This window comes from Podarcis muralis, chromosome 16 (assembly GCF_964188315.1).
Source record: "Podarcis muralis chromosome 16, rPodMur119.hap1.1, whole genome shotgun sequence".
Classification (NCBI taxonomy): domain Eukaryota; kingdom Metazoa; phylum Chordata; class Lepidosauria; order Squamata; family Lacertidae; genus Podarcis; species Podarcis muralis.
Genome location: NC_135670.1, coordinates 23848741 through 23918779, shown reverse-complemented (window position 1 = coordinate 23918779; position 70039 = coordinate 23848741). Strand labels below are relative to the sequence as shown.

Sequence of the window (70039 nt, the reverse complement as noted above, 5' to 3'; positions counted from 1 at the left end):
CAGTGGTCAGGGATGATGGGAATTGTAGTCCCAAACATCTGGAGGGCCGGAGTTTGCCTATGCCTGGGCTAGGCTGAGAGGCAGCGACTGGAGCTAGGCCACTCAGGGAGCCTCATAGCTGAGTGGGGATTTGAACCCTGGTCTCCCAGGTCCTAGTCTGACACTTTAACCACTACACTAGCGCAGGCTGTAGGTATTGTATTGGATATACACCACCCATGCTTTGGAATCAGGAACCCTCTGAAAATTTAGGCATGTTATGTGATACCCAAACCAGTTTACTCAGAAGTAAATCCCTCTCAGGTCTGCAGCTCCACAGGGCACCTGTTATGGATTGTAGCTCATGACTTCAGGTACCAAATTAGGGTTCCTGGCCAACAGGAGACTTGGAACAATTAAGGAAGGCCCAGGTGTGTTAAATTTTCTCTCTCAGCTATTTAAGAAAGAATTTGTGTATCCCCCCCCTTTCTTTCCTTCTTTGTCTTTCTTCAGGACAATGATGACTGGCTTCTGGTGGGTGGCTGTGTTTATTGAAGTGTTGGGTAAGTTTTTGGCAGACCCTCCAAATGTCTCTGTTTTCCAGGGATCTCCCTGATTTAGAGTACCCATCCTGGTTTCTGATTTGATCCTGGAATGTCCCACTTTTTTAATGTTTTCTGTTTTATGGTGTTTTTATATATGTTGGAAGCTGCCCAGAATGGCTGGGGCAATCCAGTCAGATGTGTGGGGTTTAAATAGTAAAATTATCATTATGGAATGGGATGACCCTATTTTCATCAGAGAAAGTTGGAGGGTATGTTCCAGAGGGCGTGCTGGGGATCTTCCTTATGCTCAGTAATGCTTCTGAACATCAGCTGCCAGAAGCCACAGGTAGGGAGAGTGCTCTTGCGCTTGGATCCTGCTGTTGGGGGCTTCCCTTTGTGTCTCTGGTTTGACCACTGTGAGAGCAGGATGCTGTGCTTTAATGGGCCATTGGCCTCATCCAGCAGGTAGACTCTCTTTATGTTCTCAGCTGTGAATGAAAGTAAGGCTTCGTTACTGCCCAAATACCTTCTGAGCAAGGTTAGATTAATAGAGATGGCATTAAGCTGTTTGGTGCACACAGCCTGCTACAGTCCAGTTCTTTGGCTATGCATTTCCAGATCAAGTTATCCTGTACCAATCCTGAGGTTCTCATCCTGCCGTTTCTTATGAAATACAGTGGTACTTTGGGTTACATACATTTCAGGTTACATACGCTTCAGGTTACAGACTCCGCTAACCCAGAAATATTACCTCGGGTTAAGAACTTTGCTTCAGGATGAGAACAGAAATTGTGCTTCGGTGGCAGCAGGAGGCCCCATTAGCTAAAGTGATGCTTCAGGTTAAGAACAGTTTCAGGTTAAGAACAGACCTCTAGAACGAATTAAGTTCTTAACCCGAGGTACCACTGTACTGTATTTTGACAAACTTCTCTGCAAAATAGATTTGACCCGAATGTGTTTGCAGTCCAAGAGTGTGCAGTGGGTTGAGGGTCAAGTTCTTAAAAATCCTGATCGGGTATTCTGTTCCTTTATTCCCCAGCCATCCCAGTTTTGGCCCAAGGAGAAGGCTTGACTTCTCCAGCCACAGTGGGTTCTAACACTCCTCAAGTGACAACTGCAGAGCTGGGATTCTTCAATAGGGTATTTCATGGTGAGGTGACTTGTTTAATGTACAGAAAGGGGATGTTGGGCAGACCCACTGAAATTAAGGGACCAAACATAGGCTCCAACATTTGCACGATCCTGCCACTTTAAACAGTCCTCGCTTCCCCCAGAGAATCGTGGGAACTGTAGTTTAAGCATGCTGGAAATTATTAGAAGAGACCCCTATTCCCTTACCAGAACTACAATTCCCAGAGTTCCCCGTGAAGAGGGATTGCTTGCCAAACCACTCTGGGAAGAAGAGGGTTTTCTGAATATGGAAACTGGATATCTCTACTAGAGATGGAAAAGAAATTAAATTCAGCTCACATTTAAAGGCCATTTTATCTGATTTGAACTGTCCAAAGCACAGCCATCTTTTGAAATTCAGACTTTAGTGAATTTTTCGATGCAGTTTGCTAGCCAAGTAACGTGAGTAAAACTGCATAGGCTAGGGTAAAGGAAGCATGGAAATGTGCATATATTAGTGAGACTAATGTTTTTAAAATGCATCGCATTAGGGGACCTTGCTTAAAATTATTAAACAAAATTGCATATAAAAATGGGCATGTTAGGAGAAACTCTCACTAAAATGCTGGTAGATTCTTGTGATAACCCTTTGGGTTTTTTAATGTAAACTGTAGAAATGTGGAAAATGGAACTTTCAATTGGAAAAACTAAGAGCTTGAGAGAAACCTAAATGGACAGTTCCATCCACTCCTAGTCACAAATATTTGAGGGAGCATCAGGATCAGTGCAGGAATCCTGGCAACAAAGGCATATTGGCTTTAGTTTCAGGCTAAAATTTGTGATGGGAGATGCCCATGGGGAGTTAGCCCAGCTAATGTCTCTTTCTCTCCCTCTCTATCTCCAGCTGCAAAGGGTCTAGTGTGGAGCAGCAATGCTGAAACCACAGAGCCCACGGCAACCACTTTGCCAGCGCTTCCTCACTCCACGGCATCCAGCGCAGAGCCTCACGTCCAGCTTCTGCAAGCTGCTCAGGCCAGTGATGCAAAGATTAATATCTCTCTGAGAGTGTTGAATGGTAAGATCATAGCTGTCAACCTTCCCTTTTTTTGTGGGAAATTCCCTTATTCCATCACTGTTTCCCACTGCTTCCCGCTGCTATCCCGGATTGTTAGATATCCCGTAGACTGTCCCTGGGACAGGTGAGGCTGCTGATCCCTTATTTTCAAATCTGAAAGTTGACAGATATGGGTAAGATGACTCTCCCACCCACAAGAGTCAATGGTTGCTTCCCTTAGTACCTTGATTTTAGGATTCAGTTGTGCCATAGTAAAAGATTATTCTTCTTGGTAAAAGGTAAAGGGACCCCTGACCATTAGGTCCAGTCGTGACCGACTCTGGGGTTGTGGCGCTCATCTCGCTTTATTGGCTGAGGGAGCTAGCGTACAGCTTCCGGGTCATGTGGCCAGCATGACTAAGCCGCTTCTGGCGAACCACAGCAGCGCACTGAAACACTGTTTACCTTCCCGCCAGAGCGGTCCCTATTTATCTACTTGTACTTTGACGTGCTTTTGAACTGCTAGGTTGGCAGGAGCTGGGATTGAGCAACGGGAACTCACCCTGTCACCCTGGGGATTCGAACATCCTTCTTGGTACCAGAAGCTTAATGCTCAACTGCAAGCAGGGCACTTGGAAGGCGGGAAACATTGGTCTAAGCCAGTCTGGTGCCTTCCAGAGGTTACTGGACTACAGTTCCCATCAGTCTCGGCTGGAATGCCTAGCGATCAGGACTAGTGCCAGCCTCTGGAGGGCTTCTTCTTCTTCTCTTTGGCAATCACTCGTAGCCGAGTAAGATTGTCTTCCATAAACACGGTTTTAACAATGAGCCCATAAGTAACTGTGAAGGCCAATTCTGGATCCACACGTGGCTGATACCATTGTGGCTAGTAGCCATTGATAGGCTATGCCAGTGGCATAGCGTTGGTTGCTGGTGCCCGGGGGTTGCGTGCACATGTATGCCAGGAGGAGGATGCACATGTGCCGGGTAGGGGAGCGCCAGCCCACCCTCGCCACTGACATTGCTGGAGCGACCTTATCTCCACCAGAGTAAAGTGGGGATGGGCTCAGCCGCCTGCCCACCTGTGCAAAGTTGGGTTTCCAGACTACAATCCCCATAATCCCTGACCACTGGTCTTGCTAGCTAGGGATAATGGGAGTTGTAGTCCAAAAACAGCTAGAGACCAAAGTTTGGGAAACACTGGTCTAGAGAGCAGCAGGTTGAGGAAGGCAGGTGTAAGATGCTATCTGTGTGGCAGGATGTAACATAGGCTAGTCCGCACCACACACAATTTCCAACTTCTCTCCCAGAAGACCACAGTGTTGCGGCTGAACCTGGGGAGTACGTCGAAGGTGCTTTGATCCACTTTGAGGCCAGAGTCCAGGCAAGTCCAGGCCTGTCCCCCAAGCTCTACGTCGATGAGTGCTACGGCACAGATGCCCGACACCACGGCCATTTCAGGAGGGTCTACATATTTGCAGATAAACATGGGTGAGTGGTGTGCCGTTCTGTTAAAAGATGGAGAGGGCCTTCTTGGTAGTGGCACCCACCCTGTGGAACGCCTTCCCGTCAGATGTCAAGGAGATCAGTGGCTATACAACCTTTAGAAGACATCTGAAGGCAGCCCTGTATAGGAAAGTCTTTTAATGTTTTATTATGGTTTTATATATGTCAGAAGCTGCCCAGAGTGGCTGGAGCAACCCAGTCAGATGGACAGGGAACAACAACAACAACAACAACAACAACTCCGGGTGGCTTCCAACAAAATATTAAAATACAGTAATAATAATAATAATACCAACACCAACAACAAAGGTGTTTCAATGTGGTTGCCCTTCCACCCACCCCCACTAAAGCAGAAATGGGGCAGTGTGTTAAAATGAGTTCATCATTAAACAAAAAAACAATATTTTGACAGCACATTTCACAGATATCTGATCCAGCAACATCAAAACTGGATTGTGCTCAGTGTGGAAAATTGGGTCAAAACTGAAAAAAGATGCCCCCCGACCCGCAATATCTAAAAAATGATTCGGGCACTCAAAATCACACTCTTCCCACTTTCACGGTTAACTTGCCAGGTGCCTGTACGGCGACGGCCCCAAGGTCAGGTGGCTCCGTAGAGAAGACTCTGCGATGCTGTTCACAATACCTGCCTTCTTGCTAACCGGCGACTCGGAGGAGGTAGGAATCTCTCTGGAGTAAGTGTCTGTATTCTGGGATGCCGCTGACGTTCTGTTAAGAGAATTCCTGGTTTTCTCGCCTAATCTTCCTCCGACTGCCATCTCCAGGATTCTTTGGGGAAGCCCTTAATTCTTAAAAATTGTTCATAGAGCCAGTGTGAGTCGGTGCCTCTGCAGGGAAGCCCCAATGCAAGCTGAATAAAACACCCAAACACTTTCATTGGCCACTGTGGTTGTAGTGGTTCGTGTCAGACTAGGACCCACTGGGTGACCTTGGGCCATTTGCTAAATCTCAGCCTAACCTACCTCATAGGGTTGTTGTGAACACAACATGGGAAGAACCACAAATACCACCAAGAGCTCCTGGGATGTAGATGTAATTAGCAAATAAATATTTGTGACAGTTTTGAATCTGCTGCAAAAAAAATAACTTCCCTCCTTTTCTAGATCTATATTCATTGCCTCCTGTCAGCATGGAGCAAAGAGACCTCCTCAAGCTTTGGCAAGAAAGCTTGTTACTTTGACAACATCTCCTCCAGGTCAGCCCTAAGCCCCTTTTATTGCAAATCCTTGCTTGACCTCCCCCACCCCCAGACAAAATTTATTTAAATACCTTGCAAACAAAAGCAAGAATACATTCAATATTAGTTAAAATCTGTTGATCGCATCCTTAAGCACTTATTTTGTCTGGCCAGATGTTTTGAAGACACGCTGTTTCTTTGCCGTGGTGAATTTGACACAAGAGACAATCGGTTGCAAATCCAATTAGGTTTTTAAGTCCCACTGAAATTAATGGACCTAAATTAGTCATGGCCATTAATTTCAATGTGTTTACTCTGAGTAGGACTAACAACTGGATACAAAGGTGAACTTCTTATATCTTCTTAACTTACTGCATGATGCACAATTCCTATGGAGTTGCATTGTTTTAAACGGCTGTACAGTGGTACGTTGGGTTACATACGCTCCAGGTTACAGACTCTGCTAACCCAGAAATAGTACCTCGGGTTAAGAACTTTGCTTCAGGATGAGAACAGAAATAGTGCAGCAGCAGCAGGAGGCCCCCTTAGCTAAAGTGGTGCTTCAGGTTAAGAACAGTTTCAGGTTAAGAACGGACCTCCGGAACGAATTAAGTTCTTAACCCGAGGTACCACTGTACACTGCCTTGGTAAGTTTTGTGCAACGTTACAGCTTCCCTTAACAGTTGCTGCCTATTACTTGTAGTGATTTTGTTCCCTTCTAGCTGGAAGAACATAGACGAACCATCCAAGAATTATGTCTGCAAGTGCTGCAACAGCTACTGCCCTTTGGAGCCCCCCACTCCTGGAAGCGAGAAAGGTACCTGTAAGCTAGCCTTTGTGTCTAGTAACCCAAAACAATAACTGAAATGCAAGTAGCCAGCTAAGAGGTGGGTGGTGAATTTTTACCATTCACACTGATCTGTGGCAACTAGGAATCTAGTTCAAATCTCATTTTAATGTGAGCACCTTCCAGAAAAAAATTCTTGAACTGAAACGCAGCTGCCCTTTGAAACTTGCCCTTCTCTTAATTTGGCAGTGAAGTTCTTCAACCAATAATAAAACATGATAATAATTGCATATATTAAGGGAAGCCTTAATTCTGCCTTGTGTTTCCCAAAGGTATATATGGTTGGCTGCTGTGAGAGCAGGATGCTGGACTGGGTTAGACCATTGGCCTAATCCAGCAGGCTCTTATGGGGTTCTCATTTCCACTACTGCCATTTCCCACTTTTTGGATAGATCATATAGAGCAGAGAATTGTAGAGTTGGGACCCCAAGGAACATCTAGTCCAAACCCCTGCAATGCAGGAATATGCAGCTGTCTCATACAGGGATAGAACCTGCAACCTTGGCATTATCAGCACCACACGCTAACCAGCTGAGCTATCTAGGATAAGGTAGCAATATAGAATTTAATCCTGTGCTACATTGCTGTAGCACCATTGCTGTGCACATGAGCCATCCACAACTGCATGCCATCCTGATGTGTTAGGACTGACCATTGGTAATGCTGGCTGCTGGAACTGGGAGGGGAGTCCCAACATTTGAAGGACACTGGAGGCTGGTATATAAGCAATTGTTGGGTTCCTGCGGGAATCGTAACTTCCCTACTTCTAAAACTATTTATCCCGTCTTCCAAACAGCATTTTGGGGTGAAGGAAAGCTCCACAGGAAAGTGGTTGGCCCTCTGAAAGTGCACAAGGAAGATGTACCTTGGTTTGAAGGTTGGTTTTTGTGTTTCTCGTTTCTGAATACCTTAGTCTCTTCGGGGGCAGGAGCTTCCAGGAGAGTCACTCAAAATAGGCAGCCCCAGAAGCACTGGTTTAGCTGTTTAAAGGGCAAAAATCTGCATATGCTAAGGTGCTGCTTAAGTTTCAGAGGGTGAGTTACTGGGTTTTTCTTTATTGCACTGCATTTTTATTAAATTTGTATACCACCGTATACCTGTAGATCTCAAGGTGGATCACAACATAAAATCACAATATTAAAAAACAAAACCAATAATCCCCCCTTCCAGCACATTTAAAAGGGCATCAGATGTCAGTTGGCCAAAGGGCTGGTTGAAGAGGAATGTTTTTGCCTGGCGCCTAAAGATGTATAATGAAGGTGCCAGCAGAACTTCCTGGGGGGAGGGGAGAGCATTCCACAATCTGGGTTTTCACTGGCAATCTGATCTGGGGCCCTGAAATTGGCGTGGGCAAAATCTGCAGGGAAGATAGCTGCTAGCCACAATAGCTGTGCTCTGCCTTCAAACTTTGGAGGCAGCAATGCTTCTGAATACCAATTGCTGGAAGCCAGAGCAGAGAGGACTTTTGTGCTCAAATCCCACTTGCAGGTTTCCTGCAGGCATCTGGTTGGCCACTGTGAGAACAGGCTGCTGGACTAGATGGGTCAGTGGCCTGATCCAACAGGTGGTTATTATTATTAGGAGTTGTAGCCTACAACATCCGAGGCCCATCAGAGCCAGTGTGGTGTAGTGAATGTGGGTGGCGCTGTGGTTTAACCACTGAGCCTCTTGGGCTTGCCATTCAGAAGGTTGGTGGTTCAAATCCCCGCATCGGGGTGAGCTCCCGTTGTTCTCTCCCAGCTTCTGCCAACCTAGCAGTGCAAGTAAATAAATAGGGAAGGTAAACGGCGTTTCCGTTGGGCCAGAAGCGGTTTAGTCCTGCTGGCCGCATGACCCAGAAAGCTGTCTGTGGACAAACGCCAGCTCCCTCAGCCTGAAGCAAGATGAGTGCCACAACCCCATAGTAACCTTTGACTGGACTTAACCATCCAGGGGTGCTATACTTTTACCTTAGTGGAGCAGATTTAGGATCTGGGGGACTGGAGTTCAAATCCTGTCTTGGACAGGAAAACTCACTGGGTGATTGTTGGCCCAAATATCGAGTCTTGGCCTAATCTATCTCTCAGGATTTGGGGAGGGGTGTGTGGAAATGAGGAGAAGGGAGGGCCATGTATGCCGGTTGGAGGTCTCTGCAGGGAAGGTGGGATATAAACGTAATGAGAGGCTACTCTATCTATGGCAGGTGTGAGGAACCTGTGGTCCTCCAGATGTTTGCTGATCTACAACTCCCATCACCCCATTGGCCACACTTGCTAGGGCTGATGGGAGTTGTAGTTCAACAACGGCCAGAGGGCCTGAAGGTTCCCCTACACCTGAATAAGGGCATCTTGCTTAGGCAAAATGGCTCCCTAAATGTCTCTTCCCTTCCAGGACGATGCCACACCATGAAGACGTTCCTCTTGGTGAGCATCTCCTTTGGGGGCAGCTGTGTGCTGGCAGCCCTCTTCAGCGGGGCTACGATAGCACTAGGCCTAGCCGTCCTCCGCTACTCCCGCACCAGCAAAGGCCGCAAACCCCTGAAGAACCGCAAGGAGCAGCAATTCCAGACGGAGCTCCAGCTGGTCCTTGGGGACCTGACCGTCGACGAAGAGGTGGAGAAGGAATCCAACATTGACTACTGCAAGATCAAGAGCGACACGCCAGAGAAGGCCTAACTCTCTAATCCTAAAAGCAAAAATAAAATGTGTGTTGAAAGCTTTCCGTTTATCGCTGTGTAGCTTTACTGCCATAGTCAAACTTTCTCCCCTTGGTTGAAGGAACTTTTCCACCCCACCCCAGCCGGAGGGCCACATTTGCTTCTTGGCAACATTGCAGGGGCCACATGCTAGTGGCGATGGGGGCCAGAAGCAAAAGTGGGTAGAGGAATCAGTCCAAACTTTAATTTTTGTGTAAGGCAGGTTAATGGAGTACAGCTGAGTTCTCTCTTATGCAACTAGTAAGGACCACCCTGCTGTACAGGGCATCTGATAGTCTGAAGTGCATTGGAGCTCTAGCACTGCCATGTAAACGCCGAAGGGGCTCATAAATGGTGCAACTGCGTGAGCCACCCAGAAAGGAAATCAGATACGGAAAGTTGTTTCGTTTATTTATATGCTAAAATTCTCACTGGCTTGGGTACACACCATGCAGGTGGCTGGACTAGGATGAACCTTGGAATCCATTCCATCTCTTGAAGTTTACCCCAGAACTATAAACCCAGAAATTTTTGAGGGGTGTCATTCTTTAAACGCATAGTGTGTACAGTGTCACTATCATTAAGCCAGATTGAAGGAACTACAAATAACCTTTTTCAGCTGAGCAGCAGTAACGGGAGCCATTTAGAACTGGCTCTACTTAAGTTGTTAACGGTTAGTGCAATTAACCACTCCCATAGCTGGGAGTGCAAAATAAACTGTCAGCAGGCTAGTCCACATTGCTACTGGGAAACAGCTGCCAGGAACCCTAAAAAAAATAACAGGTTGTGCTTTAAGTACATCCCAGCGCCCCCCCCCCCCTTATCTGGGGTGGCATTGACCTGAACAAGGATGTGAAAGGATTTCTAGAAGGCCACATGCAAGTTCTGTTGGCATGGGAAATGGACCAGTCTCTACGTAGGCTTTTAGGACACATCCTGAGCTGTCCAGAAGATCCATCCTCGTTGGATCCAGAGTACCAAGCTGCACTGGTTCAGCACAGGTCCCACTAAGCTGGATTTCAATATTTTAGAAGTCTAGATAACATGGAGACCAGAGAGAAAGAGGTAGTGGCTTTGAGGGTGGATGACAGCCCGGTTTTGCTATCGGAGGCTCTGGTAGGCCAGGGGAAGGAGGACTTCCTCTTACTCTTCTGTCTTGTAGAGTTTGCGGAGACTGGAGTCCATCAAGAAATCCACTGACCTGCACCAGAGGAATCGAGAGAGAGACAGGTAAAGCAATAGTGCGATCCACAAAAAACCTACAGCGGTACCTCGGTTTTCTAACATCTCCTTTGTCGAGCGTTTCGGTTTTTGAACGCCGTAAACCAGGAAGTAAGTGCCTTGGTTTTCAAACGTGCCTCAGAAGTCAAACATGAAACACAGCTTCCGTATTGAGTTTTCTGTTTTAAGTTTTCCGTACTGAGGCTTCCGTTTTGAGTTTTCAGTTTTCGAATGTTTCGTCTTCCGGAACGGATTACCATATTTTTCAGTCTATGAGATGACCCCTATTTTGGGGGACTCAGAATTAAGAAAATGGGGGGGGGGGAGATGGCCCAGAGTATAAGACGCCCCCTAATTTTTGACATTATTTTTTAAGGGGAAAAAACCTAGTCTTATACACGGAAAAATATGGGTACATTAGAAAACCAAGGTACCACTGTATTTGTATTTGCCTGGCATTTACATGGAGGCAAGAAATTCCTCCAGGGGTTTTGGGGCACATGTGTTGTTTTTTGATGCTCTCGTAGAAAATCTGGACCAAACCCCAAATTGAGAGCACCCTTCCTGCCTCTCCCAATGTGACTTATCATGTGACGAGAATGCATGTCTGAATAAGGATTAGAAGCTGAGCAGGAATGAAACGGAAATCTAAGGTAGGCAAACAGAGTCTGCAAAGAAGCGATGGGTGGCTACTTTGGGAAGTAACAGCAGAATCAGTCTCTTAGTGAAGATGTGCTTCCTTGGGTCTGGCAGTAGGGGGTGCCACTTACTTTAAAAAACCAGTGAGAATAGGACCTTAGGGCATGACATTCTGCATCGATCAATCAAAGAGAACACAATGTCGCTGACTCTCTCTGGGCATAATGTTTATTTATAGACAGACTGAATTCTTGCCCAGGGATTGAATTTATTCACATCGTTTTACACAAGAGAACGCCAAGACACAATTTAAAGGAGAAAAGTGAGGTCAGGGGTGAGATACCCTATTTTGAAAATCAGTATCCCAGTGTGAGATTAAATAAAGACCCATTTCTGACATAATTGCTCTGTTCCCCTAAGGGATCTTAGTTTGAAAAGGCAGCTGTTCAGCCATGCTTATGTCAGAGTACTTTGGTCATGTTCACACAACACATTTATGGCACTAGGAAGCCACTTTAAACAGTCACGGCTTCCTCAAAAAATTTCTGGGACCTGTAGTATGTTAGGGGTGCCAAGAGTTGTCAGGAGACCCCTATATTCCCCCCACAGAGCTACAGTTCCCAGAGAGGTTCAACAGGCAATCCATCTTCTCAGGAAACACTGGGAACTGTAGCTCTGTGAGTCTTTTTTTATATTACGGACCTGTGTTCTGTATTATTTTGTTAATACTATTGCTTAATACAAGTTTGTCATGGCCTTTGGGTAGAACAGTAAACTTACGAATTGAACGTAAGGGGAACAGGGGCCTCCTCACCACTCTCAGCACAAACTACATTTCCCAGGATTCTATGGGGGAAACTGACTGTTTAACGAGGCATCATAGTGCTTTAGATATATGGCATGGATGTGAGGTTTAAAATGTGAGGCCGTCTTAATCACTACTGTTAGAAGGCAAGTTGCCCTTTCAAGGTCACCACCTCAAATAATAACCTTTCCCAATCAGGTGTTTAGGGCTACAACTCCATTCAACCCCAGCTGGCAGGCCTGTACTCCCAACCTAGCATCTGCTGGTTGGGGCTGATGGGATTTGTAGTCCATAATGGCTCCCAGTGGCTGGGGCTGATGGGATTTGTAGACCAAAATGGCCCCCAGTGGCTGGGGCTGATGGGATTTGTAGTCCAAAATGGCCTCAGTGGCTCCGGCTGATGGGATTTGTAGTCCAAAATGGCTCCCAGTGGCTGGGACTGATGGGATTTGTAGACCAAAATGGCCCCCAGTGGCTCCGGCTGATGGGATTTGTAGTCCAAAATGGCCCCCAGTGGCTGGGACTGATGGGATTTGTAGACCAAAATGGCCTTGGTGGCTGGGGCTGATGAGGGTTAAAGTACACAGCACCTAGCAGGGCTTCTTCAAGGTTGATACAGCTCATCTTTGGCTGTGCTCAAGAGGTGGAAGTTGCCCATACCTGTCGATGGGTTTGATGATGAAAGGAATGGCCGAGAGTCCCACGGCGGTGGTGGCCCACTTCCTGACCGAGAGAGGCCAGTGCGTCATGCTGGCCATGAGGTAGAGTGACCCTGCGCAGATGCGGTTAATGGTGAAGCCAGGAATGGCCACGGAAGCCAGAGCCTGCCATATGAATGTGTCCACGACCGCCACTGCGGCATGCTTGCTCCTCCCTTCGTCCACAGCCTTCGCCTGTCAATCGGAGGAAGGATGAAAGGGGTGCGGACTTAAAACGTTTAAAACCGAAAAAGAAACTGACCTTCATCCCTTTCAGGTTTCCCATCCTACCCTTTTTCCAAACAAGTCATTTAAAAACAAAACAAAACACCTAAAACCTAATTTATCCATGTGCTTGTTAACTGCTTCTTCTTGAAACGAAAGGAGGTATACAAATTATATGAATCATTGTTTTTGTTTATTTATTGTTTCATAAAATCCATACACCTCTCGACTGTTTAAAAAGAAAACCTCAAAGCAGTTTGCAAAAAGAGTAAAAGAACTAAATTATCAGCGAAACATTTGAAACATTAAAAGCATAACTGTGTTTACCTCAGGCCCGGGGGCAACATTCAACCCTATCTGAAATCTGTAACTTTAATTACATTTTCTGTTTTACATTTTGGAATATTCATTTAAACAACCATAAAATATCAATGACTTCCCTTCTTCCATGGTTCATTTTGCTTAACATAAATCCCAGCATATTTTATATAAACTAAACCATTCAGTATTCCAATATTAATAATAATTTAATGATAATAATTTATTATTTATACACCGCCCATCTGGCTGAGTTTCCCCAGCCATCAAAACTTATTTACGCTGCTGAATTTATCTTAATGCTGCCCACGGTTTCAAATAAACACAATTTCCCTCCATATATTCAATTAACACTTTGCAATCTGCTTCAAACATATGATGTTCTTGTTCTCTTATTCTATATGTCAGATCTGCAAGCTGTGCATATAAAATCTTTGCTCCACTACCAGCATGCGGCCCCCAGAAGGGAACGTGGCCCTTGACTTGAGAAATGGTTTCGTCGCCTACTCTGTACTCACAGCAGCCGCCTTCTTGCCCTTGTCGATTGCGTCAGCCGCCACGTAGGCAGTTGCTACTCCATAGCTGGCCCAAACCAACGAGACGGGCACGATGGCGCGGAAAGACTCCCCGACCTCGTTGGCGTAACCTGTAACGAAGGTCAAAGGTCAGCAGGGGTGCCAAAGCCCCTCCCACAGCTTCAAGCTCTGCCCAACAGGCAGGAAGAGTCCAACAGCTGTCATTACTTTCAAAAATTAATGTGTCCGCAGCCACGGGGAGGTGGGGAGAAACTCCCTGCTTCTCTCGCTTTGTCTCTGCTTTTTCATTTTAATTAGGGATTTCCTGGATATAGCCGGGATTCAACTGCTGAAAATTGCCTCCGGGCAGAATTTTGGAAAAGCAGCTAAAATGTCTGGGAAAACCCAGATGGATGGCAGCCCCCAAAAACCTATTTTTTGTTGTTGAATAATTTTTATTAATTTTCAGTTACAAAAGTCCAATATACACCATATTATATCGATACCAATATTGGACAAAAGTCCAATACAGTGGTACCTCGGGTTACATATGCTTCAGGTTACAGACGCTTCAGGTTACAGACTCCGCTAACCCAGAAATAGTACCTCGGGTTAAGAACTTTGCTTCAGGATGAGAACAGAAATCGTGCTCCGGCGGCGCAGCAGCAGCAGGAAGCCCCATTAGCTAAAGTGGTGCTTCAGGTTAAGAACAGTTTCAGGTTAAGAATGGATCTCCGGAATGAATTAAGTACTTAACCCGAGGTACCACTGTATAATTATTATGACACATTTAGTAATTTGTAAATTCGCAAGTGGAGTTCTTCTTTCTCCTTCCTGTGTGAGGTTTTAATATCCATCAATTGTTCCTTTACAGTGGTACCTCTGGTTACGTACTTAATTCGCTCCGGAGGTCCGTTCTTAACCTGAAACTGTTCTTAACCTGAATCACCACTTTAGCTAATGGGGCCTCCTGCTGCTGCCACACCACCGGAGCGCGATTTCTGTTCTCATCCTGAAGCAAAGTTCTTAACCCGAGGTGTTATTTCTGGGTTAGTGGAGTCTGTAATCTGAAGCGTATGTAACCTGAGGTAACACTGTATTTCTTTATCGAATTTTATGTCCATATTGAATCTTCCTAATCTCCTTTGTGTCTTATGGCTCTGTTGACTCGGTGTTACTCTGGAGAGCTCTTTCTCTTTTGTTCTCAATTCATCTGATTGCAGCTGTAAAAGTCCATACTTTCAATTTCAAGCAGGGAGTCGCCTAACATCCTGCCAAAGCCCTATTTTTAATTCACCTGTCAATAAAACTGAAATCTGAAGAATGAGATCCATTTAGCGCCACTAAGTCTAAGCCACAGCATCTTTTATTAATATGGAAAGGGAGGGGAGTGGCTTGTGCCTCAATGTGGAAAACATCCCCATCATTGCCTGAGGTATGTGAGGTTACAGAATGCGCACAAACATCTTAACTGCGTACTGTTTACGGAAAGTGTATAGGAGCAGAATTTAAGCACTTCTTTTTAGTTTAAGCTTCAGTGGATTGCAGTGAACTGGGTTACGGTTTGGGGGACCAACCAACACCAAGACTGGTATATGATGAACGTATCCTAAAAACAGTTGGATGGGATGAACCCAACCCACCCAGTTCATATATTACATTAACTATTGATTTATATCCCATCTTTTCTCCAAAGGAACTCAACACACTTCTCCTTCTCCCTATTTTACCCACAGAACACCCCTGTGAGGTAGGCTTGGCTGAGAGTTGGTGACTGAGCCAAGGTCACCCATGAGGCCTCATGGTGGGGATTTGAACCCTTGTTTTTCAAGTGCTAGTCCAGCACTCTAACCACTACACCACACTTCTTCCTTCCAAGGAACTCAACAAGGTCACGCCAAAATTTTATCCTCCAAATTTTATCCAGGCAGAGGGCCTTCTTGGTAGGGGCGCCCAACCTGTGGAACGCCCTCCCTGCAGAAGTGAAGGAAATAAGCAGCTATCTTATCTTTAAAAGACATCTGAAGACAGCCCTGTTTAGGGAAGTTTTTAATATTTAATGCTGTATTGTTTTTAACACTCGATTGGGAGACGCCCAGAGTGGCTGGGGAAACTTAGCCGGATGGGCGGGGTATAAATAATAAATTATTATTATATTATTATTATTTAACTGCAAGAAGATCAAACCTATCCATTCTGAAGGAAATCAGCCCTGAGTGCTCACTGGAAGGACAGATCCTGAAGCTGAGGCTCCAATACTTTGGCCACCTCATGAGAAGAGAAGACTCCCTGGAAAAGGCCCTGATGTTGGGAAAGATGGAGGGCACAAGGAGAAGGGGACGACAGAGGACAAGATGGTTGGACAGTGTTCTCGAAGCTACCAGCTTGAGTTTGACCAAACTGCGGGAGGCTGTGGAATATAGGAGTGCCTGGCGTGCTCTGGTCCAGGGGGTCACGAAGAGTCGGACACAACTAAACGACAACAACATTATTATTTATCCAATATTTCCTTCAGTCTAACCCGCCATGCACGGTTGTTGTGAAAGCAAGATAAAGGGGGTGTTTGACCTTGCAAGCACCACCAGAAAGACAACAGCATAACAACTGCATTAACTTTCTTTGCTGGCAATAACCTCCACCGTCCGTTTCGCTCCCGCGTGCCTGACTGCCGCAGCTGTTCCTACGGGATTAAATTTCGCTGCGCTGCAAAGAGGGGCAGCGATGCGGCCATTTTGTGCTGTTTGACACTCTTCAGAGGATACAGTCCCCACAGTCTCCTCTTCCTGATGCCCTAGCAAAGTCCTTTTCCAAGGTCCAGAGAAAGTTACCTTAGGAGCTGCCTGCCACCCAACACGGCAGAAACGTCCCGGCAAACGACACTTTGCACGAGGGATCCTGCTTCTCAAATATCACTGAATGGAAGCTGACATTTCATCCTTGAAGCTGCCACACCACCATCACCCTGCCCAGCCCCCCCCCCCCCGGTCCTGACATTTTTGAGCTGTGTCTTCAATAGCTGTCCAAGACTGTCAACACAGGAAACTGCCTTGTATAAAGTCAGAACACATCGAGCTCAGTACAGTGGTAACTTGCTTCTCAAACACCTTGCTACTCAAACAACTTGGAACCCAAACACTGCAAACCCGGAAGTAAGTGTTATGGTTTGCGAACTTTTTTTGGAAGCCGAACGTGCTCCGTTTTGAGTGTTGCGCTTCCAATTTGAGTGCCACACTTCCGTTTTGAGCGTTACGCTGAGGTCTGTCTGTTTTTGCTATATAGCGTTTTTGCTTTTGCGGCTCTTTTTTGTTTTGTTTTTGTGGCTCTGTGGAACCCAGTTCAGCTACTGATTGATTGGTTGTATGACTGCAGTACAGTACATCGTTTATTGCTTTCATTTTGTGGATCAATGGTCTCGTTAGATAGTAAAATTCATGTTAAATTGCTGTTTTAGGGGTTGTTTTTAAAAAAGGCTGGAACGGATTAATCCATTTTGCATTACTTTCTATTGATTTTGAAACGCTTTGGTTTTGGAACAGACTTCCGGAACGGATTAAGTTTGAGAGTCAAGGTACCACTGTACTGTCTACACTGACTGGCAGCAGTTTTCCCAGCCGGATTTGGGGAGATTTAAGCAAGGGCTTTTGGCATGCAAACTAGTTGCTCTGGCCACAAAGTCAAGAGTTACACACATGACATTTGGTTGTGCAAAGTTTTGTCGCGCAGTCATCTTTAAAGACAAGGACACCAAAATATAGTCACAGAAGCCATGGTCCCCCAGCAGCAAACCAGTAGGAGCTGCTGCAAATCATCTTCTTTCTTTTTTTAAAAAAAGAGTCAGTATGTGTAGTGGTTAGAGTGCCAGACCAGGGTTCAAATCTCCACTTGGCCTTGAAGGTTGATTTTGGACCAGTCATAATCTCTCAAGGTAACCTACCTCGCAAGACTGTTGTGAGGATGAAAATGGGAAGAGAGTGAACCATATATCTCACCTTGAGCTCCTTGGAGGGGGAAAAAGGGGGGGGGATATAAATGCACGAAATAAATTAAAATACTTTTCCTTTGAAGATAACGTCATTTATGTAGCAATGATACAGAACAACACAGAAAACCAAGGGGATCCTTAATTCTTTCCTCACGTTGTTGTTGTTGTTGTTATCTATTTAAAATGGCTGTCCTCAACAAGAGGAAAAACAATTTGAAAGGACAGTGACAGATTTTAACAGAGAAGCTGTCAAGAAAGTTAAGAAGCCTCTTCCCCTTTGCAGCGCCCACTTGCCCACTGGAGACAGCAAGTAGGAAGGAAGGAGAAACTGAATTTTGTTTGCATTTCCGTGAGAAACAACTTATCAAAATATATAGCAGATGTACAATAGATATATATAGCTATAAGGAGTATATCTGGAAAGTTATACTCAGCTGCATGTAATGCATCATTTTGACTTCAGATCATGACGTTTGTACCCAAACGCTTATTTGTGTTGGGAATTTATTGTCCCTGTTCCATATATATAAAGGGTAAAGGGACCCCTGACCATTAGGTCCAGTCGTGACCGACTCTGGGGTTGCGGCGCTCATCTCGCTCTATGGGCCGAGGGGGCCGGCGTTTGTCAGTTTGTCTGTAGACAGCTTCTGGGTCATGTGGCCAGCATGACTAAGCCGCTTCTGGTGAACCAGAGCAGCACACGGAAACGCCGTTTACCTTCCCGCTGGAACGGTTCCTATTTATCTACTTGCACTTTGACGTGCTTTCAAACTGCTAGGTTGGCAGGAGCTGGGACCGAGCAACGGGAGCTCAGCCCGTCACAGGGATTTGAACCACCGACCTTCTGATCGGCAAGTCCTAGGCTCTGTGGTTTAACCCACAGCGCCACCTGTGTCCCTGTGTATATATAATAAAACATCCTTGGACTCCACAACACATTTATTTATTTATTCAATTAATATCACATCCTTCCTCCTGGTGAAGGAGCCCATGGTGGAAAATGCATCAATAAAAACCAGCATATAAAAAGAGTTTAAAATATTCTCTCAAGCAGTGATTTCAGGGTCGCCATCAAATGCCTGGATCTAAACTAGGATGTTTCCAAGTTCCTCTCGGAAGTCAATAACGAGAGGGGCAGATGTGCCTCACCAGGGAGGGCATTCATCAGACAGAAAACTGCCACTCGAAAGACCCTACCATGCGTACATGCCAGCCAGACAAGGCCTCCTCACCTGCCAGTCATAGTCTTGGAGATGCCCACTATCTCGTGCCTGGTATCTGAGAACAATTGTCCCCTGCGTATCTTTTGTGTTGAATGAGAAGGGTGTACAGTATTCTCATCAGCAGTATTCTCATCAGCAGGGAGGCTTAAGGCTTGCAGAAGCTCTTGTAGACTTGAGTGTGGACCCTAAGCTAACGCCATAATAAACGTCTTCAAAAAAAGGTGCCACAAGACTGACTGCTTGTTGGGTTTTGTTGTTGTTGTTGCTCCAAACTAAAGCCACAGTCCTAGCCCCACTTCCTTGGGAGTAAGACCCACTGAATTAAAAAGGACTTACAGTGGTACCTCAGGTTAAGTACTTAATTCGTTCTGGAGGTCCATTCTTAACCTGAAGCACCACTTTAGCTAATGGGGCCTCCCGCTGCCACCGCACCGCCAGAGCACTATTTCTGTTCTCATCCTGAAGCAAAGTTCTTAACCTGAAGCACTATTTCTGGGTTAGCGGAGTCTGTAACCTGAAGCGTATGTAACCCGAGGTACCACTGTACTTCTGACCAGTACAAAACTGCCCTGCTGGAAGTACCTTCAGGGAGGTGACAGTATGCCATTTTATTGCATTTCTATCCCACTTTTTTTTTCTCCAATAAGCTCAAAGTGACAGACTTGCTTCTCTCCCTCCTCATTTAATCCACACAACAGCTCTGTGAGGTAGGTTGGATTAAAAGGTATTTGACAGATCCTCAAGGTCACCCAGTGTGCTTCATGGCTCAATGGGGAATTTGAACCCAGATCTCCCAGGTGCTCAGTTCTTTACCTAAAAGACCACACCATCATTGCCCATGTATACTCTACCTTTCAGGGCATGATTGTGCCCTGAAAGCTAAACATCTATTATTAACATTATTTCACCGAAAGGTAGAGCACTAACGGCGCTTAATGGCGGTAAATTGGGACGAGAGTTGCCAACTTCTTTCCTCGATGGAACTCCTGTGCATAAGAAGGCGCAAGAGCTTGAAGGCACAGGAGCCCTGGCAGAAAAGCAGTTGGCAACCTCCGCTGCCCAAGCCTGAGAACAGCGTTCCTTGCCTTTTACTCCGATCAGTCTCCGCCGCCCGATTTCCACCCCCCCGTCCCGTCCGCCAACTTCTTGTTGAACGCAGTCCCAGCTAGGAAAGCGCTCTTCCGCCGCCTGCGGGCTTCCTCGAGAGTAAATTTCGCGCCCTTAACGGAGGCTGGGACTGGCGAGGAGGCGCGCGGCGCGGCGATCGCCCTGCAGCCACTCACCCAGGTAGCGCACCCACGTGTCGCGGTAAAGGTCCGGCGCCGGCAGCGGAGGCTCCTCGGCCGGCGATCCCATGGCCGGCTGCCCCGGGGCGCCAAGGGCAGGAGCAGGAAGGACGGGGATCGAGGAAGAGTCCCGGGCCAGCGCAGGCCGCGCCTCCTCTCCAAAGCGCGCTGCAGAGCGCACGGCGCCGCGGAGCCAGCGGCCAATGGAACCGGGCCGAGCCGAGCCCAGCCGGCCGAGCTGCCTCCCCACTGGCCGCCTGGCCGCGGAGAGGGGCGGCCCCAAAGGAGGAGGAGGAGAAGGAAGGCTGCCTGCCGCCGCGGGAAGCTCCCTCCCTCCCTGCCCACGAGAGCGCGCGATCGCGCGTGGGGACCTCGAGGGTGGCTGGGTGGCTCTTCCAGGCACTGCCTCTCCGCCTCAACCTACCTCGCAGGGCTGTTGTGAGGACTGAGTGGGGAGGGGGAGAACCATGTCTGTGGGCACTGTCAGCTCCTTGGAATCGGTGGCGCGTGTCCAACAGGCTGCACTCTTTATAAAGACTTGAGGAATGAGATTGTTGTTGTTGTTGTTGTTTAGTCGTTTAGTCGTTTAGTCGTGTCCGACTCTTCGTGACCCCCTGGACCAGAGCACGCCAGGCACTTCTGTCTTCCACTGCCTCCCGCAGTTTGGTCAAACTCATGCTGGTAGCTTCGAGAACACTGTCCAACCATCTCGTCCTCTGTCGTCCCCTTCTCCTTGTGCCCTCCATCTTTCCCAACATCAGGGTCTTTTCCAGGGAGTCTTCTCTTCTCATGATGTGGCCAAAGTATTGGAGCCTCAGCTTCAGGATCTGTCCTTCCAGTGAGCACTCAGGGCTGATTTCCTTCAGAATGGATAGGTTTGATCTTGCAGTCCATGGGACTCTCCAGAGTCTCCTCCAGCACCATAATTCAAAAGCAGCAATTCTTCAGCGATCAGCCTTCTTTATGGTCCAGCTCTCACTTCCATACATCACTACTGGGAAAACCATAGCTTTAACGGAGCTTTGTTGGCAAGGTGATGTCTCTGCTTTTTAAGATGCTGTCTAGGTTTGTCATTGCTTTTCTCCCAAGAAGCAGGCGTCTTTTAATTTCGTGGCTGCTGTCACCATCTGCAGTGATCATGGAGCCCAAGAAAGTAAAATCTCTCACTGCCTCCATTTCTTCCCCTTCTATTTGCCGGGAGGTGATGAGATTATCACTCCGCTTTTCTTGTCCATTCCAGATTGCCCAACCACTGCCACAGTGTCCTTTCTCTTGGCAGATCAAGATGAGCAGGGAACAGCAAAGGTTGCAGGGTTTTTAGCTGGGGCAATCCGAATAAGATCCACTATTTGACTATTGATTAAAAAAAACCACACACCCTAAAATGTATTTTATATAATTGACTTTTTATTTCTATTCTTTGTATATCGTATTGTTGTTTTATTGCTATGGCCGATGGCTGACGCAAATGAAGATTCATTCATTCATTCATTCCTTGGAGGAGGGGGTAGGGGAGAAAGGTGAGATATCAATGCAATAAATATACTGGCGCCACTTCCTTCCCGCAGCAGCTCAGCAGGCAGAAATCCAGCAGGCGAAGCTCGCTCCACTAAATTCCCTCTCCCCAAGCGTTGCATGATCAGGCGGGCAAAATGGTGGTGAGCCTCCTCCAGGTCATTTATGAGAGCAGCATGCTGGAAGAGATTCAGCTGAAGGGGTCTTATGTCCCATTATTAATATTATTACATTTATAGGGACGCGGGTGGTGCTGTGGGTTAAACCACAGATCCCAGGACTTGCCGATCAGAAGGTCGGCGGTTCGAATCCCTGCGACGGGGTGAGCTCCCGTTGCTCGGTCCCTGCTCCTGCCAACCTAGCAGTTCGAAAGCACGTCAAAGTGCAAGTAGATAAATAGGTACCGCTCCGGCGGGAAAGTAAACGGCATTTCCGTGCGCTGCTCTGGTTCGCCAGAAGCGGCTTAGTCATGCTGGCCACATGACCCGGAAAGCTGTACGCCAGCTTCCTTGGCCAATAAAGCGAGATGAGCGCCGCAACCCCAGAGTCGGTCACAACTGGACCTAATGGTCAGGGGTCCCTTTACCTTTAGCTATTACAGTGGTACCTTGGGTTAAGTACTTAATTTGTTCCGGAGGTCAGTTCTTAACCTGAAACTGTTCTTAACCTGAAGCACCACTTTAGCTAATGGGGCCTCCTGCTGCCGCCGTGCCGCCAGAGCATGATTTCTGTTCTCATCCTGAAGCAAAGTTCTTAACCTGAAGCACTATTTCTGAGTTAGTGGAGTCTGTAACCTGAAGCGTATATAATCTGAGGTATCACTGTACATTTATACCTCATCCTTCCACAGAGGAGCTCAGACTTGCGTACATGCTTTCCCTCCCTCTCCACTTTATCCTCACAATAAAGGTAGGTTAGGTTGAGAGACAGTTGACTGTCCCAAGGTCACCCAGAGGGGTTCATGTCTGGATGTGGGTCTTCCACGTTCTTTGCGGACACACTAGCCAGGGCTGGTGTATACTGGGAGGTCAACGTCTGGTGGGGTGCAGGCTACAGACAAAGAATAAATTAAGAGTGTCAAACTATGAGCTACGAGGGACCAGGGTTCAAATTCCCACATGGCTCTGTGCTGCTCACTGCTTACTCGCCTTGGGTCCCAGTCACCATCTCTTAGCCTAGCTTATATTGTGACGATAATATGGAGCAGGGTCCAGCCATTGAACCACCCTGAGTTTCCTTGGGAAATATAAACGCAATTAAATAAAAATGGCAGCTGCAGCTTTCACTATCCACAGAGCTATAATTTCCAACACCCTTAAAAAAACTACAGTCCTCAAGATTCTTTTGGGTGAGAAATACAGTAATGTGCTTTTGGGACACAGTGTGTTGGCAGCTTGAACAGAATTGAAACCGGAAAAGGGCGCTGATGGCTCAAATCTGAATCTCGTGATGGAGACGAGTCCGTTCAGACCACGAGATGGCGCGCTTGTTAACACTATCTAGCAGGGGATTAAATGGGGATTAGATTTAGGCCGAGGCAGCTGTGTTTGAAATCCGAGCTGCCAAGTTCTCCAGTTCACTTTAGGGCAGGAAACGAGTTGAGGAGCTCCCGGGCAGGCAGACACGCGTCTCTATCTGCTCTCTCTGCTCCCCAGAAGTGGCTGCCTAACGGTAGGGCCGATTCCTAATTGCTTATTCATGTTCACGTTTGACACCTTCCTCCCTTTCATTTCAGTTAAAAACTCTCAGGATGGTTTCTAAAACAATGAGCAAACTAATTTTTTAATGAGTTTTTTTAAAAAAATTAAAAAACAACCCATGCAACAGGCTGACCGTATAAACCTCCAAATCAGGAATCAAAATCTAACAGACGTCAGAAAATAAAAATGTTTTCTTCTAGCACCAAAACAGATTACCAACTCAGCTGCCACTTAGCAGATTTCCATAGCTGGGACAGGGGGTAGCATTCTAGAAAAAGGCTGTCTCGGTCCAGCCAGTAATATGCTATCCTCAAGCGATCCTAGCACATAAAAAGATATCAGACGTGTTTGTAATTTTTAGGTATTAAATGTACTTAAGGAGATCATAACTTGTGTGTTATGCCAGGAGCAAAACCTTCTTGACCAGTTGCCCCTGATTCCCACAAAAGCATGTTCCACAATAGAGGCGTGGCCTTCAAGGTATCACAGGTGTCTCTCGTTTTTCTTAATGAAAAAGCGGAACTCCAGGTTTAGGCTAATTGTACACAAAGACAGGAATTGGCGCATGATCCCTAAATTAGCTCTTCCGCCCTTAACAAAGATGGCTAACACACCAGCCGGAAATGCCTCCCGTCCCATTTAGGTCCGCCTATGAAAGCACAGGCTGGTGGGCACATGATGTTGAGTGACAACCAGATACGAAGATACACAAATCGGTTCACATGCGCGGTTCAAGAAGGAAAACAGAAATGGATTTTTATTTACAGTATTTTTAAAGAGGTATTTCCACCACTTCCTATGCAAGATCCCTTTAAAACTGGAATTGCAAGGAACAGGATTGCATGCAGCCTGTCACTGAACTGTAGAGATAATATGCTCTCTCCCATTGAAAGGTACAGTACTTTGTTTTCGTCATGTGGTTTGTCAGAGGTTGGTTTGCTTGAAATCCAATTCATTGTCTTCTTGGCTGTAAAAGTGAAGGTGCATGATTGCTCTCTCTGGCTTAATTTGATACAGGAATCACTACCTCCAAGCTCTGAAGCCGGTTAGATGCACAAAATTAATAGTAAAGAGCACATGCATGCATTTATATTTTTAAGAAATGAGTTTTATTTGTAAATATTTTGTTCAGGAACAATAAGCACAAAGCAAAACAGATCTTTGGACGTCAGAAACTTCACACATTTTCTCAATGGTGGGTGTTGTTGTTGTTGTTTAGTCGTTTAGTCGTGTCTGACTCTTCGTGACCCCATGGACCAGAGCACACCAGGCACCTCTGTCCTCCACAACCTCCCGCAGTTTGGTCAAACTCATGCTGGTAACCTCGAAAACACTATCCAACCATCTCGTCCTCTGTCGCCCCCTTCTCCTTGTGCCCTCCATCTTTCCCAGCATCAGTGTCTTCTCCAGGGAGTCTTCTCTTCTCATGAGGTGGCCAAAGTACTGGAGCCTCAGCTTCAGGATCTGTCCTTCCAGTGAGCACTCAGGGCTGATTTCCTTAAGAATGGATGCGTTTGATCTTCTTGCAGTCCATGGGACTCTCAAGAGTCTTCTCCAGCACCATAATTCAAAAGCATCAATTATTCGGCGATCAGCCTTCTTTATGGTCCAGCTCTCACTTCCATACATCACTACTGGGAAAACCATGGCTTTAACTATGCGGACTTTTGTTGGCAAGGTGACGTCTCTACTTCTCAAGATGCTGTCTAGGCCTGTCATTGCCCTTCTCCCTAGAAGCAGGCGTCTTTTAATTTCATGGCTGCTGTCACCATCTGCAGTGGTGGGTAGACCAAGTCAAAGAGCAAATACAGAACTAAGGTCTGCTTCTCCAGCTTGCTGTGACTGCCAACAAACACCCCTTTGCCCCAAGCCCACAACCTTTGAAAGGAGGGAGAGGCACTTGCTGCATAGAGAGCCTCCCTCCCTCTGTTAAACCACACTGGGGCAGCCTGCCATTCCTCATGCTGTGAACTGTCGAGCGTGACAACCACTTACATTTTTATGTATTTAAGGGAGAAAGTGGAAAAACAATCCATCTTCAATACAGAGTAGTACTTCTGCCTTTTCGGAAAGAGGAGCACATATTCGGAAAAAAACACATTTTCTATAAATTTTGCCATGCTGTGTCATCATCTGAGCATCGACTTCTCAGCTAAAGCAATGCTCCAAACCAGCCTTTGACAGCCCATCAGGTGTTTTGAACTACAGCTTCCGTCAGCTACAACCAGTACAAAACATTGGGTGGGAGAGTGGCCAATGTTTCCTTAAGCTGGCCAAGACTGTTCCCACATCTCAGGTACTAGCCTTGTAATGAGAACCTAGAGGCTGTTTCTAACCTCTAGGAATCTTTAGCAGCTGCTCAGAGAAATGTTATCAGATCTTTGTGCAATACACCCACGTGTGTGTGTGTGTGTGTGTGTGTGTGTGTGCAGATACGGAGGATGATAAGTCCCAACGGGCTTTTGTTTTGTTTTTGAATTGCCTGTTGTGTAATTTGCAAATACGCCTCTCACTAATTCCTGGAAGCTCATTACTAAGGACGATTATCTAGTTTGCTTCCTCTTATTTCCTCATTTTCTTAAGCTGAGTTCTCCATATTTCCACATCCATTTGCATTTTTGTTTTTAGCCCTCATGAGAATTCTTCAGCCTTTTAGAGCCTTTTACCACTTTATATACACCTGTTCATATGCAATTTTACCTAATATACACAATTTTGTAAATCCACTCCCCTTCATATTTGTATGGCATTTTCACTGAGATGCGTTTTGCACACACTGTACCCGTATATATGTATTTTGCACAAGTTACTTGGCTGAAGACTTACACTACAAAATTCAGAGAAGTGCAAATTTAAAAGAATGGCTGTGTTTCCATTCTGGAAAATGCAGATTTGGTAGATACACCTTTAAAACATGAACTGAATTGCATTTCTCCCTCCTCCTCTACACATGTGGCTACTGTTCCCCATACTGTACAAGTTAGGAGCTTCCTGGTTTTATGTGTTATGGTTTTAGTGCATTTTCATGGAGCGGGGGGGGGGGGAGATATAAGTGCTAAGGATACAGGGATCCCTAAATCTGACTCCCAGTTATAAATATATTGGTAGTGACAGGTAAGTAGCTGGGTAGCGAAAACGCAGGTGGAAAATGCATTGTCTGGTTGGCAAACTGAACCTGCTCAACCGGTTTCTGCACTCTATGGATCTGCTGTTTCTATCTGGCTGGTATTTCTGAGTCCAGTGTTATAATGTCAGCCAATTTAAACAACAGATTTTTAGTAGCGTCTGCTCAGCTTCCCATCTGGGAGACCAAGCAGTCGCATTGAGGCCATCCCATTCGCTTAGAACAGAGGTCTTTAGTCTCTCCTTAACCCCATCCTTGGGACGCGGGTGGCGCTGTGGGTTAAACCACAGAGCCTAGGACTTGCCGATCAGAAGGTCAGCGATGGGGTGAGCTCCCGTTGCTCGGTCCCTGCTCCTGCCAACCTAGCAGTTCAAAAGCACGTCAAAGTGCAAGTAGATAGTGCTGCTCTGGTTCGCCAGAAGCGGCTTAGTCATGCTGGCCACATGACCCGGAAGCTGTACACCAGCTCCCTCAGCCAATAAAGTGAGATGAGCGCCTCAACCTCAGAGTCGGTCACGACTGGACCTAATGGTCAGTGGTCCCTTTACTTTTACCTTAACCCCATCCTTAACCCCAACTTCGGCCACCCACTCAACTGGATTTATTGTATACACCTCTCTCTCTTCCTAAACAAGAACATGGAAATGAGATCGCAGAATGCAGCTGGTGATCAGAACTTGTAACCAATAACTCATACCTGAGCTTGCATATTTTTGTCTTCCCTCCCCACTTATTTTTTTCTTTTGTGCCATATATGTATGTTTTTGTTTAAGAATGCAAGACAGAAAGTAAGAAATGCCTTTTTTCAGTGATCTGTAAGCCATGATGGGAGACTTTCCCCCTTCCAGCTGACGAGTGGGATAAAAATTATTTAAATAAACCAGGTAGCAGTTTTCTGGACTGTACCACTTTATGCTACATTTAGGGGAGTACACTTTTGAATATTCCACCCTCTGTTTTCTTTTTCAAGAAAATACGTGCCACAAATAGTAATTGAGCACATTGCAATTGATTCAGAGGAGCCCTGTCATGCTCACCCTCCCCAATGTAAGAGCACTTAAAAACCACAAAGACACCTTTCCCCATTGCCTGAAGTTTTGTAGTCCTTCCTTGTAGCCCTTCATATGTTGGACTCCATCTCCCATCAGCCCTAGCAGCCAACGGGGCTAAGAGTTAGGGATCATGGGAGTTGTGGTCCAGGAACAACAAAAGAGCACCAAATAAGGGAAGGCCTAGAGCAGAAAATTCACAATGCCTCTCTATCAGTTTATATTTTAGCTTCATGTTTCATTTTATCATTTTGATTGCATTGTTTTTAGGGTTTGCGACTATTAACTTCCTTAGGCCAGAGAAATAAGTCAACATAGGGAATGATTCCTCAGGAAGTTCTACACTATTGATGATATATTTTGTGGTTTTATATTTTGATTTTGTTCTGTGAACTGCCCTGAGACCTCTGAGTATAGGACAGTATATTATTATTATTATTATTATTATTATTATTATTATTATTACAGTGGTGCCCCGCAAGACGAATGCCTCGCAAGACGAAAAACTCGCTAGACGAAAGAGTTTTCCGTTTTTTGAGGTGCTTCGCAAGACGAATTTCCCTATGGGCTTGCTTCGCAAGACGAAACGTCTTGCGAGTTCTTGCGAGTTTGTTTCCTTTTTCTTAAAGCCGCTAAGCCGTTAATAGCCGCTAAGCTGCTAAGCCGTTAATAGCCGTGCTTCGCAAGACAAAAAAACCGCAAGACGATGAGACTCGCGGAACGGATTAATTTCGTCTTGCGAGGCACCACTGTATACCCCACAACCCCAACTGTAACAAATGACTCAAGTGCTGAACATGTGCTTGAGTTTGCTTGTTTTCCTCATCCCTCCTCATCCCCCTTTTCCTTTCGTGATGCAACTTGTACATGGTAATCTTGCGGAACAGGGATTGCCTTGTTCTTAATCTTTTCTGCAAGGTCCTGTTTTTATTCCCCCCCCTCCCGCCCCGAAAAACCCTACCATGAACAGACGTAAGCATGCATACCAACTCAGATGTTTATTAACATTTCTCATCTTCAAGGTAACTGAAAAACTAAAATTGAGGCGCGGGAGGGAGAAAAACAAAAGTGCTATGTTTCTGGACATTCTGGCCGAGACTTGGGCTTAGATGCGAGCCAACGGCGAACATGTCCATCGGGAAAATTTTATTTCCTTGGGCCTCCGGTTTTTCACGCGCTCAAAAATTTCGACAGAGAAGTTCATAAGCAAAGAAATAGGCAGGGAAGAAGGGGCCTCTTCCTAAGCTTTTCCCTCCCTCTCTGAAAATGTGTCGCAGGTACAACTTGAAACCCCCTTGCTGAGCAAAGATCCCACAACCGGCCCCCAAAAAACTAACTGAGGTGAGAACCTACCCTGTAAACTGCTTTTTTAAAAAAATGTGCAGGATTTTCAGACATTCAGGACCAGTGCCATGCAGGCAGGTCCGGCTCACCTGTTGCAGGTGCACGGAGCGTAAACGAGGCAGGTGGATTTAAGGCAATCCATTAATAGAAGCAAGCCTTGCGCAGAGAGAGCCACCGCATCTTGCCCCCCCCCCCCAATACATTTTTTGCTGAAACCTTCCCAGAGTTTGAGAGGTGCCTGCCGTTCCTGGGAACAGCCAGAACAAGGAGAGCGGAAAAGCAGCGCCTTCCAGTACACGGCTGATGGCAGCCGCTTCTGACGGATGAGTCCCAGGCTACGCAGGCCTGGGCTTGAAAGGAAGGACTTTGCACCGGGCTCTGTGCGCTTGTGGAATTCACTGCAGAGGGCAGTAAGGGGAGGTGGCTTTTTGAGGAAGCGGAGGGAGGCTTAAACACATCCACAGAGCAGGCGTAGCTAACCTGCGGCCCTGCAGATGCCTTTGGATTCCCAACACCCACCAGTCTCGTCTGGGAGCATGGCCGATGGTCAGGAATGATGGGAGTTGTAGTCCAGCGACATCTGGAGGGCCCCAGGTTCACTCTTCTTCTTCTTCTCTAAAACAGCCAGAAATGGATTTGTTATTTTGGTAAAGGACACACCAGAGCAGGGTCTTTTTGTGGACTACAATTCCCATCATCCCTGACCGCTGGGTCCAGCTGGCTAGGAATGATGGGAGTTGTAGTCCAAAAAAACCAGCTTTGGGAAATCCTGTAGTAGAGAAATGTGGACGTGTTGGGTCAGGGCTGATGGGAGTTGTAGTCCAAAGCATCTGGAGAGCACTCAGTCCAGTCCGGCAAGGTGTCCCAAAACTCCCCCCTGCTCTATCAACCCTACGCCTACTGCAGGGGTGGGGAAATTCTGCTCCGAGGGCCACAGGCGGCCCTCATCGTAATTTCAGAAGCCACCTGCACGCAACCAGTTCAGACCTCTGGCATGAGCGATCCATTGTGATCCCAGCAGCCTGGTGGGTTGGGGGGGGAGAGGAAGAGAAAGAAGCAGTGGGGGGGGGGAAGAACAGGGGTAGCCCTGCCCACCACTGGTCCGTGGCCTGTGACCAATTAGCCTTGAGGAAATGCAGCCCCACGCGAGAAGGAAGGCCCGCCGGGTCTCAGGCGCCATGTAAACACAGAGGCAGGGCTACAGAGCTTGAGAGACAGAAGGCAGCTCTCCTCTGCCCATTAGTGTTGCCAAATCAATCCCCGCTACCCTAAAAAAACTGCTGGTGGGCAATGTCCCACAGTAGGGACTGGAAGAGACCAACTGGTTTCCATATCCAATTGCAAAAGTAATCCACCCTAACCGCCCCAAATTAAATTCCCCCACCATCCTTGGGAATGTTCCTTCCACTCCTCTGCCCCATAAACCCACCCCTCACAAGGGGAAGAAGTGTTTTTAGGATTTGGGGGGAGGGTGGCGGGTGGCGGGTGGAGGGGAAAGAAAGCTCCATCAGGCGTGGTTAATCTTCAGCTCTTTTGTCTGCTCCTCCACCTTCTGGAAGTCGTCTTCCACTTTCTTGTCCGGAAGTAGCACTTCGACCGAGTAACTTATTTTCTTGGCATGGATGTAGCTGTACGTGTTGTCAAACCGCAGGACGTCTGCGTGGGCAGAGAAAAAGGACAGCAAAGTGTCATGTCAGGGCTGCCAATGCCCCTTTCCGAAACTCCCGGGAGCCCAGAGTGCCACCGAGCAAGTACAGTTGTGCCTTGGTACCCGGACGTTTTGGCTCCGAACGCCACAAACCCGGAAGTTAGTCTTCCAGTTTGCAAACGTTATTTGGAATGTCCGACGGCTGCAGGAACTTCCTGCAGCCAATCAGAAGCTTCCAGAATGGATTCCGTTCGACTTCCAAGGTACGACTGTACTGAGCTCCACCCTAGCTGGAGGAAGGAAGCCTTTTGAACAGCCAAACTCTGTCTCTTCGCAGGGAGCGCAGCTGGCTTTACTATTAGGCAGAGTGAGGCTGCTGCCTTGGGCAGCTGGTAAAGAGAGGACTATAGGCTTCCAGGCCTTAAGGACGTCAGAAGAGCCTCCTGGATCAGGCCAATGGCCCATCTTGGCCAGCATCCTGTTATCACAGTGGCCAAGTAGGTGCCTATGGGAAACCCACAGGCAGGGCCTGAGGGCTGGAGGGCCTGAGGGGACTCCATGGTTTCCAACAACAATATATATAAAAATAAATAAAAACAGCTTGGCTCCCGAACAAATCGGCTCCCAAACGCCACAAACCTGGAAGTGAGTGTTTGCAAACGTTTTTTGGAAGCAGAACGTCCGACATGGCTTCCGCAGCTTCTGATTGGCTGCAGGAAGCTCCTGCAGCCAATCAGAAGCCGACCCTTGGTTTTTGAACGGTTTCAGGAGTCGAACAGATTCCCAGAACGGATTAAGCTTGAGAACCAAGGTACCACTGTAATATATTATGTATAATATTATCTGATTCCTGCATTGCAGGGGGTTGGACTAGATGACCCACGAGGTCCCTTCCAACTCTACAATTCTATGTAAGTGCATGCTGTACAGAAATGATACACTATTGCATAAGAGTGTTATTACAGCGCATGATACCTGCAGGGGGGCAGGTCGGAATTCCCCATGAAATTCTATGCAAAATAAAGTACATCTCTCCAGATGAACTCAAGTCCATTCAGGGAAGACTGGAGGGGGGGGGGACTGGAAAGTGAGAGATCTGGGTACCACTTACAGATCCCTGGATCCGCACAGGTGATCGAGCCATCTTCGGGCACCATGTGGGCGTTGTAGCGCTGGTTGGGATGCACTTCCTCCATTTCGCTGGCGTGCTGGCGCGCCCCTACTTTGGTCTTCAGGTAGACGCCAAAGCCTATATCGGCCCCGTCCGACATGAACTGCCACCTATAAGCAGGGATATCAGAGAGGAGAGGGGAGAAGTGAAGGAAGGTTAGGAATTATGAGAAGTATTCATTCCTCCACATTCTGAAGTGGTACAGTCTGTGCCCCATTTTGCCTGGCGATGCCCCCATCCCCATGTCTAAAGTCCTCCTATGATGTTTGTGCAGAGTACGTACAGTGGTACCTCGGGTTACATACGCTTCAGGTTACATACGCTTCAGGTTACAGACTCCGCTAACCCAGAAATAGTGCTTCAGGTTAAGAACTTTGCTTCAGGATGAGAACAGAAATCGTGCTCCCGTGGCGTGGCAGTAACAGGAGGCCCTATTAGCTAAAGTGGTGCTTCAGGTTAAGAACAGTTTCAGGTTAAGAACGGACCTCTGGAATGAATTAAGTACTTAACCCGAGGTACCACTGTATTGTCCAGCAAAGGTCCCTTGCATCTTTTATTAAAAGCTTACCGCTGAACAATAATGGGATTAACAATGAAATAGCCTGTTTAATGTCAGTTCTCGTTTGGGGAGGTGATGGCTGGGTTAGATTGCTGGACTGGAGTGTGTGTGTGCCCACTCACGGCCTTGCCCAAAGCTGCTGAACTCCAACTCCCATCGGCCCCAGCCAGCATGGCCAATGGCCAGGGATGATGGGAGTTGTAGTTCAGTGTGGTGGAGTGGCCAGAGCGTTCAATTAGGCCCTGGAAGGCCAGAGATCACATCCCCACCCAGCCACAAAACCCACCAGGTGACCTTAGGCCACAGTCACTCGCTCTGGTTCTAACCTACCTGGCAGCATTGTCCTGTGGGTGAAATGGGATGAGAGAACCGCACATCACCCTGAGCTCCTTGGAAGGTGGGCCAGAAAAATATTAAAATAGGTGCGCTGCCAGAATTCCACAGTTTGCTCCTGCCTCGGCTTACCTCAGCACACAGCCCGGGAAGAGGATCTCATATTCCAGCTGCTGCGAGGAGCCCCGATTCACCATCATCGAATGCTCATACTGCTGCTTCAGCTGGTCCCGTACGTAGTATTTCTTGGGGACTTCTCCACCATGGTTAAGCTGCACACAAAACCACATCGGTGATGAGACTGAGGCTGCGGCTGCTGAGACAACACCTGCTCAACGCTCCTTCCCTGCTGCCTGTCCTCTGCACTCCCTACTCCGATGCATCGTGCTCAGAGACTGAAAGAGCTGCTTCCCCCTATATCGATATAAGCCTGGTTGCTGGGCAGGTGGTGATGTCTTGCATCTAGAAGCCTCCGCCTCAGCAGCCTGGAACAAAGTCTAAGGCCTTTTTGGGTCTGGACAGCCATAGCCCTAGACCTGGCCTATGCTCCAGGAGTAGCCCATGCAGGTGCCCTACAACTCCCAACATCCCTTGATAGCAGCTCCATTAGGGCAAATGGGGCACTGCCCCTCAGCGTGACCTCAACCAGCCTCCACCCGCATGCCTTAAGTGGGTGCCCTGAATATTGGCTTCTTCTTCTTTAGTGCTGTGCTGGTAGAACTCAGCAAGGAAGAGAAAGATGGGGACAAATCTACTATCAGTTTGCTCCACCTGCCAGTGGCTCTGGCGCCACCTACTGTTCACCTCCTGGGCTTCCGCACTATCAGTCCAAATGGGCACCCACCACCATTGCCGCCCCCCCCCCCCTGGAAGAGGGATTGATTGTTAAGCCACTCTGGGAATTGTAGCTCTGGGTGGGGAATAGGGGTCTCCTCAGGATCATAGCTGTCAACATTTCCCCTTTTTAAAGGGAAATTCCCTTATTCCGAATAGGATTCCTCACAAGAAAAGGGAAAAGTTGACAGCTAGTGTTATGTACTGAAGTTCTCACCCTGGGCCAGCAGGGGGATACTGTAGATAGTTTTCACTCAGGTCCACGTCAGTTATTTTAGGCGGGAAACCCTGGGTTGTTGTTGCTACAATGTTGACAGCCGGCTGCCTATAAAAGCAGGCCGGCTGAGCTGTTTGCTGTTCAGTTCTGTTCCAGCTTACAAAATAAAGAGCTGCTTTGGAGAAATCGCTGTGTCGTCTGCCATGTCTACCCACTATTCAGCAGCTATGCTCAGGATACTCTTGGTATCCTGAACAAACTACAGCTCCCAGGATTCTTAGGGGGGAGCCATGGAAGTGGCGCCATGATGCTTTCAACATATGGTGTGAATGTGGCCCAAGTCTTAATTCTGTAAAAGCCATTTCTACTCGGAGCCAAAGTAATCGGCTCTGAATTGTTAGCTTTCTAGTGGTCTGTCTTAGTAAAAGAGGTACGGCCTAGAAAATCTTGAGGGATTGATAATTAACCTAGCAGTCAAAGAAGCACTCCCATAAACAAAAAATATTTGCTTGTTATTTAGATGTTGACTGGATTGTAATCAGCTCACACCAAGTTCTCTAGCAAGTGTGTGCAAAGCAGTAACGTGCTTCTGAGAATTTAAAGGTGGGCCACAAGCCTTGGAAACCAGAAGGAGGCAAAGTAAGCATCCCCTCTGCATGGCTGTCTGGGTCCAGCTCTTTCCAGCTGCTTCCTGTCTTGCAAACTTGTGTCTCGTTCCTCTATATCCAGACTCCAGTCTTTGCTGGACTTTTCAAAGTGTTGGTGCTGACCTTTAAAGCCCTAAACGGCCTCGGTCCAGTATATCTGAAGGAGCATCTCCACCCCCATCATTCTGCCCAGACACTGAGGTCCAGCACCGAGGGCCTTCTGGCAGTTCCCTCACTGCAAGAAGCCAAGTTACAGGGAACCAGGCAGAGGGCCTCCTCGGTAGTGGCACCCGCCCTGTGGAACGCCCTCCCACCAGATGTCAAAGAGAAAAACAACTACCAGACTTTTAGAAGACATCTGAAGGCATCCCTGTTTAGGGAAGCTTTTAATGTTTAATAGGTTATTGTATTTTAATATTCTGTTGGAAGCTGCCCAGAGTGGCTGGGGAAATTTAGGCCACCAAACTGCCCTAGCTGCTGGGGATAGACCCCCGCCCCACCCTTCCCAAGGGCTAAGGATCCCCGAGTGCTACCTGAGGAGTGTCCATACCATAGTCTTGCATTTGGGGTCTCCATCTGGGTCTGTGAGGGTTCCCCCATATTCCTTGGGGATCTGTGAGGGGTCGATGTGCTTTTGCAAAACCTCCTTCCAGTTAGCTGGGAGAAAAGTGAGAGGGTTTGTTTACTGGACAGAAATTGATTTCCAACCGAGTCAATACAACCGGCAAGCAATTTGTCTAAGGCAGGGGTCGGTAAAGATTTGTGGCTTGCGGTGGTTCACGGTTCCGCAGACACATGCACAAACGCTATTTCTGGTGCTCTTTCCAGCGCAGAGGAGGCGTGCGCAGCTTCCCATTGGCTGCAGGAGCTTCCTGCAGCCAATAGGAAGCGGGCCAGCGTAGTGGGCCTTAGATTGCTGACCCCTGGTCTAAGGGGATTATGAAAAAGCTGGAGATTAACCAGCAAAGGTCAATATTCTCCAGAGCTGACATTTACTCTTCAAATATCTGAAGGGCTGTCATGTGGGAAATGGAGCAAGCTTGGTTTCTGCTGCTCCAGAGGTTAGGGCCAGAAGCGATGGATTTAAATTACAGTGGTACCTCGGGTTACATACGCTTCAGGTTACAGACTCCGCCAACCCAGAAATAGTACCTCGGGTTAAGAACTTTGCTTCAGGATGAGAACAGAAATTGTGCGGCAGCAGCAGGAGGCCCCATTAGCTAAAGTGGTGCTTCAGGTTAAGAACAGACCTCCGGAATGAAATAAGTACGTAACCAGAGGTACCACTGTACAAGAAAGGAGATTCCAACAGCATCAGTAAGAACTTTCTGGTGGTAAGAAGCTTTCAACAGTGGAATGGACTACCTCAGAAAGTGGTGGGCTTTCCCGCACTGGAGGCTTTTAAATAGAGGCTGGAAGGCCGTCTGTCAGGGATTCCTCAGCTGTCATTCCTGCATTGCAGGGGGTTGGACTAGATGAACCTTGGTGTACCATTCAACTCTCCAATTTTATGATTCCTTAATCCAGTCCATTTCTCTCTCATCCCTCCTGCTGTTGAGAACGCAGCAGCTGAACAGGTCAGCAACCTTGCGGTCACTTTTCAGGGAACATTCCTTGGTCGCTGGCCCAGGTGGGCCTCTGAGGGCAAACATTAGTCTCACTAACCAGGTAAGCAAAAGTCCCTGGAGTCCACAGTCCAAAAACCCCCAATATTTCCCCCTCCTCCAATATGCCAGATTTTGTATAAGCCGCTAGCTGTCGGTGTCGTATCCTAGCCAGCATCTCAACACAAAGCCTTGGCAAGATTTAGAATCATAGAATCATAGAGTTGGAATAGACCACAAGGGCCATTGAGTCCAACCCCCTGCCAAGCAGGAAACACCATCAGAGCACTCCTGACATATGGTTGTCAAGCCTCTGCTTAAAGACCTCCAAAGAAGGAGACTCCACCACACTCCTTGGCAGCAAATTCCACTGTCGAACAGCTCTTACTGTCAGGAAGTTCTTCCTAATGTTTAGGTGGAATCTTCTTTCTTGTAGTTTGGATCCATTGCTCCGTGTCCACTTCTCTGGAGCAGCAGAAAACAACCTTTCTCCCTCCTCTATATGACATCCTTTTATATATTTGAACATGGCTATCATATCACCCCTTAACCTCCTCTTCTCCAGGCTAAACATGCCCAGCTCCCTTAGCCGTTCCTCAGAAGGCATCGTTTCCAGGCCTTTGACCATTTTGGTTGCCCTCCTCTGGACACGTTCCAGTTTGTCAGTGTCCTGTCCTTCTTGAACTGTGGTGCCCAGAACTGGACACAGTTTGGGGTGCATTTGGGGAATATTGCGTTAGTTTTTTATTTTAATAATTGATTTGTTAACCAAAAAATAACCCCAAACCCAAATATAACAAGAAAACAAAAAAATTAAACTACAAAGCATCATAGTTTGGAAGGACAAATGTACACAGATTATTAAGTAGTAATGCGTACAAAGATATAAAAACAAAAATATTCAACAGTTTTATAAGGGGAAAAAATCAAGTCATATATTTAAAAAACAGCCATTTGAACTCTGCTCGTTAGATACTTTTAGCTTTCCTAATTATAACATGGGTGCTTTGGTATGGCTTTCTAATGTTCCTTTTGCACTGTAGTATCTGTTGGTAACTGTGGCTTTTAAAATAATATACCGGCAACTTAATCACACTTGCGGGCATCATGTGACACAGTGGTAAATGTCAACACCACTACCCTGACCCTTTTCACACACAAATGGGCTTCAGTTCCCCTGTGATCCCCTCAAAAATGGCAGGAAAGAACTGCCCCAAATTGTCATCACTTCCTCCCATGATTTTCCGGCTTAAGGGGTCTGCTAATAAGATTTCCCCCTGGAATCAGATAATGCAGAAACGAGCACTAAAGATGCACTGTACGCCATTGATTTTTTCGCAAATGGCTTTTACGTGGTGAGAAAGCTCAAATATAAGATGAGAACTGCTGTGTGATTTCAGCCTTGGTTGGTTGAGGGGGATAGTAACATACTAGAGTTCCCTCCCCCAAATACTTTCTAACCATCCCCACCTCCAAAACAACAATAATGCTCTGTGCATGTTTATATATTTAGTATTGACAATCTATCAGCCCTCCTCTCCCTTAACTAGCACCTGTCAACAGCCATTCCATCAGCTCTGCCAAAACACCAGCTCCATCAGGTACCTCCTACCCAGAAACTGTTTCTATTATTTTTATTTATTAAATTTATATTCCGCCCTTCACCCAAAGATCACAGAGTGGTTCACAACATAAAATACCAGCTGGTTGCTATACAAACAACTGTTTAAGAATTGGTGGCCTGAGTTTGCTTTTTTCCTCTTCCCTCCCCATCCCTTTTCCCTTGTGTGTCGTGGGCGGAGACTGTCTTGTTCTAAGTGATTGGATGTGAGCCACTCCAAGAGCTCCCCCTCCCTTTGGCTGAATAGCAGGCCACAGATGTCATTGAATAAATAAAGAGGCATACACCAAGCCTTTCCCCAAGCTGGTGTCATCCAGATATTTTTGAACCACAGCTCCCAGCCATCCCTGTACCTTTGCAGTGATGGGCCAGAACGGTGGAAGATTGCTGTGCAACCGGGTCAGGGACGCTGCTTGTGTGGATTTGCTCTTTTACATTGCCAGAAGTTAAAAGAAGATAGGGATATGGGAAATTTACTTTTAAAGGGGAAGCTACAAAATATATGAGGCAGGTGGTGGGTGAGTGGAATAATTGCTCTGCCTTCCTGTGGCTAACAGCTCTGCTCCCATATATGACTGTGGAGTGGAGTTTTAAACAGCTAAGGGCAGATTTTCTGAATGGATTCATTCATTCATTCATTCATTCATTCATTCATTCATTCATTCATTTCTGCTGCCCAGAATACAGGGAAGCTTTATGATGTCTGCTGCAGGGTAAAAACAAGGGACTTGGAAAAAGACATACCTAGCCAGGCAGCAGCAGGAGGGACCTCAGGAAATCTGCTTTAAATTTCCCTTCAGCCATACAGAGGAAGGATAGGTCCCAGAGAAAGGAGGAGGAACCTTTTCCTCCCAGCTTGGGACTTCAGGGTGGTGATTTACAGAGCAAGCAACTGTTTCTAAGAAGAGACGTCACGTATGCCTCCAGACAGACACAGAGCCTTGGCTGAAAGTCAGAGGAACCAAATTCCCAAACAAATACAGACTAAGCTTGGCTCACATGGGTAAGCACTGGGCAAACGTCAGGCTTGCGGGATCAACTTTGCTTTGCTTTACTAGAGTAGAATTCCCCAGATCCGCGAATAGGAGCCAGGAGCAAACAACACTCAGATTTAGAAGATTCCAAGGACAGGAGTTTTACTTTTGAGCAGTAGAGCTGGGTGTGCACAAATCCATTTCTAGTCTCCCACTTGATTTGTTTCAACAATATAATTCTCAGAGACCAAGCTAAGGTGTACTGCTCTGATGAGGAATGGTGGGAGCCTCCCCCTGCTCCTGCTCCTGCCCGGGAGCAGTGGAGCAGTATAGATTTGGAGCAGCGGTTTGCAGAGGGGCATAGTTTTGAAGACAAAAGTTGGGAAGAACTGGGGGGGTGGACAGCAAAATGAAGAAGAACCAGAAGAGAGAGAGTTAACAGACTCTCTCTCGCTGGAAGGTCACGTAGAGCAGATAAGGTGGCAACACAAAAAGCAAGGTGGTTGCGAGACCAGGTTACAAGTGACTAGGGGGGAAGTGGGTGGAATCCTTAATTGGGAACACCTTCAGTCTGAGAATCTTTGTCAATGGCCTTCAAGCCACCTAAACATCAACTGGCAGATCCCAATTTAGCTTCTTCATATAGCTGTTGTTGGATGCAGGTGGCGCTGTGGTCTAAACCACTGAGCCTAGGGCTTGCCGATCGGAAGGTCGGCGGTTCAAATCCCGTGATGGGGTGAGCTCCCGTTGTTCGGTCCCAGCTCCTGCCAACCTAGTAGTTTGAAAGCACACCAGTGCAAGTAGATAAATAGGTACTGCTCCAGCGGAAAGGTAAACGGCGTTTCCGTGCGCTGCTCTGGTTTGCCAGAAGCGGCTTAGTCATGCTGGCCACATGACCCGGAAGTTGTACGCCGGCTCCCTTAGCCAGTAAAGTGAGATGAGCACCGCAACCCCAGAGTCGTCCGTGACTGGACCTAACGGTCAGGGGTCCCTTTACCTTTATAGCTGTTGTAGGGGAAGGGCTTACAACTCAGTGGCAGAGCATCCGTCTTGCATGCAGAAGGTCCCAGCTTCAGCCCCCAAAGGCAGCACCTCCAGCTCAGGCTGGAAGAGACTTCCTGCCTGAAACCCTGGAGAGCTGCTGCCAGTCAGTGCAGACAATACTGAGCTGGATGGACCAATGATCCAAGCCTGTAGAAGGCAGTTTCCTATGTTCCTATTATTTCCATGTGCTGTCTACACTACCAGGAAATAAATGGGTGATATGCACCCAAGGAGAAAGCTAGCAAGGTATTAAATGCAGAGTCCAAACAGCAGGGGCTTAACACACTTGTATATGCTTTGCTTGCCACATTTTATGGGGGTGGGGGGTGGGTTTGGTCTTTTTTTGGGAGGGGGAGTACTCGGCTCTCCCTCTGTTATGTTTCCCATTTCCTAGAAATGTTGAAACCAGCAAAGGCAGATCTTACTCACCTCCTAGGACCACGATCTTCTTGCGAGTATCTTCGCTCAGAAAGTGCTTCACCAGGTTGTAAGCCACGGGGAAGAGCCTGGGGGCTGTAACAGGGGCAAAGAAATCGACTGAGTGGCATGTGGTCCCCAGAGATTTCCCATGACGTCCTCAGGCTTTAAAGGGGTTTTCCACCCCAAGTTTTGCTTCCAAAGCTCACCTTTTATAACGTAGACTTGTTTAAGGGACTCAGGATAGTTCTCTTCAAACATGGCAAGGAGCTGAAAGGGTAGGGGGGGGGGGGAAATGAGTTAGGAAAACATTTCAGAGGTGCTTTACATGCCAAATTATGGAAGCAATTAATGTATCTAGATTCACTAACATGTAAAGGTAAAGGACCCCTGACAGTTAAGTCCAGTCGCAGACGACTCTGGGGTTGTGGCTCTCATATCGCTTTACTTCCGAGTAATCTGCATTACTTCTGGGTCGCTGCGGAGCGCAACCCAAACGCGCTCAACCTGAAGCGTATTTATCCCGAGGTATGACTGTAATACGATGTGTGAATGTAAATTTTAAAATGGAAAAATCAAATAAATATACCGTATTTTTTGCTCTATAAGACGCACCAGACCACAAGACATACCTAGTTTTTGGAGGAGGAAAACAAGAAAAAAATATTCTGAATCTCAGAAGCCAGAACAGCAAGAGGGATCGCTGCGCAGTGAAAGCAGCAATCCCTCTTGCTGTTCTGGCTTCTGGGATAGCTGTGCAGCCTGCATTCGCTCCATAAGACGCACACACATTTCCCCTTACTTTTTAGGAGGGAAAAAGTGAGTCTTATATAGCAAAAAATACGGTATTCGGGGTGGGGGGGGGGAGAGATGTGTCTCTAGCATATGACATACTGAAGGTGCCACAAACAATTCTGTGAGGAGGGAATTCTTGGGACAAAGATACAGGACTAAAACTGCACCCCAAACAGCAGATACAATCATTCAGAGATGCAATGGGGGTGGATTCCCTGCCATTCTCACCTCAGAATAGGCATCCACAGCTGGCTTCCAGAGATGCTTCAGGCCTAGCCCTTCAAAATCGTAAATCATCATGACTGTTTCAACTCTCCTCCCCAGCTTTAGAGAGAGAGAGAGAGAGAGAGAGAGAGAGAGAGAGAGAAGACGAAACATGCTTTAGGCAAAAACATCTAAAACCATTCCTCCCCCTCTCTTTTGCCACATTGGTGTCCTCCAGATGTAATCATAGAATCTGTTGTGTACTGAGTTGAATAGGATCCAAAAGGCAGCAGTCTGATTGGTCCTAGAACAATAGGATTCAGAACGCAGCAGTCTGATTGGTCCACAGGAGCCACCCAATCCAGCTCCAGGTGGAAGTGAATCCACAACCTGATTGGCCTACAGGTGAATCCCAGAATTAGCCAATCACGTGGGGCCCATTGTGTAAATAATGTATATAAAGCAGACATTCTGGGGGAACTTCCATTCCTCCTCACCAGTATGAGCTGAATAAAGAGCATGAAATCCACTCTCGACTCCGAGTATATTTCAGAATCATAGAATTGTAGAGTCGGAAGGGACCGAACCCCCTGCAGTCGTTTTGGACAATGTCTTAAAACTGTCCTGGCTAGGGTGAAATTACAGTCCAAAAACATCCGGGTGGCACCAGGTTGGCAGGACGGTGACTATTCTTTAAATATAGCAGTTGAGATCGGATACCCCGCCATCCCATGGCCAGAATGTTGGTAGGAGACTGCGCTGAAGAATTCCACACAAAAAATTCATAGCAAATGTAACAGGCGACCACATGCAGAAGACTATGTTTTAAAGGAGAGCTCTTAAGAACGTTAAGACAAGCCTGCCAGAATTGTGGTTTGTTAAGCGCACTTAAGAGCAGTGGTTTGTTATGGGTGCGGAAAGTTGTTAGGAGAGACCCCAATATTCCTCCTCACAGAGCTACGATTCCTGGAGTTCCCCGCGAAGAGGGAAAGCTTGCCAAACACATCTGGGAATTGTAGCTTTGTGAGGGGAAGGGGAAGAAAAAAACCATGACTGTTTAAAGTTGTATTGTGGTGCTTTAAAAGTACAGGCAATCTCCAATTTGCATGGGGGTTGTGTTCCAGGACATCATGTGCAACGGTGGTGCATGCATAAGCCCACTATGCCCCGTCCTGTTACGACCCCTTTTTCGGCCACTTCCGGGTCACTGTGGTGCACGCATGCACACCCTCCAAGCGTCCCTATTTCCCAGGGACAGACCCGGATTTACAGAAGCCGGAGTCCCAGTTTCTGATTTAATCCCGGAATGTCTCATTTTTCCTTAGAACGTCCCTATTTTCATTGGAGAAATGTTGGAGGGTATGGAGTTATGCAACCCCCTGAGCCAAGGAGATAAGGATACGACCTTTAGAAGACATCTGAAGGCAGCCCTGTAATAGCAAACATGTTTAATATTTTATTATGTTTTTATATATGTTGGAAGCAGGCCAGAGTGGCTGGGCCAACCCAGTCAGATAGGCAGGGTAATAATATATTAATAAATTATTATTATTATTATTATTATTATTATTATTATTATTAATGAAATTGGATGTCCCTATTTTCATTGGAGAAATATTGGATGCGCATGCGCGGTCACGCATCAATCGGACACATGTAAAATTGGTTGTTGCCTGTATGACATGAATGTGGCGGACATGAAATCAGGCATTCTAGGCTGGGTACCAAGGTCTTACCTTCTCACTCTGCTCCACACACAGCTGCCGTAAAATCTCACAGTCCTGGAACTTTTTTTTAAGCAAATCTTGTTTTGAAGCCGAGAAGAGGATCCCTTTGGCGTCGAGAGGTCCAATGATCTCATACCAGATGGGGCAGCCTTCCCGGTCGAAACCGCATCTTCCTCCAGCCATGTACTTTGTAATGACCTGTGGGGGCCAAGATATAGGCAGGTGAGCAGGCCGAGGGTAAAGAGGCAGCTGGATATGCGTAAGAAGAAAATCTGGGGAATCTGGGGCAGGATCAGACGTATGGACGAAGCCAATAAATTAGGAACGCACCTCTGGGGCCTTCCACTCTAGGATATGATCTGCATCCATGTGCTTCCGGGTTTCAATATGCTGTTTCGGGGGGGGGGGGCCAAAAAGAGAAAGCTATTAGTGAAGAAGACAAATGGTGGACAGACATAGGTCATCTTAGGCCTCTTCCAGACGACCGGGATGCAGTGCACACTGCGTTGGGCTGCCCTTGAAGACAACGCAGAAATGGCAGCTGGCCCAAAATGCAGCTGCCAGATTATGGGCTGGCGTTAACCTTAGAGCTCATACAACCGCTGTTCTCAGACAGCAGCACTGGCTGCTGGTTTGTTTTCAGGCCCAATTCAAGGTGTTTATAAAGTCCTAAATCCTTAAGGCCCTATTTCCAGAAAGGCCATCTCCTTCCCTACAGACACTCCTGGGAGTGAAGATCAGAGCTCAAAGGTTCAGGGGGGTGGGAGCCCAGGAGAGGGCCTTCTCTGTGGCAGCCCCTAAGTTGTTATATGCAAACGAGGCCACTTTTACAACGCCTTTTGGGACCCAATGTACTCTATGATATGTTGGGCCTGCTGGGATGCATTATACCAACTATCCTCGACCTCCCCCTCCCCCCCACACCCAAAATAAAAAACTGAAAATTCCTGAGGGTCTTGATGGACCACTTAATGATTTTTCTGCCTGTTGTGGACGTGGTGCAACGTTATACTAGGGGCTGCATGATTTTTAATTGTATTTTTATTGCTTTCTCATATATAGTGCATTTTGCTGTATTACAATTCCAGAGAATGCAAAGAAATAAAATAATATTACGGTATTTTATACAATGTCATAAAATACAAGGTAAAGAAACACAAGCATTAAAAATGCAATTAAAAATCAATATGAATATGTAACAAAACAGCCATGCCCTCTCCTGCCTTCAAATCCGCAGTCACACTGCAGACTACTTGAATGAAGAGGCACTTAGACCACTGTTTTTGAACCACTGCATTATACAAATTATCAGTGTGAAGTTTCAATTTGCATGCATCTGTTTTGATATTTATAATAATAAGCCTCTTACCTTCCGGAGCATAGCTTCAGACTTCTGCAAGTCAAAACACCGAGCTGCAAAGAAGATCATGAATGTTTAGAGACTAACCTGCAAAACACCTGTGCTAAAAGGTAACAGCACCTATATGTACCCAGCTGTTTTGGCTTGCGCCCTATTTGCACCCATTTCCAGATGTGCTTCTATCTGAAGGGCAAATGCTTCCAATAAACAAGCAAGGTCGCTGCATTTCAAAAACAGATTCCCCACAGCTGCCATTTGCAGTAAACAAAGATTTGCCCAACTTAAAAGCGACATGCTGAACAAGCGTCATTTGGCCCCCCCCCCCCCCGAGTCTCCACTTTTATTTGTTTCTGCTTTCCTATCACTCCTCCTCACAGCAAACGTGACCATTTCATCTTCAGATATCTGAAGGGCTGTCACATGGAAGATGGAGCAAGTTTGTTTTCTGCAGAACCCGAACTAACAGATTCAAATGACAAGAAAGGAGATTCTGGCTAAACGTTAGGAATGATGCCAAGAGCTGTTTAGCAGTGGAATTCTTCAGCTGCAATTCCTGCATTGCAGAGGGTTGAAAGTCGGCAAACTAAGGCCCATGGGCCGGATCAGGCCCAACTGCCTTCCGGATCCGGCCTGAGGATGGTCCGGGAATCGCCGCGTGGATCGGCAGCGCGCACGTTCTTTCCCTCTCCCTCCCACGGCGGTGGCAGCGCCTCCTCCCTCCCTCCATCCTGGCTTCTCCCCGCCCTGCCTAGAGGAGGAAGGGAGCTGGGCTTTGCTGGTGCCAACAGCGCCAGCGCTCGAGCGGCCGCCATTTTAAGCAACCCCTCTCCGGAACCCTTTCATGCGCCGCTCATCGTCCCACCGCCGCAGCCGCCAGCCCCTGCCGCTCGCAAGACACAGGTAAGCAGCCACTGGGGCTCATCCAGTGCTGTGGAGAAGGGAGGGGAGAGTCGTGAGGGGGGTGGCTTATAGTCTGGCCCCCCACAAGGTCTGAGGGACAGTGGACCGGCCCCCTGCTGAAAAAGTTTGCTGACCCCTGAACTAGATGAACCTTGAGGTTCATTCCAGCTCTTGTTGTTGTTTAGTCATTTAGTCGTGTCCGACTCTTCGTGACCCCATGGACCAGAGCACGCCAGGCACTCCTGTCTTCCACTGCCTCCTGCAGTTTGGTCAAACTCATGCTGGTAGCTTCGAGAACACTGTCCAACCATCTCGTCCTCTGTCGTCCCCTTCTCCTTGTGTCCCCCATCTTTCCCAACATCAGGGTCTGTCCCAGGGAGTCTTCTCTTCTCATGTGGTGGCCAAAGTATTGGAGCCTCAGCTTCAGGATCTGTCTTTCCAGTGAGCACTCAGGGCTGAATTCCAGCTCTACTGTTCTATAATCATTGATGTTTGCAAAACCATTACAAAATCCTGCAGCAGAGGTCACCATTTCACCTCTGACCTCCTTATAAATATCAGTCGTACAATTGCTTGTGGGACAAGCAGGCAGCTGGTCACTATACGTTGCCGCAGGAGCTGGTGCAACCTGTTAATTAGCCCCCAGGGTATCGGCGTCAGATGGGGAGTGGCTGATCCAGTTTTTATTCTCAGCGGAACATAATCAGGGATTAAGAGGGCGGCTCTTCACAGCCAGCGCCTTCAAGGATTAATCACACCTCGACAACATCTCCCTTTCAACAAGTAGGATCACACCCAAGGAATGCTAATGAACCAGAGGGAAGCGGCTTGCAAGAACCAAGTTTATTTCGAAGGTCAGGACTCATCTTAGGGAGAGAGAGAAGGGGGGTAGGGGAGGGAGATGTCCTGGTCAGGTCAAGTCAGAGGCTTCCCAGCCAGAGGCAACCCTTTCTGGCAGATTTCAGGTGACGGGCAGAGCACCTGAATCTGATCTATGGACTCTTATCCTTTGGAAGGTTTTCCCTGATTAAAACCAGGCCAAAAGGGCAAGTAGGCCAGGTGGCAAGGCCTGGAACAGGTTCAGAAAAAGGCAGCAAATAATAATAATAATAATAATAATAATAATAATAATAATAATAATAATTTATTTATACCCCACCCATCTGGCTGGGTTTGCCCAGCCACTCTGGGCGGCTTCCAACAAAACACTAAAATACAATAACCTATTAAACATTAAAAGCCTCCCTAAACAGGGCTGCCTTCAGATGTCTTCTAAAAGTTTGGTACTTGTTCTTCTCTTTGACATCTGGTGGGAAGGCGTTCCACAGGGCGGGTGCCACTACCAAGAAGGCCCTCTGCCTGGTTCCCTGTAATTTGGCTTCTCGCAGCGAGGGAATTGTCAGAAGGCCCTTAGAGCTGGACCCCAGTGTCCAGGCAGAACGATGGAGGTGGAGACACTCCTTCAGGTATACTGGACCGAGACTGATCCAGGAGCTAACCTCTGGAATTTGTTCCCCCAAGAAGTAGTGGTGGCCAACTTGGATGGCTTTAAAGGGGATTCAGGCCAATTCATGGATGAGGACCAACCTCAGCGGCCACGTTCTGCCTCCACTGTTGGAGGAAGGAAATGCCTCAGAATGACATGGGCCAGGAGTCTGCTTCGCCTGCTGAACAGCAGCCTGAAGGGGGAGAAGGCAGAGTGACCCCACCCGCAGCTGATCAGCTTTCAAGGACACAGAGGAGAAGGTGCTGATGGGAACCAGCTGGCTTCAGCCACCTTAAGCAGAGTTTCTAGCAGCAGTCAGAGGCTGTAAACAATGCTTGTAGTTTACAGCCCTGGCCCTAGGTAAAGGTAAAGGGACCCCTGACCATTAGGTTCAGTCATGACCGACTCTGGGGTTGCGGCGCTCATCTTGCTTTATTGGCCAAGGGAGCCGGCGTACAGCTTCCGGGTCATGTGGCCAGCATGACTAAGCCGCTTCTGGCGAACCAGAGCAGCACACGGAAACGCCATTTACCTTCCCGCCAGAGTGGTACCTATTTATCTACTTGCACTTTGATGTGCTTTCAAACTGCTAGGTTGGCAGGAGCAGGGACCGAGCAACAGGAGCACACCCCGTCGCGGGGATTCGAACCGCCGACCTTCTGATCGACAAGTCCTAGGCTCTGTGGTTTAACCCACAGCGCCACCGGCGTCCCACCCTACCTTGCTGTTTTCTGCTCATCTTGACCCCACCTGATCATCGGATTCCCTGACCACATGGATTGCTGTTTGGCTGACCCTAGGACCGGACCTGACTTTGGATGAAGACATCTCAGATACACCTTCTAGTTGGCTGCTCTCCCACTGCATTAAGCTCTACAGGCTGTTGCTCAACAATGAGACTACGAGTTGGCCATTGTGGGAACAGGATGCTGGACCAGATGGGTCTTTGGCCTGATCCAGCAGGGCTCACCTGAGGACCTTAAACACACATTTTCACTTTCGGGGAGTGAATTGGGTCCCTTGTTAGTGATTTAGTGGGAAGGATCATAGCTCAGCAGTAGTGCATCTGCCTTGGTCCCAGGTTCAATCCCTGGCATCTCCACTTAGGGCTGAGACCCCTGCCTTGAAACCCCAGAGAGCTGCTGCCAGCCTGTGTAGACAATACTGAGCTAGGTGGACCTTTGGTTTGACTTGGCATAAGGCAGCTCCGTACACTCCTAACAATACTCTAATATATACGTTATTAGCATCACCATTTGAGGAAGGGGCACAGCTCAGTGGTATGTTCACAAGGCCATCAGCTGAGAAAGATGGGGAATGGCTACCGACGCCTAATGGTAGGACCGGCCCCTTGTGTTGCAACATCTCTCCATTGCAGCACAGGGCTAACAGGACTTCAGAGAATATCAGGGGTCAGGGAAGGGAAGATAAGGCTGCGATAACAGCCTGATAATTTTTAATCTCTTACTGGAGAGCCTTATCTTCCTAACAGGCAGAAACTCCAGGGCAGAGTCTCAAGCGGCAGAACTGGTTGAAATAAGAGTCTGGCGGACTTGAAGGAGAAACTCTGATTGTGGGTGTAATTGCACTTACTGTAAAGCCCTTCCCTGCCACGCAGGTCAGCCCTAACCTACCTCACAGGTTTGTTGTGAAGATAAAGTGGGGAGGAGGGGAACCATGTGTGCCACTTCGAGCTACTTGGAGCAAAGCTGGCATATAAATGTAATAAAACAGAGACAGCAATGTGGTGAGCCATCATGGGGAAGGAAAGAGAGATTAAAAAAATTATCCAGTTTATTTTGATTATGAGTTGCCTAATAAAAATATGTTCCACCCATTCCCCAACCTGGCGCCCTCCAGATGTTTTGGACTATGACTCCCATTGCCTCTGCCCACTTTGCCAGGCTGGCTAGGGCTGCTGGGAGCTGTAGTCCAACGTCCGGCGTTCACCGCATTGACTAGCCTTGCTCTAGAGCGACAGGAAATTTCCTGAAGCAAGTGGAAACATTCCCAATCAGGTTAACAAAAACCCCCACTATCTGCTCCCATCAGCCCCAGAGAGAACAACAAATGGCCTGGGATGATGGGAGCTGTAGTCTAAAGCATCTGGCATTGTGCTTCTTATCCAGGAGGGTGTAGGAAGATCTCAGGGTGGGGTATTTTTTAAAAAAAATTGTACCACTAGGGACTGCTGCCCCTGTTCACTCCGCTCACTAACCCACCTGCTGCTTTGCTAGACTCCCTCCACTCAATTTACACCTCACCCACCCCCTCATCTATTCCCCCCCCCCCAGCTCGATCCAAGGCCCTTTCCCCTTTTAAATGACCGGGGAGCCCCTTCACAGTGCCTTGGTTAACCACTGTGTGAAGCGCCCCTGCTCCACCCCGTTCACTCGCTTGCCAGCCTGCCATTCCTCTTGTGGGACTTGGCAGCCGCACAAACTGCATCGTGGCAACAGCCTTACGTTTTTATGTATATAGGCAGATATAAGTAAAAAATAAATAAAAGTCACAAAACTTCAATCCATTGAAATGTTAAATAAAATAATTAGAGGAGCCAGGCTTAAAGGAGGAGTGTGGGATTTTTATGTTAGTTAAAAGGGGGTATGGGCTGGAAGAGGTTGAGAAACACTCATATCAGACCTGGAGCATATTAGGTTGGTGTCTCCGTTTAAAAAAGAACAGGGGAATCTGTACCGAGTTTGCGTGACCATGGCAAGCTGCACACGTTAATAAAAATGTTATCTGGATTGAGCACTCAGTCACCTGGGCCCGGCCTTGGAGTTCTGAACAAGATCTGCCTCTTTGTGGACCCGCTGTGTTTAATGCAAAGCCCGTGCCTGGTACGTTTTGGTTTTTGGACTTTACCAAACAGAGAAAGTGCAAGCAAAGGAATCTTGGGTGATAAAAAGCACACGACTCTCTCCGTTCATCCCAGTTAGAGAAGATAAGCGCGCGCACGCACACACACACACACACACACACACACTCCTCTTGTTCCTGCAATGGCCTGTCTGATTCTCCATACCAGCTTCCAGGCCGCAGCCGATATATTTACACTTGGGAGCACTTGCAGGCAAGTCTACAAAAACCACCAAAGAACCAGAGAAAAGGGACTGTAGCTCATGCAGAAGATCCCAGGTTCAATCCCCAGCATCTCCAGGTAGGGCTGGGAGAGAAAGGACCCCTGGGTGGTTAAGTCCAGTCAAAGGTGACTATTGGGTTGCGGCGCTCATCTCGCTTTCAGGCCGAGAGAGCCAGCGTTTGTCCACAGGCAGCTTTCCAGGTCATGCGGCCAGCATGACTAAACCGCTTCTGGTGCAACGAAACACCGTGACGGAAACCAGAGCGCACGGAAATGCCGTTTACCTTCCTGCCACAGTGGTACCTATTTATCTACTTGCACTGGTGTGCTTTCGAACTGCTAGGTTGGCAGGAGCAGGGACAGAGGAACAAGAGCTCACCCCGTCGCACGGATTAGAACCACTGACCTTCTGATTGGCAAGTCCAAGAGGCTCAGTGATTTAGGCCAAAGGGACACCTGGAATCCTAGAGAGTCATAGCCAGTTGGTGCAGATGTTATTGAGCTAACCACTACATCAAGTGTTTCCTGGCACAAAGCAAACAACCCACAGGCCTTCTTACCTCGGAGCCATTTCAAGAGATAGTAGTCCTCTGTGGTAGGCAGCAGAGGAAAGATATCCTGGATGTTCTCACGGAACTGAGGAGAAAAATGAAAAACACAGAGGGTGTGGGTGTAAAGATTTAGGATCCCGTTACAGAGTTTTGCTCTCACACTTTTCTATAACCCCCCCAGAATGTAAGTCCTGTTGAATACTGTGGGACTTATTTCCAAATAAAATAGCTATCTCCACTATACATTTTAAGCAGTATCGTATCACTTTAAACAACCATTGGCTTTCCCCGAATCCTAGGAATTATAGTTTGTTAAGGGTGCTGAAAGCTGCAGTTCCCAGAGTGGCTTAACAATCAACCCCTCTTCCCAGCAAACTCTGGGAATTGTAGTTCCACGAGGGGGGTATTTTTGTTTGTTTGTTTGTTTGTTTATACCCCGCCTTTCCCCCTAACATGAGTCAAGGCGGCTAACAGATAAAAACAAGAATCACGAAAAACATAGAAAACAACTATTAAACATTATTAGAATTAAAACTATACACATATATAAAATCAGTTTAAGACACACAAATAATTACAATAATGTTGTGAGTTTGTGGGTGCCAGACACCCCAAGTTCCCGAAACCAGTAGTGTTAGAATTTACTGTATTTTTTGCGCTATAAGACGCACCAGACCACAAGACGCACCTAGTTTTTAGAGGAGGAAAATAAAAACAAAAATATTCTGAATCTCAGAAGCCAGAACAGCAAGAGGGATCGCTGCACAGTGAAAGCGGCAATCCCTCTTGCTGTTCTGGCTTCTGGGATAGCTGCACAGCCTGCATTCGCTCCATAAGACGCACACACATTTCCCCTTACTTTTTAGGAGGGAAAAAGTGAGTCTTATAGAGCAAAAAATACAGTAATCAATGTTTGGACTGTTAAAACTGGGTAAACAGACCCAGTGTGTGCTAGACATTGATGATGCTTTAATTAAGCCAAGTGTCAGGTGCGAATTAAGGCAGGCTGACCTGTGTTAGGCAATAGCCGAGGGATGTGCTATTAGGGCAGGGGTTGTCAACCTGGTCCCTACCGCCCACTAGTGGGCATTTCAGGATTCTAGGTGGGCAGTAGGGGGTTCTACGACACAAGCTGAATCCTCCTTCCATCGAGCACTGGTGAGCGGTCAGGAAATTTTACCATCGAGAAAGATGCATTAGTAGGCGGTAGGTATAAAAAAGTTGACTATCCCTGTATTGGGACAACACAATGAATTGGCTAGTGTCTGATGTCTGTTTGGATCCAGGACTGTGCCTATGGAACTGGGAAGACCTTCTCTGAGTGTAACGCTGGGAACCCCTGCATTGTAGGCTCAGGTTGTATATACTGACTTTTCCGTGTGTAAGATTTCCTCCTCCCCATTCATAAAATAAAAGTGGGGGTCGTCTTACACATGGGCAGTGCATAGGGTGGACATTCGATTGGTTGTTGCTGTGGTTGTCAGCGGCTATTGTGTGTGTTATTGGTTGCTGCGTTAATGGGTGGTGTTGATTGGCTGATGCTCCGGCAGTTGGGCAGGTGATTGGCAGCTTCTGCCGGCGGTGGGACATAGGAGTCATCTTGTGACACGTGCGGGTGAGCGGTTTTCGGCAACCCCCCCTAAAAAAAGCTCAAGAACCCTGGGTAATCCCTCCCCAAAAAAGCTCAACAACTCTGTGTCATCTCCCCCCCCCCCCATTTTCTTAAATTTGAGTCTTATACACGGGGGCGTCTTATAGATGGAAAAGTACGGTATGTGTAAATAAACCATGGACCCTAGGAAATTGCGCCAGGAAACTCTTACCACTCGGAGATCGGAATTGACGTGCAACACTAAAAACAGCACAACATCAGCCCATTAATTAAGAGCAGTCTCTTCCCCAAAGCCTGGTGGAACAAGGAGGTCTTCACAGCAAGGAGGGAGCCAGTCTAGCTTCTCCAGGGAGGGAGTTCCAAAGTCTGGGAGCTGCCACCGAGAAAGCCGTGATGGAGCCAGCAAAACTGACTTGCCAAAAGCTCTTAATTACAATATCTGGTCATGCCCATTGTGCAAAGTCCCACCTCTCTCCAAGGCAAACAATGCTTTTCTGCATCAGATGCCTCTTCTGCCAGGTAGATCTCTCTGATTCAGCCTTATTGCCACACAATTCAACATTTGCAAGAATCGCACATGATCGGAACCTCTGGGGTACATCCTTTTGAGCACAGCATTATGCTTTGATACTACCATGACACACACACATGCCTGGTCCCCTTCTAGCTCTAGCATGAATGCCGTTCATTTATATAGGGCAGAATAAAGAGATTGCAAACAAAGAAAATAATTAACCTGCACACTCCAGCAGGAAAGGAACCTGTTGCAACATACACAATCGATCCAGCACTTGGAGAGATGCCAGCCAGCTTCCAGAGGTCTGCACAACTCCGAGGTGCAAAAAGAGACCTCAAGAAACACCAAATTATGCTGGAGGATCTTCTCTTCTTAATGAAGCTAATTAGATTATTGCAGCTAGAACTGGGTCATAAGTAGCCCAGCTACTGCCAGCTGTATCATTGGGAACAGCCCAGCATGGAAGGGTTGTGCAAAGAGGAAAAAGGGATATGAAGCATAGCTGTCAACCTTCCCCTTTTTTGCGGGAAATTCCCTTATTCCAGCGACATTTCCTGCTGCTTCCCGCTGCTATCCCGGATTGTTAGATATCCCGTAGACTGTCCCCGGGACAGGTGAGGCTGCTGATCCCTTATTTTTGAGGCTGCTGATCCCTTATTTTCAAATCTGAAAGTTGACAGCTATGATATGAAGTTGGGAGAATTTTGCAGAGATTTATGCCACCAGCAAGACTTGCCGATCAGAAGGTCAGCAGTTTGAATCCCCACGACGGGGTGAGCTCCCGTTGCTCGGTCCCTGCTCCTGCCTACCTAGCAGTTCGAAAGCATGCCAAGTGCAAGTAGATAAATAGGTACCACTCCAGCGGGAAGGTAAACAGCGTTTCTGTGCGCTGCTCTGATTCGCCAGAAATGGCTTAGTCCTGCCGGCCACATGACCCGGAAGCTGTACCCTGGCTCCCTCGGCCAATAAAGCAAGAAGAGCGCCGAAACCCCAGAGTTGATCACAACTGGACCTAATGGTCAGGGGTCCCTTTACCTTTACCTTTATGCCACCAGCACATGCAAAAGGCATCCCTCCAGCTACAGGCCTTATTGGAGTTGAGACGAGGCTCAAGACCTACAGGACGTACAAGACTTAGAAGCTAATCCACCTGGCAGTGTGGAAAGGTCAGTGACCTGACACACATTCTTTGCAGTCAACAAAACCTGGAGGCAAAATTCAAGGCGATGAACTACTGGAAGTATAGAATAACCCAGAGGAAGTTTAAAAACGAATGAAAGAGGCTGATGCAATTTAAGAACCCTGGGGGCAGGGGCACATGTACCGCACTTTGGGAAAAGTCGTGCTAATGCATCAGCGCCGCTTCCGAAAGCAAAGATTCGGAACCTCCAAACCTGGAAATAAAACTTGGAAGTGCTCATAAGAAAAAAGATAGAAAAGACATGATCTACATGTGGCGGACGTGTGAAAAGATTAAGACTTTTTTGGGGGGAAATATACGATGAATTAAAAAAGTTGATGGGGATAACTTTTACTAAAAAACCAGAGGCATTTCTGTTAAGTATTATAGGTAAAGAGATAACAAAAAATCTAAGAGAGTTATTCTTGTATGCAACCGCAGCGGCTCATATACTTGTGGCCAAGGAATGGAAAGATCCCGAGGCTCCAAAAATAACAGATTGGCAAATCAAATTACAGGAATTGGTGGAGACGGCTCAACTGACTAGTAAACTCAGAGGAAACTCAGAGCAAAAATTTGCGGGAAAATGGGATGGTTATAGAAGATATGTTCAAAAATACACTAATAGTTTTGTCTCCGTGCTAGCATTAGAGTGATAAAGGAACTAAAAGGAGGTGGATAACAATTAAGGATTTATTATGTTTTCAGAATGTATTAGAAAAATTATATAGAAAGGTTTACTGTTTTGTGTACATTCAAATGTAAGATAAAATATATGCAAAGGGACTTGACAAGAAGTCAAAGTTGAAGAAAAGATTTTGGGAGATAAAAGGGGGAAAATATTTACTTTCATTATTATCATTTTGTGTGTGGGTGTGTGGGTGTCTGCACATATGTGTGTTGTTGTATGCAATGTTTGGGAGGAAATAAGACGGTAAATAACAAATAACAAGCTAAATATCGATGTATGTAATTTTTATTTCTTAATTATATTTAGTGGTAGTAAAAAGAAAAAAGGAAAAAAGTTAGAAAAGAAACTGGGTTACAGGTCTCAGAAATTAAAGAAGCTTGGCAATACAGCTTGGTCTGCAGTTTCCCAGCATGTTCTCACAGGCAACGCCTATATAGTTCTTAAAATGTTCTATGCCATGGGGTGGAAGGAGAGAGTACAAGCTCATTGTCCATATCAGGCACAGAATGTTTCCCTGCAGAAGTTTAGTTTGCCAAAATTTCTAATCCACCTAACAGGATCTCAAAGAAATTACAAATGGTATCCAATGCAGATTATCGTAACTCTGAGATATCCTTTTCTCCCTGCCTTTAAAGTTTCTAGGTCCCATGTTTGCAGAGGAAAAAATAAAAGTGCCTAGGCACATTGGTTGCTAGGGGTGAATATTTTTTTTCTATGGCGTTCAATCGAAGATTTTATTGTACATGCAGCTGGGGGGTTTCCTGATGCTCTTAATTTTTATGGTACAGGGCATTTTTTAATTGGCTTGTGATTTGAACTGCTATATGTTAATGCTCGCTTTCAAATGGGATTTACGTATTTGTTTCCAGTTTGGGAAAGTCGTTGAAAAGCAGCTTGGAAATATTATTTTATGTATTTTTATATAACAGAATTTGTATACCACTTGATTGGGTGGGCAAGGTGTGGGCTGGGCCCTCTAAGCTGTTTACATAAAATATACACTAAAACAATAAATAAAGAGTCTGAAGTTAAAAATAGGCAGACTTAAAAAAACACCACCACCAAAATCTAAATAAAACTGACAGTTAGGAACATGCATTATTTTTAAAAAGACATATGAAAATGCATGCCAGCTCTACATACCTGGGGAGGCTTGCCTGGACAAAAAAAAGGATGTTGACAAATACCAAAAATGATAAAGCAAAGGCACGCGCCTAAGGTCAAGGTGCAGGGAGTTCCAAAGTGTACCTTGGTTCCCAAATGCCGAAAACCCAGAAGTAAGTGTTACGGTTTTTTAACGTTTTTTGGAAGCTGAACATCTGATGCAGCTGTCAGCTATTGTTTCCGGGGTGCCTGCACCAAGCAGAAGCCGTGCCTTGGTTTTCAAACATTTCGTGAGTCAAACGGACTTCTGGAGCAGATGAAGTTTGGTGCTCTTTTTTTGCGCTTTTGTTTTTGAGGCTTTTTCGGTTAATTTGTTTTTGTGACTGTGTGGAACCCAGTTCAGCTACTGACTGATGGATTGTGTGACTGTGGAAATGGATAAAAGCCCCCCATCCAAACTGAGCATCAGTGCCAGTAAGAATAAAAAATTAATTTTGATTTTTATCATCTACAATACTTCTTTATTTTTTAGTACATTGATTATTGCTTTCATTTTATGGATCAATGGACTCGCTGGATAGTAAAATTCATGTTAAATTGCTGTTTTAGGGATTGTTTTTAAAAGTCTGGAACGGATTAATCCGTTTTGCATTACTTTCTAATGGGAAAGCATGCCTTCATTTTGGAACGCTTTTGTTTAGGAACACACCTCCAGAACGGATTAAGTTTGAGAACCAAGGTACCACTGTAGTTGCTGCCACACTGAAGGATCTTCACAACGACCTTGTGCAGGAGGTCAAGCTAAAAGGTGGTGACCGGGGCTAATGGGAGTTGTAGTTCAAATCATTCGATGGGCCCCTATGTGACCAGTTCAGTAGCGCTTGTGATAAGTGTGACACTGTTGCATGACATCTGGAACTGATTTAGTGATATGGCAGCTTAGAGCTACCTATAGACAATTTACAGCAGTTTATTCCTGATGCTGCTGGAAACCCCAGTGGCAACACAAATGCAACGATACAGTTTCTCATAAAAAGACAGATTACAGTATTCAAAACGCAGAGGTACGCAGAGGGGGAACTATAGCTACAGGGATATATTTCATATAACAGTAGCCTCAACTATTACTGGGGGAGGATTTATATTGGGCTGAAGGTCCCCAGTTTGGGGGCCGGGGCTTGTGGCACATTTGGAAACCCAAGGAAATTGTTGTGGGTACCAAAAAATACCCATTTCACAGAAGAAAAACTGATAATGTTAGAACACCCTCTAAACAGGCAAATCACCTACCCCCATAAAGAAACAGTCCAAAAAAAAAGCAAACCCCCCCCCACATTGTCACATTGAGGATTCCAGATACATGGAATAATAATAATAATAATAATAATAATAATAATAATAATAATAATATATTATTTGTACCCTGCCCATCTGGCTGGGATTCCCCAGCCACTCTGGCCGGCTTCCACAAAGACCAAAAATACACTAAGATGTCACACATTAAAAACTTCCCTGAACAGGGCTGCCTTCAGATGTCTTCTGAATGTCAGGTAGTTGTTTATCTCTTTGACATCTGATGGGAGGGCTTTCCACAGGGCAGGTGCCACCACCAAGAAGGCCCTCTGCCAGGTTCCCTGCAACCTTTCTTCTCGCACAGAGGGAACCACCAGAAGGCCCTTGGAGCTGGAATGTGCAAACAGTTTTGGCAAACAAAGTAAAATGCCGTATCATTATCCCCATACTGCAGATAGGAAAACTGAGGTTGGGAGGATAATGGCTAGCCTGAACAAGGTTTGAATCGGGCACTTCCTGGCTTACATTCTGGCCACTACCAGTCCGAACCTCCCAGGTAGAAAAGGGGCTTGGCAAAGGTGAGTGTAAGCGAAGCAAGTTCTGAATTCACTTTGGTCACAAAATACCGAGCACCGTGGAAAGAGCCTGTGCAGTTTCCCCAGCGCCCAAACCCCGTGAATACAGCACTCGGTATGCCACCCCTTCCACCAGTCTCCAAGCAACCACATTCCCCTGGCAAAAGTGCCAGCTCCTCCACCCTGTGGGACACCCCACAGAGCGCCGCATTGCTTGCAGCCTGGTGACAAAGGGAACCTGCCCTCATCTGTTTAAGCGTTGCATGGTATCATTTTTTTTAAAAAAGTGGGGAGTTGCATTAATAAATCAAACCTGCTTCCGCAAGACTCTGTTATTTCAGAATGTAGGCTGAGCATTGCCAATTATGCAAAAGAAAGCATGAGAATGCTACGCAAGGCTTCCTGAACTTGTACGAGGCCTTAAAAAAAAGCAATTACGGTAATCTGGTTTTAATTACTACTGCAATTGTTCTTCCTCCGCTCTTTGAAGCCATCCAATAAGCTTTGTGCCTGGAAGTTTAGAAGACATCTGGAGGCAGCCCTGTTCAGGGAGGATTTTAATGGTTGAAGATTTATTGTGTTTTTAATCTTTTGTTTAAAAACACAGTAAATCACCAACCATCTTCATCTTTTGTTGAAGACACGGGTGGCGCTGTGGTCTAAACCACCAAGCCTAGGGCTTGCTGATCAGAAGGTCGGTGGTTCAAATCCTTGCGACGGGGTGAGCTCCTGTTGCTTGGTCCCTGCTCCTGCCAACCTAGCAGTTCAAAAGCATGTCAAAGTGCAAGTAGATAAATAGGTACCACTCTGGCAGGAAGGTAAATGGCATTTCCGTGCGCTGCTCTGGTTTGCCAGAAGCGGCTTAGTCATGCTGGCCACAGGACCCAGAAGCTGTACGCCGGCTTCCTCGGCCAATAAAGCGAGACGAGCACCGCAACCCCAGAGTCGGCCACGACTGGACCTAACAGTCAGGAGTACCTTTACCTTAATCTTTTGTTGGGAACTGCCCAAAGTGGCTGGGGCATATAAATAAAATTATTACAGTGGTACCACGGGTTAAGAACTTAATTCCTTCTGGAGGTCCGTTCTTAACCTGAAACTGTTCTTAACCTGAGGTACCACTTTAGCTAATGGGTTCTCCCGCTGCCGCTGCATGATTTCTGTTCTCATCCTGAAGCAAAGTTCTTAACCCGAGGTACTATTCCTGGGTTAACGGAGTCTGTAACCTGAAGCGCCTGTAACCTGAAGTGTCTGAAACCTGAGGTACCACTGTATTCTTATTATTATTACATGCAACCTTTCAGGGCAGAGCAAGACCCACTTTGTAGTGTCGCTTGGGACCATCACATACTATTTTTCCCAATGGCAGTCATAAACATTTTCCATCTTCCAAAGCATTGGGGAAGAGCTTTGGCTCAGTGGTTAGAGCATCTGCCCCAGGTTCCATCCCCAAGGGTATCTCCGGGCAGGGCAAGGAGAGACACTCCCTACCCAAAACCCTGGGGAGTGTCTGCCTTGACAGCACACGCTACTGAGCTAGACAGACCAATCGTCTGACTCAGTATAAGGCAGCTTCCTATGTTCCTGTGTGGGTACTGGCTGGCTGTGTGCCTATTGTAAGAAGCGGGCGCCCACTGATGCTGGAAACATCGAATCATCGCCTTGGAACGGACCTTGAGGGACATCCAAGCCACCTCCCTGCGCTGCAGGAATCCTGCCCACAGCCATCTCTCGAACCACCAACCTTCTGGTTAACAGCCAGACACGCTGACCCATTGTGCCACAGATTCAGGACAGACTTCTTCATGCATCACATAATAAACTATGGAACTCACTCCTGCAGGAAGCAGCGATGGCTTTAAAAGAGGGTTGGACAAAATCATGGAGGAGGGGGCTATTGATGGCTACTAGCCATGATGGCTAGATGGACCAATGACCTGATTTGGTCCAGGGCAGCTGCCTGTGTTTACCAGGGCAAAGGCTGCAAGGCTTTATGCCTCTCTGCAGGTGATGGCAATAGATGCTCCAGAGTCTTGGCCTTTCCCCAGTGACTTTCTTCAGGTCTTTAAGGGAGAAAAGTCGCCTTTTCCAGGTCCTCTGTTGTTTCCCTTTACAGAAACTCTTACAACAAGAAAAATGGAGAGAATTGGAGAGAACGGTGCAAGCCTATTCTTTACTTAGAATTAAATTTATTGTTTTCAGCAGGGCTTTTTCCTTAGGGTAGCTTCCCCCAACCTGGCGTCCTCCAAATGTTTTGGACCACCACGGGCTGGGGAGTGTAGTAATCAAAAAGATCTGGAGGTCACCTGGTTGGTGAAAGTTGCCCTAGACAAGGGAAAGTTTTCAGCCTGTTGCCTTCAAGCTTCCTATGAGCTGGCTGTATCTATTTGCTCGTGTTCATTGAACATACATGATTATTATTTTATACAGTATTTTTGAGATGCTTTCCGACTTAGTAGCTGAGCAATCTAGGTATGAAAGACCACCTAGCGTAAAAAGAAATTCCAAGCCCCAAACCCCTATTTATTATATAAAAAAAATATGCCACAGGATGGGTCAATTGAGTACCATTGGCTCAGTCCTGTGCAATCCTCTGCCATCGGGCCTATGCAGGACTTCTCCCTATGTTGGCCTGTTGATATTTTCTTTTAATTTATTTCTTGCTTTTAACTTCTTTGTAACTTTTTCTGATGTTATTGCTTGGTTTCATGTGTTTATATTGTTGTAAACTGCTGTGATATACTTCTTATAAAAAATATTTAACTAAATACAATAAATAAAAAGCCCCACGCCCAAACCAAGGCCACATATATACAGCATACAGTTAAAGCAAATGATGTCCCCCATAGAATCCTGGGAACTGTAGTTTAAGGGCGCTAAGAATACTAGCTCTGCAAGCAGTCAACTACAGCTCCCAGCATTCTACAGGGGAACCAGTGTGCAGTGTGGATGCGACTTTAAACACAGCCTGCTTGAGCAGTGTTTAAAAGCCACCCTCTTCAGAAAATAAGAACAGCCTGCTGGATCAGGCCAATGGCCCATCTGGTTTAGCATCCTTGGACTGTGTCAGACCATTGGTCCATCTGAATCAGCGCTGTCTACTCTGTCTGGCAGTGGCTCTGCCAAGTACTGGACCTCAGACTTTCTGAATGCAAAGCACTTGCTCTACTGGTAAACCATAGACCTTTGCTGTAGGAAATGTTTCTGCAGGTCTGACGGACACCAGGTGCCAGCAAAAGCTATTGCCTTCATGTCCTGCCAAGTGAATTTCTCAAGAGGGCATCTGTGAGGATACACCATGCTTTTTGTGGGAAACAGGTGCCAAACTAGAGGTCATCATTCAGCCTGCTCTCCTTAAGCACTTGCATTTTTATTTTTACAACTTTTTACAACTGATCAAAGGTGCAGCATCAGTGGAAAAGACCAAACTTCAAGACCAGAATTATTTGGGCAAGGGCCATAGCTCAGTGGGAGAGCATCTGCTTTGCATGCAGAAGGTCCCAGGTTCAATGCTCAGCATCTTCCAGGTAGGTCCTCTGCCTGACACCTAGAGAGTCACTGCCAGTCTGTGTAGCAATACTGAGCTGGATGAACCAACAATCTGACTCAACAGAACACAGCTTCCTGGGTTCCTGTGAATTAAGGGAAGGATCACAACAAAGAGGCAGAACATCTGCTTTCCACGCAGAAGGTCCCAACGTTCAATCCCTGGCATTACCAGGAAGAACAGGGACTATCCCTTGCCCGAAACCTTGGAGAGCTGCTGCCAGTCAGTGCAGACAATACTGAGCTGGAAGGATGAATGGTCTGGCTTGGCATCTTCCTATGTTCCTAGGAAGTGGATTTGCTGGGGGGGGGGGGAGGGAGGGAGGAAACAATAAATAAAAACAAAACAGTAGATATGGTTTACAGAATTTGCAGCCAGAAGACATGGCAACAGGCACTAGGTTTAAAACAACTTTAAAACAACTGAAGGATGCAGATTTGCAGGGCCAAGAGGTCAATGAGCCAGGAGCACAACAGCAGAGCCAAAACTCTGTGTTTACACAGGCAGAATTACCTTAATTCACTCCAATAGCAAATTCAGGTGGTGAGTGCCAGCTGGAGATGTTGAGAAAAAACGAGGCCATTGAGAAACAAAAGAGGGAACAACCTGAATGCACTGGCAGTTCCTGAGATTTTGCAAAAGTGGAGAAGCAATTAAGAGCCACTCCAGTGAGGAGGACCTAGCGAGCTGTTGCGCAAAGCTTTAAGCCTGCTGGAGGAGAACTGGCTGGTTTGCACCCTGAGTAGGAGCAGTTCTAAGAAAAGGTAAGAATAGATTGCAACATTTCGTTGCACTGTCCATTTTGCCGCTCTAAGAACAAACTCAGGCGGCTGAGTGCCGATCACATCGGAAGCAAAAAAACCAGGACCGTTCCAAAATAAGGTGGAAACTTCTACAGTACATACGAAGGGGACTTTTCTATCATCCAAACCAGGACACAAATGTACACAAGTCTGCAAATTAACATGGAGGGTACCCTATGTTTTTAGAATCCCTAAATGGTCCAGCAAAGGACCTCTGAGCTTACACAAGCAGGAAAATGTGGAGTCAGGTAATGGGGTTCTAGAGCAGGCTATTTTTTTCAGACTCTCCCCCCCCCAATTCTATAAACTCACCCCCAGTGTCCCCTAGCTCACCCACTAAGACAGTCAGTATTACAATAATCAAAATCCAATGAAAACTATTTAGTTTAATTAATTAATTCAAGAAACTTGATGAACTTGGGCCAAGGAATCCAGCAAGTCTGATAAAAATTCACGCCTCCTGTGCTCCCTGCCAGCTTCTTGCACAAGTTGACCCCACTGCCCCCCAGGTGGCAGCAGTGGTGGACCTACATTTTGGGGTGCCCTGAACTGTTACGGAGAGGCCCCTTCACCACCAGCAGTGAGCTCTGAGTGACTACCATTATCTTCTCCGGCAGGGTTGTTCCATGACAGATCACCACAACTTATTAATTTTTTTAATTAACTACTACATGTCAGATTTTCATTAAGATCGCTATACTGGATCATCTCACATGTCGGAGACACTGGTGTGAATAAAAAATAATCCTATGCCTTATAGTTTTTGAGTTATGGGGGGGGAGGTGTGAAACTAGGGAAATGTTATTTACATGCAGGATGCACTTTTCAAAGCAATTAAAAAAACAACAACAGCCATGTGGCTGAAAGTCACTTCTGGGGCCCCTCCAGGGCCCTGAAACTTTCATAAAGTAAAGGGTAAAGGGACCCCTGACCATTAGGTCCAGTTGTGGCCGACTCTGGGGTTGCGGCGCTCATCTCGCTTTATTGGCCGAGGGAGCCAGTGTACAGCTTCCGGGTCATGTGGCCAGCATGACTAAGCCGCTTCTGGTGAACCAGAGCAGCGCACGGAAATGCCGTTTACCTTCCCACCGGAGTGGTACCTATTTATCTACTTGCACTTTGATGTGCTTTCAAATTGCTAGGTTGGCAGGAGCAGGAACCAAGCAACGGGAGCTCACCCCGTCACAGGGATTCGAACCACCGACCTTCTGATCAGCAAGCCCTAGGCTCGGTGGTTTAACCCACAGCGCCACCCGTGTCCCGAAGCTTTCATAGTAGAAATGAAATGGGGGCCATTTCACCTGCTTTGAAAACTACTGGTGTAGAGGAACTAGAAGCTGGGCAAAATGAGCTAGCCTGCAGTTGAACATAACAGGCAAGAGGAGCACCATTTGTGGCAGGATTTGCTTGCACCTCTATGTCTCAGATGCTGGGGGTGCGAACCACTAGAGGGAAGCGAGGGGGACAGGAGATGCTGCGATTTCTTCCCCTGCTGACAAACTTCCCCAGAAATTCGCTGCCTGGCACCTACTGGGACGCAAAACATGGGATTAGTTAGAGGGACCTTTGGCACCGGCCGGGACAACCTTATGTAAGTTACCCACTTGGACACTGGTTAAGAAACGGCCTGCCCTTTACTTAACCCCCGGGGAAAGTCTCTCTCTCACCTGCACAAGCGTTACTGAAGAGCTTTGAGGTATGTGCCAGAGAGAGATCTGGCTTGGTATCATGACCCACTGTTTACCTCTTAGGTAAATATGGGTCAGAGGAGCCAAGAGAGAGAAAAGGGAAGGAGATAAAGAACAACCGCACGACAACCTTGCAAGGTAGACCGGTCAGGATGATTGCAGAGGGTTCCCCCCCCAAAAAAAAAAAGCACTCCAACCCTGCATGTGCATAGCCCCACCCCAAATGGGCATTGCCAGGATTTATCTTAGGGGAGCAGGTGGCCAGGACGAATGTGGGGCACCTGTCACCCTCTATCTGGCTCTATCTAGCAGATTCGGACAGAAACGTTTCAACAACAGTTGCTGAAAATAACTTTCTTTTGACCCCAAGTGCTCAGAAAAACCTGTCAAAATCTTCCTACAGTTTCTACTTTTTGTTAAGTGATTTATTTATTTTACTTGATTTAGGGGGAGGCAGCTACCCTCCCTGCCCCTCTGGCTACGCCCATGAAATCCCTCCCTTGGAAATCAAAGGAGGGCGGCGGCGGCGGCGGCGACTTCTGAGTAAACATATCCAGAGAGTCAGGCTGCGGCTTAAGGGAAGTGGGCAGTTTTATCCCTGGAGATCGCAGGGCGTCTTTTGCAGCACCAAGGACGGGGGCGGGATGCTTGAAACCGGATAAGTCAATCACGGCGGGCGGGGGGGGGTCGGTCCCCATAGCTACTGCTTACGTGTGCTTAAGAAGTGGGGCTACGCTGGGCTCAGAATTGGGGGATCTGGGCCAGCCCCCTAAGAACTGAGCGAAGTAAACGCAACGCAGAGAAAGAATGGATGGATGGATGAGGTTCATGCTCCTAGCCCTCTTGATCATCTCTTCTCCTTACCTTGGCCAGCGCCTCCTCCTGCTTGGCGCTGAGGTCGCCAACGTACCCGCTCATGGTGGCCCGCGATCTTGCAGCTGATCCAACCGGCGAATGCCGAGCCGGTGCTCCGGTCCGAAGGCTTTCATGTCCAGCCGGGCTCTGCCAGGCTCCCAAGCCCCGCCCCGGCCCGGCCCTTAAAGGGGACGTGCCTCTTGGCGAGCTGCGCGGGCGCGGGTCTCTTTCTGCGCGCTCGGCCAGTGCCGGATTGACGTATTGCATAAACTAAACAAGCTATAGCTTAGAGCCCCACTCTCTTGGGCGCCCCAAAAAAATTAAAGGGAAAAAAAACTGGATGTACATTTCCAAAATATAAGATAAAAAAACAAATAAACCTACGCAAAGGTAAAGGGATTCCTGACCATTAGGTGCAGTCGTGGCCGACTCTGAGGTTGCGGCACTCATCATGCTTTACTGGCCGAGGGAGCCGGCGTACAGCTTCTGGGTCATGTGGCCAGCATGACTAAGCCGCTTCTGGCAAACCAGAGCAGCACACGGAAACGCCATTTACCTTCCCACCGAAGTGGTACCTATTTATCTACTGGCACTTTAACATGCTTTCGAACTGCTAGGTTGGCAGGACCTGGGACCGAGCAACGGTCGTGGGGATTCAAACTGCCGACCTTCTGATCGGCAAGTCCTAAGCTCTGTGGTTTAACCCACAGCGCCACCCGCATCCCCTTTTACAGCAACATACATACAGCAACTACATACAGCAACAGTGTTTTGTTTTGTTTTGTGTAGGCTCCTATGATGTAAGTAATGGGCCCCGCCTGCTAGCCTGCTCCCTAAAATATTACTGGTTTGCTCATTTCTATACAGTGGTACCTCGGGTTACATACACTTCAGTTACATTCGCTTCAGGTTACAGACTCTGCTAACCCAGAAATAGTACCTTGGGTTAAGAACTTTGTTTCAGGATGAGAACAGAAATCGTGCTCCTGCGGCACAGCGGCAGCGGGAGGCCCCATTAGCTAAAGTGGTGCTTCAGGTTTAGAACAGTTTCAGGTTAAGTACGGACCTCCGGAATGAATTAAGTACTTAACCCGAGGTACCACTGTATATATAGGGTGCCAACATTCTGTATGTGCAAATGGCTTTCGATACCTATTAGGTCCATAAATTACCATATAGCATATATTCAACACAAAAAACAGCGACAATTTGTTGTTGACAAAGGACAGCTACCTTCAGTAGCTTAGGGCCTCTTCAAACCTAAATCCGGCCCTGGGTAGGGGGCTGCAGCTGAGGCCTGACCTTTCGCACTCTGTGAAGCTGTGGGGTGCTCTAAGCGCAGGCACACACAGGAAGGGAGAAGAACTGGCAGGGTTGCCAACTGACCGGGCAGAGAAGGAGCCTGGCCTTTTTCTTGGGAGGTGGATAAGAGCATCAGGAGAGGCTGTTGGATCAGGACAACAACAGCTCATCTGGTCCAGCATCACAACGGACAACCAGATGGCCCAATGCGAAAACCCTCAAGGAGGGTTTCCAGCAACTGGTATTCAGAAGCGATGCTGCCTCAGACTGTGGGGCAGAACATAGTCATCGTAGCTAGTAACCATTGATCGTCTGTGAATTTGTCCATTGCTCTTTTGAAGTTATGCAAGTTGGCAGCCTTCGCTGCGTCCTGTGGCAGTGAGTTCCGTAGGTTAACAGTGCTGCATGAATAAGTCCTTTCTTGGATCTGCGTGGAATCTGCCAGCTTTCAGCTTCATGTGATGTCCACGAGTTCTGGGGTTATGATAGAGGGAGATAAACATTCCTTTATCCATGTTCTCCATGCCACTTTTTGTGAACTTCTGTCTGTCACCCCTTCCTTGCCTTTTGTTGCAAACTGAAAAGCCCCAAACAGGCAGAGATCGATAGAGTCAGAGGTATAGAGGTAACTAAATGTGTTTTAACTGATTTTAATGTTGTGTTTTTATATTGTTGTAACCCACCCTGTGGACGCGGGTGGCGCTGTGGGTAAAACCTCAGCGCCTAGGATTTGCCGATCGTCAGGTCAGCGGTTCGAATCCCCACGGCGGGGTGCGCTCCCGCTGCTCGGTCCCAGCGCCTGCCAACCTAGCAGTTCGAAAGCACCCCTGGGTGCAAGTAGATAAATAGGGACCGCTTACCAGCGGGAAGGTAAACGGCGTTCCGTGTGCTGCGCTGGCTCGCCAGATGCAGCTTTGTCACACTGGCCACGTGACCCGGAAGTGTCTGCGGACAGCGCTGGCCCCCGGCCTCTTAAGTGAGATGGGCGCACAACCCTAGAGTCGGACATGACTGGCCCGTACGGGCAGGGGTACCTTTACCTTTACCTTTAACCCACCCTGGGACTCCGGGTAAGAAATTTAATTCCTGTTTGAAATGCATCTGGATAACTTATTATTTTTATTTTTATTTTTATTTTTATTTCACTCATATTCTGCCTTTTTCCCCCTCCCAGGAGCTCCAGGTGGCGTACTTGGTTCTCTCCCTCCTCATTCCATCCCCAAAACAACACTGTGAGGTAGGCATAGGTTGCAGAAATCTTCCCAAGGTTACCACCGTGTGAGCTTCACATGGCTGAGTGGGGATTTGAACTCTGGCCATCCAGATCCTAGTCTGACACTCTAACCCAGGGGTTGGCAAACAAAGGTCTGCGGGCCGGATCAGGCCCAATTGCCTTCAGGATCCGGCCTGCGGACTGTCCATGGATCGGCGTGGGGATTCTGTTCATTTGGGCTGCGCCATTTCTGTTATGTACTGAAGTTCTCACCGTGGGCCAGCAGGGGGATACTGTAGATAGTTTTCACTCAGGTCCACATATGCAAATAAGGAATTGAAAGTGGCGTTCAGTGATTGTGTGCTGGTCCCGGGGGTAAGGTACCTTGGGTGTAGCAGAGTCCACACGAAGAGGGGCAAGGTCCGAGGCCGAGAGCCGGGCGGTGAACAGGAACGCTGGAACAGGAGGCTGTGCAGGGAACAGGAACACCGGATGGTCGGGAACAGGAGGCCGAGCAGGGAACAGGAGTACCGGATAGTCAGGAACAGGAAGCCGAGCAGGGAATAGGAGTACCGGATAGTCAGGAACAGGAGGCCGAGCAGGGATCAGGCACGCAGGAAGGTCCGAAGCCAACAACGACGTTGCTCCCGCAACCTGGGGCCGGGCTGACTGGGCTTTTATCCTCTTCTAAGGCCAGGGGCGGTCCCGGCCCCCAGGAGCCCCGCCTCCTCTGGCCTTAAGGCGAGCACTCCTCCTGGGGGCAACCAGTTCCCTTCGCCTCTCTGCTCTAAGCCTCTGCAGATCAGGAGAGGCCGAAGGGTTACTGGGCCCTGGAGGAGGCTCACCTGTGGCCACTGAGTCGTCAAGCCTCTCTGGGGCCAGAAGGGCTTCACCTGGGGCCAGCTCCTGATGCACTGCCACAGGTGCAGGCTCTTCAGCATCTAGGCCTTGCCCCAGTTCAGCCGGCCCTGGAGGCGGGGACTCCTGTGCAGGCTGGGATTCCTCTGTTTCATCCTCCGAATCGGAATCCCAGGCCATCACACCATCCCCCCTCCCAGGCCCCCCCCTCAACCGAGGGTCCGGACCCGGCTTGCCGGGGTACGTCGCATGGAACTCTCGGAGGCAGGCAGGTGCGTGGACGTTGGCCGCTGGTTCCCAGGAACGGTCCTCCGGTCCGTACCCCTTCCAGTCAATGAGATACTGCAGCTTTCCCCTGCGGTATCGGGAGTCCAGGATGCGTTCCACCTCGTACTCAGGCTCTCCCCGAACCAACACTGGCTGCGGTCGGGGACGGTTCGGGTGGAACTCGTCGGGTGGGGCCACCGGACTCAAAAGGGACCTGTGGAAGACCGGGTGAACCTTCAGGGTTGCGGGTAACCGGAGACGAAATGCCACAGGAGAGACTTGGTCTACGATAGGGAACGGGCCGGTGAAGCGGGCGTCCAACTTCCGCGAAGGTCGAGAGGGGTGGAGGTGGCGAGTGGAGAGCCAAACCAGGTCACCGACGCGAAGTTCCGGCCCCACCTGGCGGTGGCGGTCGGCCTGGGCCTTGTACGCTTCCTTGGCCTGGTGCAGTTGCTCCACCAAAAGCTGTTGCTGGGACTGGAGCTCTTGAAGCCACTCCGTCACCGCCGGGACTGCGGATGTCGGCAGCACCTCTGGAAACAGCCGTGGATGATAACCATAACTGGCCTGGAACGGGGTCTGCTGGGTGGACGCATTCACCGCGTTATTGTAGGCGAACTCCGCCAATGCCAGGTGGTCGACCCAGTCATCCTGCTGGTAGCTGCAGTAACACCGGAGGTACTGCTCCAGCACCGCGTTCGCCCGTTCCGTCTGGCCATCGGTCTGTGGGTGGTAGGCTGACGAGAGGCAGACCTCCGTCCCGAGGGTCTGGTGTAGTGCTCGCCAGAACCGGGATGTGAACTGAACGCCCCGGTCGGACACCACACGCTCAGGTAGGCCATGCAGGCGGAAGACATGCTGAAGGTACAGCTGAGCAGTATCCTTGGCTGTGGGTACAGATGGACAGGGAGCGCAGTGCACCATCTTGGTGAAATGGTCGGAGAAAACCAGAAGGCAGGTACAGCCACGAGACGAGGGTAAGTCCACTACAAAGTCCAACGAAACCGTGTGCCAAGGGTGCGGTGGAACTGGCAATGGCTGAAGTAGGCCGGGGGGTCGCCCGGTAGGTCCCTTGGCGCGCCGGCAGACATCACAACCAGCAACGTAGCGAGCCACGTCAGCCTTCAGGCGGGGCCACCAAAACTCTCGACTGACCAGATGGGTGGTCCGATACCGTCCAAAGTGCCCCGCTGCTGGGGCATCATGGGCCATCCGGAGAACCTCCAGCCGTAGTGGCCCTGGCGGGATGTACAGACGACCGTGGTGCAGCAGAAGGCCCTGATGCAGGACCAGCCCCGGATACTGTGGGCTGGACCCTTCAGCCAGCTCCCGGAGTCGTTCCTGGGCCCAAGCGTCGACCCGCTGCTGTTCCCGCACCCGAACCTGCAGTGGCTGCGCCTCCTGGGTGGCCAGGAATGCAGCCGGAGGTAGGATCGTGGTGGGTTCTGCTTGCTGTACCGTGTCTGCGTTGTCTTCAGGTTTCCGGGACAGGGCATCCGCCTTCTGATTCTGAGAGCTAGGGATGTAGCGGATCCGGAACTGGAACCGGGAAAAGAACAACGCCCACCGGATCTGTCTTTGGTTCAGCTTGCGGGTGGTCTGGAGGTACTCCAGGTTCCGGTGGTCGGTTCTCACCTCCACCGGATGTCGTGCCCCCTCAAGATGGTGGCGCCAGACCTCAAAGGCTACCTTGATGGCCAGTAGTTCCCGCTCCCACACAGTATAGTTACGCTCCGCTGGTAGGAGCTGGCGGGAATAGAAGGCACAGGGTAAGAGTGGCGCTTCAGGACCAATCTGTTGAGACAAGACGGCACCGAGAGCCGTACTGGAAGCGTCGGTCTCCACCACAAAGGGTCGAGAGGGGTCAGGATGTTGTAAGATTGGTGCCCTCTGGAAACAGGCCTTCAACCCCTGAAACGCCTCCTCTGCCTCCTTGTCCCAGGAAAACGGCGTCTTTGGGCGCAGTAGCCGGGTCAACGGGGTGGTGCGATGAGCATAATCAGCGATGAAGGTCCGGTAGTAATTGGCGAACCCCAGGAAACGCTGTAGGTCCTTGCGGTTCCGGGGTGCCGCCCATTCTTGAACCGCTGTCACCTTCCCCGGGTCCATTTGCACCCCATCTGGAGAGAGCCGGTGACCAAGGAAGTCCACAGTCCGCTGATGGAACTCGCACTTGCTGAGCTTTGCGTACAAACGGTGCTCACGCAAGCGCTGCAGCACGGTCCGGACATGTCCCTCATGGCGAGCCGGGTCACGGGAGTAAATCAGTATGTCATCCAAATACACCACCACGTACTTGTCTAACAAGTCCTGAAACACGTGGTTGATGTAGCGTTGAAACACAGCAGGCGCGTTGCACAAACCGAAAGGCATAACCAAATATTCGAACTGCCCGTACCGGGTCCCAAACGCTGTCTTCCACTCATCCCCGGCTCGGATCCGAATCAAGTTGTAGGCCCCCCGGAGGTCCAGCTTGGTGAACACCTGTGCCCCTTGCACCCGCTCCAGCAGCTCCGAGATAAGGGGCAAGGGGTACCGGTCTGGGACGGTAATTTTGTTCAGGGCTCGGTAATCATGGCAAGGGCGGAGTTCCCCACATTTCTTCTTAACGAAAAGCACTGGTGCCGCGGTAGGCGAGGTGGAAGGCCTAATGAACCCACGCTCCAGGTTCTTGCGCAAGAAGTCCTGCAAAGCCTCGCGCTCTGGCTCTGTTAGGGAATATAAGCGACTCACTGGTAAAGGCGCTCCGGGTTGGAGGTCTATGCCGCAGTCAAAAGGCCGATGCGGCGGCAGCTGGTCT

At 47.8% G+C, this 70039-nt stretch overlaps 3 protein-coding genes across 4 annotated transcripts in view; 1 reads left to right on the top strand and 2 right to left on the bottom strand.

Moving 5' to 3' along the window:
- LOC144325880 (uncharacterized) overlaps positions 1–9170 on the top strand; it is a 13616-nt gene extending 4446 nt beyond the window's left edge. The window contains exons 2-10 of the mRNA XM_077920674.1: positions 493–513; positions 1548–1674; positions 2539–2709; positions 3999–4179; positions 4770–4872; positions 5319–5410; positions 6115–6209; positions 7036–7116; positions 8610–9170. Of these exons, the coding sequence (XP_077776800.1) occupies positions 493–513; positions 1548–1674; positions 2539–2709; positions 3999–4179; positions 4770–4872; positions 5319–5410; positions 6115–6209; positions 7036–7116; positions 8610–8893 (1155 nt within the window). The 3' untranslated portion in view covers positions 8894–9170. The remainder of the gene's footprint in view (positions 1–492; positions 514–1547; positions 1675–2538; positions 2710–3998; positions 4180–4769; positions 4873–5318; positions 5411–6114; positions 6210–7035; positions 7117–8609) is intronic.
- Positions 9171–9303: 133 nt separating this feature from the next.
- Positions 9304–20008, bottom strand: MTFP1 (mitochondrial fission process 1). 2 transcript variants are annotated; one of them, XM_028709743.2, is made up of 4 exons: positions 19823–20008; positions 13338–13465; positions 12239–12471; positions 9304–10114 (listed from the first exon to the last, which is right to left on the bottom strand). In XM_028709743.2, the coding sequence occupies exons 1-4, from the start codon at positions 19893–19895 to the stop codon at positions 10057–10059; spliced, it is 492 nt and encodes a 163-aa protein (XP_028565576.1). In that variant the 5' UTR covers positions 19896–20008; the 3' UTR covers positions 9304–10056. The 2 variants fall into 2 exon arrangements, with proteins under 2 accessions (XP_028565576.1, XP_028565577.1); XM_028709744.2 differs by lacking the exon at positions 19823–20008 and adding an exon at positions 17269–17329.
- Positions 20009–26976: 6968 nt separating this feature from the next.
- On the bottom strand, positions 26977–63767 carry SEC14L2 (SEC14 like lipid binding 2). The gene is made up of 12 exons (XM_028709801.2): positions 63609–63767; positions 49744–49819; positions 43722–43765; positions 42683–42742; positions 42362–42550; positions 40650–40745; positions 39836–39896; positions 39639–39722; positions 34517–34623; positions 32401–32540; positions 31317–31486; positions 26977–30213 (listed from the first exon to the last, which is right to left on the bottom strand). Exons 1-12 carry the CDS (start codon positions 63660–63662, stop codon positions 30065–30067), a joined length of 1230 nt encoding a protein of 409 aa, XP_028565634.2. The 5' UTR covers positions 63663–63767; the 3' UTR covers positions 26977–30064.
- Between the last annotated feature and the right edge of the window lie 6272 nt (positions 63768–70039).

What these genes read in the sequence shown, in the direction of transcription:
- MTFP1 (XM_028709743.2), bottom strand. Translation starts at nt 19,895, where the DNA reads ATGGGATCGCCGGCCGAGGAGCCTCCGCTGCCGGCGCCGGACCTTTAC. An exon ending in CACGTGGGTGCGCTACCTGG is followed by an intron (nt 13,466 to 19,822) that starts GTGAGTGGCTGC and finishes CCTTCGTTACAG; the next exon opens with GTTACGCCAACGAGGTCGGG. An exon ending in ATCATCAAACCCATCGACAG is followed by an intron (nt 10,115 to 12,238) that starts GTATGGGCAACT and finishes CCTCTGGTGCAG; the next exon opens with GTCAGTGGATTTCTTGATGG.
- SEC14L2 (XM_028709801.2), bottom strand. Translation starts at nt 63,662, where the DNA reads ATGAGCGGGTACGTTGGCGACCTCAGCGCCAAGCAGGAGGAGGCGCTG. An exon ending in AGGAGGAGGCGCTGGCCAAG is followed by an intron (nt 49,820 to 63,608) that starts GTAAGGAGAAGA and finishes TTTTCTCCTCAG; the next exon opens with TTCCGTGAGAACATCCAGGA. An exon ending in TCTCTTGAAATGGCTCCGAG is followed by an intron (nt 43,766 to 49,743) that starts GTAAGAAGGCCT and finishes TCTTCTTTGCAG; the next exon opens with CTCGGTGTTTTGACTTGCAG.